We start from the raw sequence: 72,089 nt of genomic DNA, 5'->3' as shown, positions 1-72,089 counted from the left end.
CAAAAAGTGATGCATAGCACAATGAGCCAAAATTCCTTCTCTACCTCCCAGAACAATCAACTAAACCTACACAGAATCAGAAGGCTGGAGTAGAGCCATTGCAGAGAAAGAGGACTGAACAGGAAAAGGGTCCAGCTTAAATATTGATTTACTTATTGATTTTTATTTCCTTTATTTTTATTCCACCTGTTTTTCAATATAGGGAATCAAGGCTGCTAGCAATCAATAGAAAAATGCATAAAATAATGAAAATGTATAAAATATAATAATTCAAAAATTAAAAACAATTTCACAATTTCTGATGTTAAAACCATTTACATTAAAAACTTTATTCCCAAATAGACATTATTCCTGTTCATATGTCACATATGCTAACATGCAAGTCCCGTCTATATCTCTCTCCTCTCTGGAAATGGAATTCCCAAACTGGAGAGCAGCACTGGCCAGAGAATAAAATTCAGTTTGTCATGATTTCCCACTAGGGAAATTCGGCTCAGCCACTCCTATAAACAAAACCATTCCAAGGTCATTTAATTTAATTCCTTCACAAAGACTGCTTTTTATTCAAAATAGCTACAGTATGATGATATATATTCTGTAATGATCCAATAAGTGGAAGCTAGAAAGTAATGATCAGTAAACAGACATGGAATGCACAGTTGTTTCACTACTGGACTCTATTAGCATTTACATTCCTAGAACACTATACTAATACCTAATAAGCACATAATAATGCCTAATGACTAATAACAACAATAATTTGATTCCCTCCTGCAAAATGAGAGCCAGTGAATGATTTCTAAGTTAAATACCAAGAACTGGAGGGTAAACTGTCATTTGCAAATTATGATGAGCGTGCCTCATTAGCTCAGAAGCATCCCATCATGTACCTACTCCATCTGTACACTTCGCCCTTCCACCCTCTCCTCCATTAGAAGCTACATGAGTCGGGGACAAGTTATTATGTACAAATATCTGTTTTCTCTAGCAGAGCTGCCATGGTGCTTCTGGGTAAGCAGGAATAATGACTGTCCCTGTGCATTGTGGTCATCAACCACAAAGGACATGGCACGGAATGAAATGCAATCTATCTTGATTTCTCTAAATGAGCTTCTTGCATAACTGCTTCCTCAGAAGCCTGTACAATGGAGAGCAATGACCTCATGTAAGTCATAAATAATCATTTTCATCATGATCTCTATTCCATGCTCTCTTAAGAGTCAATCTCTGCACTACACTGACTTTTCTTTGCAAGGAGATAATTCAGAAACCATGTCTGTTCTTTCTACAACTTGATTATGGGACACAAGGATTGCACTGGTGAACACGATGGCTTTCTATGTCTTAGAACAACATATTGTGAGCTCAATAAAGTCATGTTAAGGAACCTGTAGCTCTCCAGAAGCTGTTGAACATCATGTCCCATCAAACCGAGTCAACATGGTCATGGTTGTGGATAATGTGATACAACTATTTAATTATTTAGTTAGTTATTTCTATACCACTTTCTCACCCCGGGGGGACTCAAAGTGGTTCACACCATCATAAATGGCAAAATTCAATGCCTTACATAAATGTAAAATAAATCACATATCTAAAATAACATATAGCTATAGATTAAAATCATTAAACTATAAAACATCGGACACAGACATAAACGTAAAACATAATCAGGCTTTAGGAAATGATTAGCCACAGGCCCTGCCCTGGCCAATAGTTAGTCCCCGCTATGCACCCTACACACTTCCCCCAGCCCTTTGCTACTAGCCCTGGTCTAGCCCTACTGTAGCTATTCAGAAGCCCCAGAAATGAAGAGCCCCAGGCACCATCCTAGTCATTAGTTAGGGCCTTGTTATGTACTTTACCCACTTCCCCCAGCCCTGTGTTTCCAGGCTGGCCTAGTCCTCTTGTGCTTATACAGTAGGCCTTGGAAATAAATAGCTCCAGGTCCCACCCTGACCATCAGATAGGTCATGCTTACACTTTACCCATTCCCCGGGCCCTAGTCTACCTCGTTGTACTAGCCCAGCCCTCTCATAGTTGTTGAGGTCTACTTTGGAATCTTGGCCATTGGAAACTGAGCTTCCCAGTGTAATTAATACTGAACTGTTTTCAAATTTTTAATATGTATGCCTGTTATACAGTACTATGTTTATAATTTTAGGATGATTTCTTGGTATGTTCTTATGTTGGTAATTGCAATGCTTTACCATGCTGGAAACCGCCCTTAGTCCCCTTGGTGAGATAGAGCATTACAAAAATAAAGGTTACGATAAAACCTTCAGGAGGGTTACACATTCCCATCCTTTGTTTTAAAGATTGAACATTTTAAATTTCATATATATGTAGTGTATATGTGATTTCTATTCCACAGAGTGTTATTTTCTCTATATATACAATGTTCATTGTGGTATAACTTAATCTCCTTTTGAAAATTTTCATAGCTAACATATATTTATTCCATATATGTGAGCCACTGTTAGGATGTTGCTGGACTACATTTCCAATGGGATGGCCAGCTGAAAGGCAATGCAGATATTGGATTGCCCAAGTGAAGGCTGTGGAAATATTCAATGGATGACATCTGGCCTCAACCGAATTCACATAAATTGCTCTCCTTTCTTGCTACTTTTTAGATAAGTTCTAGGTCAAACAAGGGGTCCTTTTTTAAACCAACTTTCTCTATCTGATATTGTTATTCTGTGGTTGGTATTCAATGTACTTTGAATTATGAGAGAATATTTATGAAAAGAACTTAAGACAGCACTAGGTTCTCCTGAAAAGTTGAAGAAACCAGAAAAATCTATGGGGATTTTTAAAAAAGTTTCTGCCACTCCTGCCTTAATTATTAAGTCCTTTCCATTAAAATTGTGGATTTTTCTCAAGTTCACCGAAGAATTTTGCTGAAGAAGACCCTCCCACCTCTGTGGTTTGTGGATAGAGTTGCAAAATTGGGAAGGTATTCTTCAGTGTTATTTCCCTCTATCTGTAAAGATGGATTCTGCTTTATGAAACTTACGTGCTGTAATGGCTGTGGTCTATTCTCAGGCACAACAAAGCAGACAGATGATGAGATCACAGCTGTTCCCAGCTGCAGTATACTTACAGAGAATGACAGTGAAAACATGCCACAACATATATCATTGTGTGAGTAGGGAACTAAGTGATGGGTTATGAATAGCACATCAATACAGCTGTCAATATTTACTTTGAAAACACTGGCACAGACTTTTAGTGTCCCTTATTTATTGCCTCTAAATGAGTTTTATGCAGTATTAAAATTGCTGAATTAAACATGCAGTTGTATGAATATGCGACATATAAAGATGAACTTGTGGCATTAATCTATCCTTCATAAAATGTGTCCTTCTTAATTGGCTTTTTAAAAAATAACCTCTATATAAGCAGCAACAACTCAAAGCTGTGTCGCTGTTATTTTTTGTTTTACACCTTTGAATGCCTTTTATTCTCTGTCTTTCTACTTGAAAAATAAAAGGAAAGCATACAAAATGATTTAGAACTGACCAGATTTACAACAGGTGAATGAAAACATTTGGTAATTCAAGAGGATCATTTATATTAAAAACCTAAAGATTTTTGTAGCAAGTTCTTCTGAAATCCATATGCTATCTATGTAGTAATTTTGCGCATGTTGGAGGAGAGTGGCATGTGGAAGATTCCCCACTTGCATATGATTTATGCCAGAACTCTTCCTGATTCCAGCCCATGCACATAAATTGGCAAAGTGAGATGTAGCTTACATTAGTGAACATTAGTACAATGGAAAGCTTCCTACAGAGCAAGAGTTTCTATTAAGGCAAATATCAAATTCAGTAAGAGTGTTGCCTTATATTAGGAGAGGGAAAAGTTTGACTCTTCTGATGTTTTGAAGGACAACTCCAACAGCTGTTTGTGAGTCTCAGGAGAGCAGAATTCCAAAATGAAGGAAAAGGTTTCCCCAAAGTTTCTTCATATAGTCTTGCATAAAGAGTAAATGTTGTGTGGAGCCCTAGATTTCTGGAAGAAGGCTGCTTGACAGTTTTAAAAGTTGGATGCTAATATGTAAGTGTGTGCTCCATTGGGGTTGAGATGGATTGTGTGACTCAGGTATGAGTAAACCCAGGTCCGGGTCTCTTTTCTTAGGGCCTCCTCTCTCACACTGTCCTATCAGCATGAGGATATGGTGGCCCACCACATCCTCATGCTGAGATGAGGGCCAGAGCAGTCACATGCAGCCTCAGCACCAGCTCCAAGCAGACTCTTCCTGGCCTTCTGCTCCTTGCTGGTGCACTCTGACCCACCATGCAGTTCCCAAATTAGAAAGTTTGGCACTTCAAGATGGGGAGTTGGAAGTAGTTTCACTGAAATGTTTGCACAAATCCACTACACATGATCTATGGCCTTGTCACATGGCCACCGGGATCGTCCCACGTCATGGGGGGCATGGGGAACACGCAGGGGTGGCTCAACCCATTACGCAGTATAGTTGATTTTGCCCAGGGGCGCTCTTGGGGGAAAATAGACCTTGACATATGTGAGCTGTAATTACTGGGATGTATAGTTCACCTACAATCAAAGAGCATTCTGAACTCCACCAATGATGGAATTGAACCAAATATGGCACACAGAACTCCCACGACAAACAGAAAATATATATCAGTGATTGTTGGGGCGGGGGGCAAAATACTGTTTGCTTACCATTGAAAATTACCTGGGGCAGCCTCTGGGAACACGGCACACCATGCCCTGCATAGTCCAGGTCCTATATAAGTTGACCCCATGGGAAGGAAGTGTAGACTACACCAGCTCTTCCTACTTAACCCACAGAACCCCACTGATGTCATTTGATAGGAGCAGACGAGCTCCATGGATGACCTGAGCTAAACCGGTATAAGCGCTGAATTAAGCTCTCTGTGATGAAGTCAAAAATGTCCCTTCAGGATGCTCACTTCTCCTATGCTCACTGGAAACCATTTATATATACAAATTACACACCTTCTTTGTGAAATATACCACTAGAACATCATTTTGTGCAAATTCACTTTAAGAGAATTCAATACCTTCAACCACATATGTTCGTATTGAAGCACCTATGTATTATAACCAAAAAAATTAGCTAATTTTATCATACTTTCTCTGACCAGTTCTTTTTCCATTTCAAATGACAACAAATAATGGTACATTTTAGAGACTGCACATTTATCATTTATACATCATCACCCTTCTAATTCAGACTTATTTTGTACAAAACTGTACACATTTTTATCCATTTGAAATCTTTCTGAGGATTGTAGATGAGAATACCATTGAAAATACATTTCTCTGCTTAAAGCTGCTCTCTAAATTCTCTTTGATGCATCTCTAACAAGTTCTGAAACCATAACCATGCGTCTTTACCTGTTCTTTCTCTTTTATAAAAGTTTTCTGGTGCTGATATCCATTTTTGGGCACAGCGTGAGTTTGTATCCATTCCATATTCTCAATAAGGCACACCTGTTAAGAATACAAATTCTAACCTTGCCCAGCCTAATCTTGAAATCTAAGCAAGTCAAGGAACAAACCAGCCTCAATGTAATCCTAAGTGTTACAACTACAAAATACTAGATTCTACGAGTGGGTCACACCAGACCATATTTCATGAGGTTTCCTTCTCAGTTAAATACCTACTTCTCAGCTAGCCAAATGCTGAATTCTTACTCTCTCTAAACCCACTCACCCCACTTTGGCATTGTGCAAAAACCCACTCTTTCCAGAGCTTTAAATGTTTAGCTTATTTCATTAAGTGTCCTTTTGTTTTCTTCTGTTATATGAGAGGGCGTACCTGATCTAGCTTTTCAGTGCTATTCATTATTTTTATGTCCCTCTTTCTGTCTCCTCTCTAATCTAAACAGCTCTAATCTTTTCAGTCTCACCTCTTCCAGGACTCCTTCAGTGCCCCTAATCATTTTCATTGCCTGTCTCTGACATTCAATTTCTGTTTTCTTTTTACTTTTGGCAGGGAGAGGGAAAGAAAGCCAAGTTACCTAGGCCTGAAAAACCACATTCTGGGCAAAGATGCTGCAATAAATTATATAACAGAGTTCTATGTGCCGTATTACTTTTTCTTCTCTTTTTGAAAATTTCATAGAATCATAGAATCATAGAATCAAAGAGTTGGAAGAGACCTCATGGGCCATCCAGTCCAACCCCCTGCCAAGAAGCAGGAATATTGCATTCAAATCACCCCTGACAAATGGCCATCCAGCCTCTGCTTAAAAGCTTCCAAAGAAGGAGCCTCCACCACACTCCGGGGCAGAGAGTTCCACTGCTGAACGGCTCTCACAGTCAGGAAGTTCTTCCTAATGTTCAGATGGAATCTCCTCTCTTGTAGTTTGAAGCCATTGTTCCGCGTCCTAGTCTCCAAGGAAGCAGAAAACAAGCTTGCTCCCTCCTCCCTGTGGCTTCCTCTCACATATTTATACATGGCTATCATATCTCCTCTCAGCCTTCTCTTCTTCAGGCTAAACATGCCCAGTTCCCTAAGCCGCTCCTCATAGGGCTTGTTCTCCAGACCCTTGATCATTTTAGTCGCCCTCCTCTGGACACATTCCAGCTTGTCAATATCTCTCTTGAATTGTGGCGCCCAGAATTGGACACAATATTCCAGGTGTGGTCTAACCAAAGCGGAATAGAGGGGTAGCATGACTTCCCTAGAAGTTTCATTCTCTTTGGCAATTGGAATGGAAATTTTGATTGTAAAGTCAACAATGACTTCAAGTACATATCTCTTCACCACGACATATCTATATTACACATATAGATATATATAGTGAGAAAGAAAGTGCAGAGAGTACACAATTTTTTTAGCTTAGATTAGCTTAGTTTAGTTTAGGCTAGGGGAGGTTTGGAGGAATTCTAGAAGGGCCTAAGAAGCTAGCTAATTGGGCAGCACAATGGCAGATTTAATTCACTGTTGGCTTATGAAATGCAGTGTGTGTCCAAAGGCATTTGAATTATTCATATGCATTACAACCCATGCCCATTCCTAGAGCAATCCATCTCCTTATCTTCCTTTTCAGTTCCTCCGGTTTCATAGCATTACTGGATACAAAGCTAACCCTTTTCTATCGCTTAGCAACAACTCACTGCTAAGCCTTGGGCTGCTGTTTTTCTTTGTTTAAAACTGGCCAAGAAGATGATGGCAGAACATTGTTCATCTGCAGAAACCTTTTTGAGACCTCAGAAAATACATTTTGTGGTATGAGTGGGCTAGGAAGCCTAACAGGAAGACATTTTGAGGCTCAAGCTGTGTTTAAGTCTACTGTGTGCACCACCACCACAAAAAATGCTCTTGGCTACATGTAATCTTGCATTTGCTGACAAAGTGATGACAACACAAATGGCTCCATCAGATGACTGGCTCACCCAGTTTAAGTTGTATGGCATGGTAGAAGCAACCATCAACCTGTCTTCTAGTGAAGGACTGATTTTATGGAATTTACTTCATATGAGCATGGAGGCAATCCATTACTAATGTATTTACACCCATACTGCTTAGCTCCAGGACTATCAGTTAATGTGGTTTCATGCACATGGAATATTATCTGTTCTTCCAGATACTTGTGACCCATCCAGGTAGATGCAACCCACCAACCAGGTATTCCAAATTTTCAAAATACCAATGCAGGTATAAGCAGTTTAGTGACTGCTTATACCTGCAAAGGGAAATAGGGTTTACAAGCATCTGGTTAGTAATAGAATATGTGGTTGCTGCATTGTGCTCAGCTGGGTAGATCACATATTGTGCAGTATAAAGACAGTGACATATTGCCAGATAAAGATAGGAGCAGGGGAAGATTCCCAAAGCAAGCTGCTAATCTAAATTCACGAAAGAAGGTTTCTTGCTCCAAATGATGTTTTGCTCACTTTCAAAACAGCAACTAGCTCTCTGTCAAACTTGAGAATGATATACTGCAGAGCATTTTGCACAAAGCTGAAACCTTTTAAGTAAGTCTGTGCAACATCCCTGATGAGAAGCCAAACTTGAAACAGATTAGGTGATTTTATTCACATTTTTGCTAGAACAGTGCATACCTTTTTGGAAAGTGGCTTTTTCCCCTTCTTCTTTTTCTTTAAGACTTCAGCAGATGAACACAGGGTCAGAAGGCCAAAAGCTAGTCCAATTAAAAAACCAACAGAATGGAGAAGTTTATACTCACAGTTTAAAAAGTGGTGCACCAAAGTGAATTGCTACATCTATCAGGCTGTGTCTGAGGCAGAAAGAGTTGCGGAAGGAGGCGAAAGGATGATAGGAGGCAAGAGAATAGAATTTCAGCCCATGATTCAAGCATCATTGTAAATTCAAGTGTGATAAAAGCAGGCGAGGGAGAAAACTCAGAGCATACCAGGCACATCAGTAAAGCCAATGTTTCCTGGATGAACAGAACAAAAGATTTAGACTTCAGAAGTAATGCAAGGCACTGGAACCATTCAAATCAAGAAATTAATTCAATTCTAAAAGTTTGTGAAGAAATCCAAATATTTCTACATATTCAAAAAAGAGTGTGTTGTCTTTAAAAAAATCATATGTAAAATATAGAAAAACTGATATATTTCCCCATGTGTGTATATTAGTTTAGATTTATGATTCTGGATTTATCCAAATGTACTGTCTTGATAGACCAAGTATTGGCAGGTTCAAAATAGTAATCCATGCTCCCAGGTTTGGTCCATGATATATTGCAAATGAAGAGCTAATGCCCCCACAAATGAGAGAGAAATCATGCGCACACAAATTGCAAACAATATTCATAAGCATCTCTCTCTATTTCTGGGTTTCTTTCATGGCCCCAATGACCCCCTTCCTATGGCAATTGTATGTACTGGTCCCACTGGGAATCAAAAGAGGCATTAAAAGAAAAGAGTATTTCCTCTGGTTACCTCATATATGGAGCCCCCGGTGGCACAAAGGGTTAAACCCTTGTGTTGGCAGGACTAAAGACTGACAGGTCAGAGGTTCGAATCCGGGGAAAGCATGAATGAGCTCCCTCTTTTGCTCCAGCTCCCCATGTGGGGACATGAGAGAAGCCTCCCACAAGGATGGTGACAAATCAAAACATTTGGGTATCCACTGGGCAACGTCCTTGCAGATGGCCAATTATCTCACACCAGAAGTGATTTGTAGTTTCTCAAATTGCTCCTGACATGAGAAAAAAACCCTCAGATATGTATGCCTTGGCAGTTATATTAGATCCTTATTTACCTTAAAATGGAGTATGTATATAGAGATAACCACATCGTATAAGCTACATTATGATGGCAAGATTGTCCCCACAAATCTTACAAAAAAATACCAAGAAAAGCCTATGACAGATTTGCCTTAGGGTTACCATACGTCGGAAACAACTTGAAGGCACAAACAATAATGACATTTATTTGTTCCAGGTATACAGAAAGTTGTACCTTCCAGCAAAGATACATTCTGGCTCTACTTGAGTCAATGAAACCATGCATACAGTTAAGTACTTGATATACTGTAGCAAGTGCACTGTAATGTTTCCAGCAGTACAAAGATTTATAACTATGTTTAACTTTGACTTCAGTAGCCTGATCACAGTACACAGTGAGACTATTTATGGTGTGCTAAGTTAAACATTTTTAAAGGGAAGTCAGAGCAGGAAATTGAAGAAAATGTTCACCAGTGCTTGGATACTGCATGGTATTTTCAACATGAAAATCTTGGTGCAAATAATGTCATGGATGCTTTTTTCTGCCAGAATTGGGTAATACTGCATAATTTAGAATTTATTGTTTTTATATTGCACTTATCAAAATATTTATACCCCACCATTTACCATTTATCACAGTGGTTCTCAACCTATGGGTCTCCAGGTGTTTTGGCCAGGCAGTTTACCAAGTCTTAGGATTTCTGGGAGCTGAAAGCCAAACATCTGGGAACTCACCATTTGAGAACCACAGATCTATCAAAATGCCATGTAATAAAATCAGTTAAACAATTTAAATATGTAAAAACAATTCCAGCAAATTGAAAGCATGTGAAACAAACAAGACAGTTCAAATCCAGTTAAAACCATCTCAAGTTGCCTCCGAGTTGAGAGGGGCGGTATATAAATATGGTAAATAAATAAACAGCTGAGGATATTTGAAACCACAGATATACATGAAATTCAGGTAAGAACCATGGGATCTTGAATTATCTCAAATTATCTTCTCATTTCAAATAGCCTGGATAGCCTTAGCAACAGACTCCTCCCCCCCCCCCCCCCCCACACACACACACTTTATGCTGAAAATGTTGTTGCCCAATGAGAAACAACTCTGGTGCAGGATGTCATGCTGGATGAACAGGCCAACTTGGCTTTCATTAAAGAGACCTGGCTGGGTGAAGCTCAGGGGGCAGCAGGAACTAACCTCTCCCACCTCTGCTTGACTAAATTCTCTGTCCATCAGCAGGTAAACCTAAGAGGGTTGAAAGGTGGAGTTGCACTGTGTTTTATTTTGCTAAATTAAGGTGCTTTTCATTGTCTATCTGGCAGGCTCTTCCCTTTAGCAGCATTATGGGAGGGAAGCACAACACAGCCCTCTGAAAGTTAGGGATATTGCTTGTAACCAGTGCAGGTGGCTGAGAATGTTATCTCACTTATATTTGTTAGAAATGCACCTTTTTCATAAATGGGTAACCATTAAAATTCGAAGGAGCATGAGGGAGAAAGCAAATGCCATTCCTGGCTGCTTTAACCCCTATAAAGTTTCCAAAATTCATGTTCACCAGTGGCAGCTTATGTTCCTTGAAATGCTTTGTCCAGAATGGTGAAAACTTTTTCCAAAATCCATTCAGCACCCTGGACAGCTTCCTTATGTCTGGAAAGGCTTCACTGACATAGAAGCGACCAGCTGCCACTGTTGCTCATTCTTCTTTGCAGCTCAGGAACACAGATGTGGATGATACAAGCTACAAGCTCCAGGTAACAAAAATTGCTCACAATATGTATATGCGCAAGTAGCTGAAGCTAGAACTGGAAATAGGGAAGCCCTCCACAGCTTCCATCTGTTTTGCTAATAAATGGGTTGAAATTCAAATCAAGCTAGATAGCATCAATCTATAATAACTGTGTTTCTCAGCCCTAATACTACCGCAAGCACACATGGATACAGTCATCCAACCTGAAGATGTTGGGAAGTTTTCTAGTGCAGACATGATAATAACTGGACCTTCTGCATCACAGCACTAATGCCAAATATTTAAATATAACACTGTTAATTGTAATTCAGCACTGACAGAAGCAAAACCTCAATATTCTCAATGCAGGAAAGCATCACAGCTTTCATGTGAATTTTGCCTTCCTATGGCTTGAAGACTTTAAAACACACATACAGAGCCATGAGCAATACTGCTAAGAATAGCACCAAGTAAACATTCAGGACAATGCATAATTCCAAACCTGCTCATGGGATGTGTTGATTAAGTTCATTTGCATATTAATTCAGGAGAGAAAACACCAGCTCCTTCCTTGGGATAAACACACACAGCTGAAGTATCATGGCACCGAAAAGCTCTGTTTGGTTTGGATTTTCCTCCCTCCCAGGAACCAAAAAATAAATACATTTTGCCTTCCTAAGCAAAAACAATTATTGCTCACTCAGACACATTGCAATGTGCAAACAGATGAACCACAATGGCTGGAGTGTAGAGGGAAGTAAATAATTCATTTATTAAATTATCAATGTTCTCCCCTTTTCCCCTTTTCATCAGTTGTATTTCAGTTAACACTTATTTCTTTTTCATCCCTAGTTCCCCCAACATTTCTCCCTCTACAACATGGTGGCATTTATTTGATGTTATGGTGACGTTCATGAGGCCAAAGTCTAAAGTGGTCACATGTGTTTCCAGTTAGAGGTGAATGTAGCTCCATGAAGAAGAAAACAAGTTGCTAACATGACAAGTGATGACACATAGTGAAAAATTAATTGAAAAGAGGGTTATATCCTACTTACTAGTCGCAACTAGAGGATACCCATCAAATCCATTATGGAAAAGTAACTCAACATTTATTGTTTCAATGAATCTGTAACAACTGGATATAATAACTCAATTTATGTTTAAGGGTCTTGATCCAAACACTAGTCACATATATGAGTTCCATGAATTCTAGTAGAACCGTAAATCTATAACAGGATCTCATCTGAATTTTGAAATACAGATGGGGAATCAAGGGAAAGAGTGGTCTTGTTATAAAGGAAGACTTTGCTAAATGGTTTGTATTCATAGGGTTCCATGTTTAGTAACCAACATCCCTGGGTTTTTTTTTATTGTGTCAGGAGTGACTTGAGAAACTTCAAGTCGCTTCTGGTGTAAGAGAATTGGCCGTCTGCAAGGACGTTGCCCAGGGGATGCCCGGATGATTTGATTTGATCCTTGGTTGAAAGGGTCTCATGGAATAAAGCAAGGTACATTATTGTCTGCCTGAAATCACAGAAAACCATGGCTAGCTAGAGTCTGGGCTGGAGTGGCAGTAAAAATAATCTGAGTTACCATAAGGCAGCTTCATCTAGTTGTAAGAATTAGAAATACTTCAGTACTTCTTTTCATACAGCAACATACCTGGTTTGACACCATGCCAATGATCTGCCAGAAGCTGAAGCAGATATAGCTATTCTAACATTGATTGGCAGGGAGTGCTGATACACAAAATGCCCTGCCATGTGTACATGACAGCCTATCCATGTAGGGTACTGGGATACACAACAGGTATACTGCTGAAGATCTCAAATTTGGTACATACTAGGTGGTTTTTCAGATATCCTGGACATAAACTATGTAAGGCTTTGTTGGTCAAAACCAGTACACTGGGATTTTGATATTTGCTGGGGTTTAGTTCCAGCGCATCCTGAAAATACCAAAATAATTATGTAGTCAACCCCTCCACCCCTTATATAAACTGGAACAGCAAAATTGTGTTCATCATAAAAATGACAAAATCAAGGGGTTTGGGAAGGTGTATTTTTTATATTTTCAAGCCATAGTATTGGATCCATGGATAGAGAATACAAAGGGCTGACGGTACCTTAAGGGACATTAAAAACAATAAAAAGGGCTTCTATTCTTATGTCAGTAGAAAAAGGAAAAACAAGGAGGCGATAGGACCTCTTCGAGGAGACGATGGGGCAATGCTGACAGGGGACAGGGAAAAGGCAGAACTACTTAATGCCTTCTTTGCCTCGGTCTTCTTACAAAAAGAGAGTCTTCAACCTCAGCAAGATGGAGTGGATGAGGGATTGGAGGACATCCAACCCCAAATTGGGAAAGAAGTCATCGAGGAATACCTGGCCGCTCTTAATGAGTTCAAGTCCCCAGGGCCAGATCAACTACACCCAAGAGTACTGAAGGAACTAGCGGAAGTCATTTCGGAACCATTGGCAACCATCTTTGAGAGTTCTTGGAGAACGGGAGAAGTTCCAGCAGATTGGAGGAGGGCCAATGTGGTCCCAATCTTCAAGAAGGGAAAAAAGGACGACCCAAACAACTACCGTCCGGTCAGCCTCACGTCGATACCGGGCAAGATTCTGGAAAAGATTGTTAAGGAAGCGGTCTGCAAACACTTAGAAACAAATGCAGTCATCGCTAATAGTCAACATGGATTTATCAAAAACAAGTCATGCCAGACTAATCTGATCTCTTTCTTCGATAGAGCTACAAGCTGGGTAGATGCGGGGAATGCCGTGGATGTAGCGTACCTGGATTTCAGTAAGGCCTTCGACAAGGTCCCCCATGACCTTCTGGCAAGGAAACTAGTCCAATGTGGGCTAGGCAAAACTACGGTGAGGTGGATCTGTAATTGGTTAAGTGGACGAACACAGAGAGTGCTCACTAATGCTTCCTCTTCATCTTGGAAAGAAGTGACGAGCGGAGTGCCGCAGGGTTCCGTCCTGGGCCCGGTCCTGTTCAACATCTTTATTAATGACTTAGATGAAGGGCTAGAAGGCATGATCATCAAGTTTGCAGATGACACCAAATTGGGAGGGATAGCCAATAGTCCAGAGGACAGGAGCAGAATTCAAAACGATCTTGACAGATTAGAGAGATGGGCCAAAACTAACAAAATGAAGTTCAACAGTGACAAATGCAAGATACTCCACTTTGGCAGAAAAAATGAAATGCAAAGATACAGAATGGGGGACGCCTGGCTCGAGAGCAGTACGTGTGAAAAAGATCTTGGAGTCGTCGTGGACAACAAGTTAAACATGAGCCAACAATGTGATGTGGCGGCAAAAAAAGCCAATGGGATTTTGGCCTGCATCAATAGGAGCATAGTGTCTAGATCTAAGGAAGTAATGCTACCCCTCTATTCTGCTTTGGTTAGACCACATCTGGAATACTGTGTCCAATTCTGGGCACCACAATTGAAGAGAGATATTGACAAGCTGGAATGTGTCCAGAGGAGGGCGACTAAAATGATCAAGGGTCTGGAGAACAAGCCCTATGAGGAGCGGCTTAGGGAACTGGGCATGTTTAGCCTGAAGAAGAGAAGGCTGAGAGGAGATATGATAGCCATGTATAAATATGTGAGAGGAAGCCACAGGGAGGAGGGAGCAAGCTTGTTTTCTGCTTCCTTGGAGACTAGGACGCGGAACAATGGCTTCAAACTACAAGAGAGGAGATTCCATCTGAACATTAGGAAGAACTTCCTGACTGTGAGAGCCGTTCAGCAGTGGAACTCTCTGCCCCGGAGTGTGGTGGAGGCTCCTTCTTTGGAAGCTTTTAAGCAGAGGCTGGATGGCCATTTGTCAGGGGTGATTTGAATGCAATATTCCTGCTTCTTGGCAGGGGGTTGGACTGGATGGCCCATGAGGTCTCTTCCAACTCTTTGATTCTGTGATTCTATGATTCTACCTTGAACTGATTTCAAAAGCAAATGAGAATCCAGTGTAATTCTTATAACACCGCTGTATACCATCTTTAAGATGAAAAACCTGGATATGTAAGGGGCTTCTGCTAAAGACCTCAAATTATGGGCAGGCTCATATGGGAAAAGAGCTATAACCCACTTTTCATAAGATTTTCCTCAAGAACGGATGAGATCTGTTGCCTTCCCAAGATTAATCATATCCGTGAAGAAATGCTGAGTGAATAGTGGAGTAGAAATTATATTTATTTATTACTGTTTCTTTCTAAAAGGGAATAGGGCTTTTCCCAAATAGTCCTGTTGCAAATGAAATGAAAAATCAGCGCATTGTCATAGCAGGGATTGATATTTAACCCAATGCAAAATAACTGCTTGGAGACCAAATATAAATTCACAGATGCACACAGGAGAAGAAGATAAGAGAGAATTGAAATTATAAGGTAACATTTATGATTTATGGGGAATTCTTCATTTTACTGCTAATCATAATGGACTCCAGCTGCTTATAACCTTATTGTAATCAAAAGGGGTCCATTCATTTCTCACATGGTTATGCGCACATAACTCTTACTATCGGCGGTGTGAGCTATGCACTTGCTGTGCAGGGCAAAAAGGTCCCACACAATTAAATCATTTGCTGTAGCTGCATGGTAAATGATTATAGTGCCTAATAGCATTATAATTATCGATGACAATATACAGTTTTAATTTAAAATAAAATTTGTATCGGTGACCCTTTGGCATCATGGCAAGGAGGTGGGGGAGAGAGATTGCCCTGCAAAAGGGACCAGATTGCGAGCTGGTCTCAGGACTGTTATTTGTTCCAGGATAAGCAACTTCATACAGAATGCCTTGTCTCTGCCTGTAACACATCTTGGTAGGAATTTTGGAAGGCTGCAGGCTCTGAAATGAGCATTCTTCATTTGCAGCTTGTTTATCTGATTTGCATGGTCCCATTTCACTTTATTATTTCCAGTAAATCCATTCCACAACTCTTACAAATGGGAAGAAAGTCACTTTTTTGGGAATACACATTTCCAGGCCTCTGCCTATGCAACAGTTTCCTTGGTCATGCTCCCCCCCCCTCCCCAGATTCTTGTAACTCTATACACTTTTCTACCTGCTTCTTGACTCCCAGGATGGTCTATTTGGCTGCAACACTGTTTATTCCTCACCTTGGTCCTGGTTCTCCGTTGCTGTATCCCTGACTCTCCTTTCTCATTGATTCCCATCTGTTCTTGCTGCTGCTTCATTCATGGCTCATTAGAATCTTCTGGTTGGTGAACCTTGCTTGACCACTGAATCTCTCATTCTACATCTGAATATAGGAAGCTGCTTTTTAACTGCATTAGGTCATTAATTCATAGTGCCCAGTACATTTTACTGACTGGCAAAAGGTACCTAAGAGCTCAGATAGATTTCCCATACTTATATTAGAGATCCTTTTAACCAGACATGCTAAAGATGAAACTTTATGTGTGTATTACTAATAACTGTTGTTGTTATTGCTTAATTATTTTGATTTGCTCCTGTTTTATTGTTGTGTTATGATGTGTTGTATTGTGTTTTGAGGCTTCGGCCTATGTGAGCCGCATCGAGTCCTTCGGGAGATGCTAGCGGGGTACAAATAAAGATAATAATAATAATAATAATAATAATAATAATAATATGTCAGGCATGGGCAAACTTTTTGGCCTTGGGGTCACTTTTTGGCCTGAGAGGGATGGGGGTTGTTCACACACTGGGTGGGGTGGATCCATGAGTGTTGGGCCCTGGGAGAGAGTGGGGCCAGGAAGGGGCAGGGAAGGGGTCCTCCTCAGGTTGTCTTCCCAGCATAAGGATAGGGCTGCTTGCCACATCCTTGTGCCAGGAGGAAGGCAGGCCACATGGCAACTGGCCCAATCCTCCTCCCCTGATCCTCAGGCTGTCTTCTTGGCTTTATGCCAGGAGGAGGATGAGACAGGCGGCAGCTGAGAGTGCTCCAGAGGTCTCTCAGCTGCCATGTGCCTTCCTCGAGCTGTCCTCTCGGCCTAAGGATGTGGCTGCTCATACTATCCTTAGACCTGGAAGATAGATAGTAGTGGCTGAGAGTGCTCCAGAGGACTCTCAGCTGCTGTGTGCCTTCCTCACCCATCTTTTTGGCATTAGAATGTGGAGGGCTGCCATGTCCTTATGCCAAGAGGACAGGAAAAAATGGGGAGGGTCTGAGGTAAGTGCCCAGGGGGCCACATCCAGCCCCCGGGTCTTAGTTTGCCCATGGCTGGTGTATGGCACATACTATTTTATTGTTGCTATGTTCATTCAAGTCAACACTGTCATAGAGCAATATTTATGTAGAGGAAGTTCTCCAATGCATTATTCTGGGGCTGAAAGAGTAACTTTTCCAAGGTTACACCTTATGTTTCCATAGCAAATGGAAGATTCAACACTTAGGACCTCTTCACATGGGGTAAAAATGCCCCATTTTGCTGCCTTCATACATGGCTTTGACAAAGCCTGCCATATGCTGTCACATGAAGCATGGCAGGCCCCACTCACTGTCTTCCAAAAGTGGAGGGGAAGTGCTGAAAGGAGCTTTACCCTCCACTATGGGGAGGAAAGTGTTGCGCAGGTAGCTCAACACTTTCACACTTTTTGCCCCAAAGCCCATGTGATGGCAGAAAGGGCATTGCTGCACATTGCCACCCTTTCTGCCATGTGATTGGGGGGGGAGGGGAGTATGCCAAAGCAACCTTTTCTGCCCTCCATATGTGATGAGGGGACGAGGGAGGGTCACCCCATGCACCTTCTCTTTCACTGATGAAAGCCAGCGAGATGGAACGGCCCAGCCAGGCTGTGTTACAAGGTCCTTGGTCTCACAGAGTGCTAGGTGTTTCACAACTGTGCTTGATTTGGTTTCTCCAGTGTGTTACAACTCCATTGTTTTCATCTCATCGGACCAATAAAAGTAATCATTAGAGGATGACAGACTTGGTCATGTGCCCTTTTGCACACAGACCCTTTTGGCACATGAGGCACAAGCTTTTCACAGTTGAAGCACATGGAGCCTTTTCTTTTGAACCTCCCATAGAGTAACATGAAGATGGTGTTTTGCCCTACCCAGTGGTGTCTTCTTCACTGTAGGTGACAGCACCCCAGGTTAGGAATATTAATATTAGCAAACAGAAGCAAAGGCAGACAGAAGCAAAAAGGAATTTGAAAGGGGCAAAGCAAAAGAAAAACATATTCTTCAGCAGCAGGAATTTCCAAAGTTTCCTGAGCAAGAGAGGCAGAATTTACTATTCAACAACTGATTCAGTGGATTCACTCAGGCCAATGAGCATGTTTTAAGTATCACTCAGGCCCAGAATAATTAGTCCCAAGCTTTCTTCCTAGAGTTGTGATCTGTAGCATCAATTACATGGAAAACACACCACTGTGAGGATTGATTTTTTAAAAAAGTTGGTATCTTTGTCATTGAAAGAATTAACATGACTAGTACCAACTCAAGGGTTCACTTCCCTTTTGACTGAAATAACAAGTGGTTCTTTAAACCACTGTGATAAAAAGCATATTTTCTAGTTGAAATGGGCTGAATGTCAGTCAACATTAATTTCTTTAGATCAGGTGGACAAAATATTAACAAAAGCCAGAGGGGGGTAGAAATAGGGATATATATATATATATATATATATATATATATATATATATTGTATTTTCATTTACTTCACTCTTAATCCTTACATTTCTTCTGGGCTTTCTAATGGAAGTCACATTGTACTGGCTATGGAGAAAAATAAAGCACCCCTGATGCTCTAATTCAACAATTCTGCTAATTCATAGTTAATCCAGGATTTTATAAACGCGTGACAATATCCAAGCACTAGAGCAGTCAGCTGTGAAAGACATATTATTTACAGCTGTCAACAAGATTCTTATAGGGCTTTATGTGAAAGTAAATAAATGTGGAACTATCTGCAACATCTAACTAAAATCACACCAGAAGGTGTTCAGATCTGATGGCACAACACTTCCTTACTTCCTTACTTCCTTACATTATGTTCTGTTTTCCTTCCAGGATACACAATGGCTTACAATAATTAACTAAAACAAGGTTCAGATATCTTTATTTGTGCAAACACACTTCTGGCCACCATTATACTAAGGAGAAATTTGAAATCTGTTCTCCAGAGCTCTAATCCAAAGCTCAAACCACTACACCAAGTTCATACATATGTATAATGCTTAAAATCTTTGGGACATCCTTATATCAACTGAATATTAACATTACTAATTTGACTGCACTCAGGTTTTAAAAAGAGATGTAATTTTAGAATTGGAGCCAAACAAATTTAGGGATGACTCTGCAGTGCTAATTCTGACTTCAATTAGATATTTTGAAGTAGTTTCATAGGGTGGTCATGACTCCTTCAATAAAAAGGTATTACAGTGTTCTAGTACCAATCAGGGTACAAGTCATGCTATAGCTGATATCGCATGAAGAAAATAACAGAAAGTTCTTTTACAAGATTAAATAGCACATTTTGGCCTCTTTAAGGTCAGTTTGCCCTTTGGCAATGTTTAGCATCAGAACATGGTGATCTCATAGACAAACAATGAAAAATAATGCTGTACTAAGGAGTTAGAATATTGAGACCAAGGAACATGGTGTACAAATATATACCTACCTAATCTTACAATGTAGGGCTAGTATAGTTGTGGTTGTGCATTCGTTCACACTTCTGGAGTTATGGGTTCAACACATGATTTGTGAAGCTCCAGAAATATTCCCCCCAAAGTGTTTGTCATCTTTTCCACTTCATCTGATATTATTCTATGCTATCCTTTCAGCCTACGTATAGTCCATTGGATGGGGGTATCTTGAAATGTATCTGCTGCAGATATGGGCACTGTAGATAGAACTTGCATGGCTTTTTAGACCACATTGATGTGTTATACCCTGCCTCAGATTCTGTGCATTGATAGGAAGAAAAGAAGACTCCTAGATATAAAATGAGACCAGCACAGATGTCATTGACATTGATGAGATAATAACAGAACATGATCTGTTTCTAACATTATAACGTTTAAAATATTATTTCAGCTGTACACACACACATTGTGTCACATCTCCCTTCCTTCTTAGTGATTGAGACACAACACAGGCACTGAGTTTCTAAAAGAAAAAAAAATCTATATATTCCTAGCTATTTGCACTGTGCCAGAACTTGAGCTGAATACTAAACACTTGATCTAACCATGCATTTCAAGAGTCACTTTGGTCAAAATGTCGGAATAATATTAGTTAATGCAGCATTAAGGTACAGTAGTCCTCAGCTCACTTGACAGCTCTGTCAAATTATGGGTTTTTCCGCATCAGCAACTTGCTGGAAAATAATGTCTGTTTAATGTACATCTCACTTGGGGAAACTACAGACACATAGGGCATCACTACACAACAGCCAGAAGCTGGTTTAATAACTAGTCTCTCTTCCTTGAGAAACTTTGGCCCTGTTAACTCTGCAAGAGGGAGCAAGAACCACTAAAAACATTTTATCACCATCATCAAACTATAATTCCTAGGATCCTCTGAGAAAAACCATCTAATTTAAAACAGTAGTGATATAAAATAGTAATGTGGAAGTGCCTGTAGTGTGTAGTGGGCCTAAAATAAATATCCATCAATTCAACTAGTGCATTGGGAAATGATAAACATAAATGCGATTCCAGGCTGCACAAACTTTTGGGGTTCTGAATCGTTCAGTATGACTCCAGTTGGTGTGGCCAATATCAATATCATTTGAAATGGCATATCTTCTTGATCTCAAAAATGACTGCTTTCTGAACATATGTTCTGCTGATGTTCAAGCCCATGCTACCCAATAACTTATCTAAGGTTGTGGTTGTCCCTGGTGTGATCATTTAGCCTTCCTTTTGTCTAGCTTAAGGTTGCCAGATCAGGACTGTATCAGACCCTGAGATTTCAAAGCCCAGATCTGAAAGCTAATGACAACACCTTGTGATGTTTTGGGGGCATTATGTTACAGAAGTGATATCACAAGGAGCAATCCTGGTGGTGTCATTAAACCTGAAATCTTAAGCATCAACCACAGTTGAACAGAGTATTTCATTCAAAATTTTAAAAAACACTGAATCAAAAAAAGAAGGAAAGTTAATCCTGAATTCCTTTCTAAGATTACTAACCATGAGGTATGGGAAGCTATTCTGGCCACTTACTGCCCATTCATTTGCATTTGCACCTAGAAGCAGGGTTTTTTTTTTCCCCCATGCAAGTATGTGCAACCCTGGGGCTTGAACTGAGAACACCAGGGCATGGCTGGTATATAACCTAGTGACCTGTTGAAGATAATATATTACAAACTTTGAAACAGGGTTAAGCTTAGAATAATCGTAGGCTATTTTGGTCTATACTTGGGAGAAGGATTTACATTTCTTGGGAGAGGGCAAAACAGGAATGATGCATGCATAGCACTTATATATACTAACCGAATACGTGGCTCAGGGTTGACAAGAGTGTAGAGCTCAGGGGTCACATTCATTTCCCATCACAAACACCTGTGTTCTGCATGCATAGTGCAAACTGATGCTCTGAATGCTGCTAAAAGGATGCCAGCTAAAGGACCTATCCTCTAGGGAGAGTGGAACTGACAAAATAGCAGAAGAAATATATCAGCCCAAGTAGATGTTGGTCACAAGGAGTACAAAGTGGGGAGAAAAAGGCAATATGGAATTAAATCTTCCAAACAGATGTGCCATAACCAGTCACTGGAGCGCATTCGTGTGATCTCTCCACAGAATTATGGCTCATAACATTCATTTTTAAAATTACGTTCAATGGTTTCAGGAGCCCCCGATGGCACAATGGGTTAAACTCTTGTGCCAGCAGTACTGAAGACCAACAGGTCAGAGATACAAATCTGGGGAAAGCACAACTGAGCTCCCTCTGTTAGCTCCAACTCCCCATGCAGCAACATGAGAGAAACCTCCCATAAGGATGGTAAAACATCAAAACATCCGGGCATCCCCTGAGCAACGTCCTTGCAGACAGCCAATTCTTTCACACCAGAAGTGACATGCAGTTTCTCAAGGCACTCCTGAGATGGGAAAAAAGCAACCAGATAGTGACGATTCATATACATGTTTATTAGTTTTTAAGCTTAACAAGTGATAAGTGGACAGGTAAGCCAATGAGTTTTTGATTTTTCTACATTTCTGACACTTTCATGGGTAATACTTTGCTTAGCAAGTTGGAGTTTGCACATACAGCTCCCTCTGGTGGCCCTTTAGTCCCTTAGGAAAAGCCAATCCCACCATCTGATCTGGCCCTTCTTTTTCATCCGTGGCCGAACCAGAGGGAGTGAATTAAATGAATTAGCATCTGCTTACTTATTAAATTCTGCTCTAATTAATCACAGATTGAGCAGTAAACGAAGTAGTAAGTAAAAAATAGGGGGAATAGGAAAGGGGTGTCAAAGTGAGCGATGGCTCACACAGCTAATCTACTTACTTCATTGTTTGGAAGGCTGGTTATGCTGATGATGTTTGTGGCTTTTACACTTCCAGGAGGGTCAAACTACAGATGGCAAGAATAATATCTTCACATCTCAAATGTGGGAGGGGGGATTCAACTCCCATCACCCCCACCCCCACACCATGGCCTTCATGAAAAGGAGGAAATCATTTTTGGCCTAATATTTGCTTTGGGGAGGAAAAATCCTCACAGTGCCTCCAATGCAAGAACAGGTCGAAATCACATTCTATGCCTGCTCTGAAGGCATTGCTTATCAGCCCAACTGGTGTAATTTGCATTTTGAAAAACTTGAACATTAGAGGCAAAAGGCACACTCAAACCCAAGTTTGGCCTTGAGAGGAATGCTTTCCTCTAATAAAGGACTACTTCCTGCTCCCTGCTTCTAATCACAGGCATCCCAAATTTATTCCCTGATGTATAAGGAATCAGCATGCTTGTTTTTTCCTTCAGTGCAAGTGGCTTTAGCAGCACAGAAGAAACAAAGGAGAGACAAAGAGATTTATTGATGAAGATGAAGGAATAAAGCAGCAAGCAGCACTGAAATCAACAAAGGATGTTTTTGTGGCTCCAGTCACAAGAAGATTTCAAAGAATTCCTAAATCCGTTATCCTCATCCACAATCCAATCTATATCATTCTTAATCATCTACAGCTAAGCTTCTTGACAACGCAATTGCAATTGCCACTCTTTCACTACATGCACCCTCTTTCTCTGTTGTCAATATAATAATAATAATAATAATAATAATAATAATAATAGCCACACTGGGTGCCATGCCAAAAGATCTCAGCCGGCACTTGAAAACAATAAATGTTGACAAAATCATGATCTGTCAACTGCAAACGGCCACCTTACTTGGATCTGCGTGCATCATTCAAAAATACATCACACAGTCCTAAATGTTTGGGAAGTGTTCAACTTGTGATTTTGTGATACGAAATCCAGTATATATATCTCTTTTACTGTGTTATACTGTAAGTAAGTGTGACAGTAAAATAATACTTTATTTATGGGCCACCTATCTCCTCGAGGGGACTCACTAATACTAATGGTAAACAGGCCAATGAATAGGGGAACACAAGGATTTCATGTTTACATCTGTGTTTGCATGTGTGTGCATGTGTGTATAATCCATGGTCTTTCCCCTGCTGGATGAAAGCATGCATTTATCTTCCCAGACACATCTTAGTTAACATAAAATATGTATTACAGGTTGAGTATGCCATATCTCAAATGCTTATGACCAAAACGGGTTCCAATTTGGATTTGGGGAGGAGGCGATATGGAATACCTGTATTTGCATATGCAAACATTATGAGATATCTTGAAGATGACATCCAAGTCTAAACAGACAATTTCATTTATGTTTCATGCATACATGCCTGAAGGTAATTTTATACAATCACTTCAATAATTTTGTTCTGTGTACGTTGAGCCAAAAGAAAGCAAAAAAGTCACTATCTCTATCTTATACATCTATGTTAACATTTTGAAATCTGGAATATTTCAGATTTGGGAATTATTGACAAAGGATGCTCCACTGGTCCCAATATATGGATATTGCAACCTGCCTCATGGTTAGCATGGTATAGTGGCTTGAGTGTTAAAGACCACAGGAGAGCAAGGGTTGAATTTCTGCTAAGTCACGGAAACTCACTGTGTGACCTCTGTTAAGTCATACTTTCTCAGCTTTAGAGGAATGCAATGGTAAAATTCTATTGGGTTGCTGTAAGTTTTTTTGGGCTGTATGGCCATGTTCCAGAAGCATTCTCTCCTGATGTTTCACCTGCATCTATGGCAGGCATCCTCAGAGGTTGCGAGGTTTGTTGGAAAATAGGCAAATGAGGTTTATAGATTTGTGGAAAGTTTGGGGTGAGAGAAAGAACTCTTGTCATTAAATGCCAATCAAGGTGGCCAGTTGGAAAATTCACGCTTGTCTCAAGCAGAAAAGAGTTCTTTCTTCCACCCTGGACATTCCACAAATATATAAACCTCACTTACCTAGTTTCCATAACCATTTAGGATGCCTGCCATAACCATTGAGGATGCCTGCCATAGATGCAGGTGAAATGTCAGGAGAGAATGCTTCTGGAACATGACCATACAGCCCAAAAAACTTGCAACAACCCAGTGATTCTGGCCATGAAAATCTTGGCCAATACAAAATTCTTTTAAATTAACCTTGCAAAGAAAACCATGCCCTATGACAGTGTTGCCATAAATCAGAGCTGATGATCAGATATACAACAACTAATTGACCCCTGTGTTGTATGTTCTTCAATTTCCCATCATCACCAGGAACCCAAGATTTTAGACATAAGACCAAACTTATTTCACACAACACAATTATTAGCACTTTAACTGCCATGGCTTCATCTTATTTAATCCAAAGATTTGCTATTTGTTTGGTTTTGTTTTGTTGTTTTTTTTTTAAGTGTCAGGAGTGACTTGAGAAACTGCAAGTCGCTTCTGGTGCGAGAGAATTGGCCGTCTGCAAGGACGTTGCCCAGGGGACGCCTGAATGATTTGATGTTTTTATCATCCTTGTGGGAGGTTTCTCTCATATCCCCACATGAGGAGCTGGAGCTGATAGAGGGAGCTCATCCACCTCTCCCCAGATTCGAACCTGTGACCTGTCTGTCTTCAGTCCTGCCGGCACAGGGGTTTAACCCACTGCGCCACTGGGAGCTCCTATTTGGTGAGGTAGTAAGATTTATTTATCAGAAAACTCTAATGCTTTGCCAAAGTTCAAATGTCAGGATTCTGTGAAATATAGCAATGGGAGTTTAAGTAGTGTCATTATTGTGTAATGTGAAAAAAATAGTTGTTCATGGTTTCCACAGTGTGAACAAAATAGTTGTTTTTGTGAAAGGATGCCCAAGGAACAACCTGGGCAAGCTTTTCTTAGTCCATGCAGGAGAGCAAATGTTCTTTCATATTTTTTTTTCCAATTTACTGCCTTTTTCAGAAATATACAATATCCAGTTGTGAGAAGAGGCAGAATCTTCCTCAGAGCAACTGTGGGGTTAGAAGGGAACTCAGCATATCACAGTGATCTTTATTTTTTATATTTTGCTTTTTCTCATTTTCCAACTCCATGCCCAGCTTTATATCCCTACCTCTCCTCTTAAAAAACAAAAGGCAGGAGGACAAGGAATAATGCAGGGCAGAGGTTGTTTTAATAACCATGAAAGGATAGGATGCACCATATTAATCATATTCACCGTATCACACTGAGCTTTCATCTTGATCCTCTATGGTGCAAACAGCAGGGAGGGGTGTAAACAGGTGCAAAGCATTACATTTGCCATTTCTATGGCCTCCCATCTAGGTTCTTCACCTCTCACCATTTGCAGCATCTGCTCAGCATTTGAGTGCTGAAAATCTGTGTGTGTTGCAAACACAGCCAGATGGATTGAAGAGCGCTGCACAAAGCAATGTTTATGGAGAGTTCCTTTAGAACAAGGGAATGGGAACATAATGGGGAGGGGGGATGGGAATGAACTCCTCCAAAAGACTATGTCATTTCTTAAATAACAAATTTGTTCCAATCTACTCCACCATATCTTCTCAGACACATTCCTCATTCAAGTTATCCAGCCATAGGACTTGACAGATTGAGATTAGCTCCTGACGACTCTATCACATTCTCTGTGTTATTAATTCTAGCTACTTGCACTCTCGGGGCTTTGCATCACAATCTAGCCACATTTTCTTTCATGGGGTATTTAGAGAAGGCTCTGTCTGTTATATTCTGTACTAAATGCAGAAGGCAGTCTTAAGAGGAACACAGTTAAGTAAGTATGTAAAAAAAGCCCCAACACATGGTGGGTTTTTTGTTTTGTTTTGTCAGTCTGCAGAAGAAAATATTGTTTTAACTTAAATGGCACACAAGCTGCAATGAGAGGCTCATCTGATGGAACATGTCGCTGTGTACAGTGAGAACTAATTTCAATCATGACATGCCTTAAACAAACTGGGCAGAGAGAGGCGTACCCCTGCTTGGAATTTACTTAGCTGTCAAGAAAGGCAATTATCCAAACTCATGTTGGGGCAATTACCTAAACATGTGTTCGATTGTGAAAGTGCCTGCACACAGCTGCTGTTATAAAGCTTACTGAGCTATCTTTAAGCTGCAATCCTGTTGAAATCAGCTCCCAGCTGACACAGGGTACTTGCTGCACAAAGAAAGCCAGGCTGCCCAGGTTTCGGTGTTGTCAACAGGAACACCAGTGAAATCCATGGCAGGACCCACCAATACTAGATATTCCTATAGAATCACAGAATTCTTGAGTTGGAAGAGACCTCGTGGACCATCCAGTCCAACCCTCTACCAAGAAGCAGGAAAATCGCATTCAAAGCACCCCCAAAAGATGGCCATCCAGCCTCTGTTTAAAAATCTCCAAAGAAGGAGCTTCCACAACACTCTGGGGGAGAGAGTTCCACTGCTGATCAGCTCTCACCATCAGGAAGTTCTTCCTCATGTTCAGGTGGAATCACATTTCCTGTAGTTTGAAGCCATTGTTCCGTGTCCTAGTATCCAGGGCAGTAGAAAACAAGCTTGCTCCCTCCTGGCCATCATGTCTCCTCTCAGCCTTCTCTTCTGAAGGCTAAACATGCCCAGCTCCTTAAGCCGCTCCTCATAGGGCTTGTTCTCCAGACCCTTGATTATTTTAGTCTCCCTCCTCTCGACAATTTCCAGATTGTCAACATCTTCCTTCAATTGCAGTGCCCAGAATTAGACACAGTATTCCAGGTGTGGTCTGACCAAGGTAGAATAGAGGGATAGCATGACTTCCCTGGATCTAGACATTATATTCCTATTTATGCAGGCCCAAATCCCATTGGCTTTTTTGCCACCGCATGACATCGTTGAATCATGTTTAACTTGTTGTCCATGAGGACTCAAAGATCTTTTTTTCAAACATACTATTCTTGAGCCAGGTGTCCTCCATTCTGTGTTTTTGCATTTCATTTTTTCTACCTAAGTGGAGTATCTTGTATTTGTCACTGTTGAACTTCATTTGTTAGTTTTGGCCCATCTCTCTAATTTTTAAATATCATTTTGAATTCCGCCCCTGTCTTCTGATGTATTGGCTATCCCTCCCAATTTGGTGTCATCTGCAAACTTGATGATCATGCCTTCTAACCCTTCATCTAAGTCAGTGGGTCTCAACCTGGGGTCCCCAGATGTTTTTGGCCTTCAACTCCCAGAAATCTTAACAGCTGGCAAACTGGCTGGGATTTCTGGGAGTTGTATGCCAAAAACATCTGGGGACCCCAGATTGAGACCCACTGATCTAAGTGGTTCCAAAGGGACAGCAGCATTCTCACGATGCTTGATGAGTTGCCTTGAGTAAACAAAATATGGGATTGGACGGGAAGCATCTTCTGTCCTCTCCTCAACATTTCCAGAGATATTTACATATGCAGTAGGATCTTGGTATCTCATGTGGTTTCCTTCATGTCCTCTGTGGATACCAAAATCCATTAATAATCAAGTTCCACCACATACAATGGTTCAATAAAATGGTATCTCTTATATAAAATGTTAAAGTCAAGATTTGCCCTTTTTTGTGGGGATGGGGGAGAATATTTTAAAGCCATAGATGGTGAAAGTAATGCAAATAAAAGAGAAGGAAAAAAACCCACAGTTTTGCGTACACAAATGTACATAAGTGGCTTTACAACCTCTTGCAAAAAGTGGTTATTCTTTTGCATATTTTCTGGCCCAGATCTGCTAGCATGATAGAAGAAAAGAAGGTTCTGTAGATGCTTAAATTGAGGAAAGCATCAAAACTGCTAAAACACATGCAGCATGGATTGTGCTTGATTCATAATAATAATAATAATAATAATAATAATAATATTTCTTTGGGTCTTGAGGCAGGTTACAAAATTGCTAAAACACATAATCCAAAAACATTCCATAAAATGTATATATTTAAACATATTTCTACAAAATACTTACTAAAATACACAGAAGAAAAACAGCAATGGTCATGAACCTGTTATTTGAGGCATATGCAGTTGTCAAGTATTCAATTATCTGGGTTTCTATGAATTCCATCTTTATTTTCTTCTCATCTTTGTTTCATATTATGTTGCAAGACTCTGTGCTTTCTTCATGCTCTATAATTAAGACTCAACACTCTTAACAAAAGTAGACTTGTCATACATTCCAAAATTTGTGGTGAGAAAATGTTCACCTCACCTCAGGCACTCACACAGTGAGAAGTCTTGCAGAGACCTTTGCAGTGACAAAGTGCACAAAATGCAGTCAAGGCACTCATTTTAAAATGAGAACAGCTCAAATGAACATAATTGGAAAAGACAAACAGAAAATACATTGTGTGACTTTGGTAAATTGTGCAAATTAGTTCCCAGGTTAGGAAAAACGCACCATTAGTTTGCACAAATTACAGTGGAGGAATAAAAGTTCGAAGTGTAACCTGATATGAAACAAGGGTGGGAAAAAATGCCCCACAAAGCTCACCAATGCATGAGTACTTCAGGCACCATCAATTTTTTTCACAAGTCTTGGAATGTGTGAAAATTCTCCTTTCGTTGAGACTATAAAATCAAACAATAGTAATTTCCATCCATAAAGGTGTGTATTTCTTTTACAAAAAAAAGATATTCCTATATAATAACACCATCTCCTGTTAGAACTTGAAAGCTAAACAAGACCAAACTTGGTTGGTATTTGGAGGGAAGATCACCAATGAATACCAGATGCCTTTGGCCATATTTAAGGGGGGCTGAACTGGCAAAACCACCTCTGAATATCCCTTGCCTAAGACAACCCTATGAAATCTGTGGAGTTGCCATAGGTTAATAGGTGACTTGAAGACATATATACTAATACAAAAAGTATGAGGCGATGTGGGTTTACTAGATGCTTCCAACTCAGCCTGGAGTTTCAGTTTACATGATTTTTAAAAGTGTAGTTTCTTCATATTTAAGGACAAAAAGAACTTTATTTTAAAAAAATAAATTGGATGGAGGAGAAAGCAAACACAACTACTTATTATGAAGCAATGCAAACATCCTCGCTAGTCTATTCTGATATGCCCCAGCTGGAGATAGCTTTGCTTACCTTCACTCTCTGGAATGAGCATGCCGCATGCTAGAGATTTCCTGAGCAGCCATGACCTGTGGGACCTCTGCCCTTTTCTTATTTTAGCAGCATCCAGTTGGCCTCTGGAGAGCAACCAGAAGGAAGCTGCTTAATAGCCCCACATGGGAAAACAGGGAAAGCGCCAAGCACATAATTTGTGACCTATCTAAAGCAGAAGAAGAAGCATTAAAAGATTCTCTTTTTTTCTGTAAGGAATTAACAAAATTAAACACTGGTTTTTTTTAAAAAAAACCCTAAAACTGTTGAAGTTAACTAGTTACAAATAACTAGTTAAGCAGAAAGATGTGGCCAAAACCTCCATACTTGATCTGAATAAATAGGCCATTTAAATGTGTCTTTATCCAAATTCTCAAGGATTATTTCACTTTGGCCAAGTTTTTTCAATGGCTGGTGGCATTTGACATATGAAATAGTTCAACTATCATATTAATTCTCTTGTTTATTTAAATGGTGAAGATGTTATCAGTCTCCCATGTTGAAACTGAATGAACAAATCTTGAGTTTGTTACATACTGATGAGTTTGCTATGTGTCTTGCAGATTATATTCAAGTATATTTGCCAGCAGTTTTGGCATCTTTATCTTTCCAGCAATTTTTTTCTGAAGCCTGACATGATCACACATTAACATATATAGTAGAAGCTGAACAAGCACTGATTATTGAGAAATGACCCTCACAAAGATGGTTACGAGAGGAAGCCTTTGGAAATAGGATGTATATTAGATGACAAGGATAAAGCAAAAACTCAAAATCAAATTAATTAGCCTTCTATTCAGCCAGCTTTTTGCAAAACAATGTGCACTAAGAGGAAGGGTCTAACATCCTAATCATCAAAGCATAAATTAATCTCTTACCAAATAAGAAATGTTGTTAAAACACATCACTAATATTGTATAATCAATTATTTAGACTGAAACGATGCTACGGTTCTCTCCTTCTCTTGCTTTCCTTCTCACTTTTTCTCTTCCTCACAATAATAATTATTGTTATTATTTTATCTGAGTAATAGCTTTCAAAGGCCATTCACCTTGATAGATTACAAGCCGGCCTTAAATGTCAATTGATAATAATTATGCCATAAAAAGCACAATAAATGTTTTTGGTTTAAACTGACAGTGCCATTCTATTAATATTTCTAATTTATCGGCTCGTTGAGACATTTACAAAGACAATGAGAGTAATAAATCCCAAAGGAAGGTGAATGAGCTGCCTAGAAGATTGCCTTTAGCTGCTAAACTGGGGGAAGGTCAGCAGATGTGACCCTGGATACAGCATAATATCCCACAGGAGATAGCATTATGGTTTTTCATGTTTCATGCATTTTTGAGTCAACTGCAATCAGAAAAACAATAGTATTTGTGAAGGGAGAAGGCAATAAAAAAGAGAAAGATCACATTATAGATGGATAGATTCAATCAAGGAATCCATGGCACTTATCCATCTGAAAGTCTGCGAGACCTGAGGAAAGGGTGACTTAGAGGTCTCTTGTTCATACAGTTGCCATAAGTCAAAACAGATTCCATGGCAGATAACAACAACAGCAAAACGCATAATAGGAATTTCATGAAAAGCAGCCAGTGGAGCTTTCCTCCTTTTTCTTTTTGCAAAAGAAAAAGATTGTAGGAAATCAAATTCCAGCAACGTTCATTTTCCATGTACATTGACCCTGCTTATGTTTAGTTATATTCTTTTTATATGCAGAACCATTGGAGTTACAGAATTCAGACTACAATTACATTTTTAACAGTTGACCGCTTACATTAAGTAATTAAAAACTCCCAGCTGATCAAAATTGTCCTCTGTGTAGCAACCACAGGCAGCAACTCCATCTTAGACATGGAAGTGCCTCTCCTAGGATGATGCCAACTACAATGCATTTGGATCATTTCAGTAGCAACTAGATGTTAAGGAAAAAATAAGTATTTACTAAAGTTAACTCATTTCCACAGTAAGAGTTCCTCAGAGCTACATGCCTAAAGGTTCAGATACATGCCTGGGGAAAATCATATGCTATGAGAAACTCAGATTTTATCATAGGGGGCTACAATTCTGCAAAAATAAAAACAGGATGGGGGCACATAGTAAGTATCTGGTTTTTGGTGTGCAAAGAACAAAGAAAGGATCTCACTACTCTCTAAACCAGGGTTCCTCAAACTAAAGCTCGAGGGCTGGATACGGCCCTCCAAGGATATTTACCTGGCCTTCACTCAGGGCCAACCTAAGTCTGAAACGACTTGTAAACACACAACAACAACAACAACAACAACAACCCTATTTCATCAGACAAAAGCAGGCCCACACTTCCCACTGAAATGCTAATAAGTTTATATTTGTTAAAATTGTTCTTCATTTTAATTATTGTATTGTCTTGAAGTGTTTTTTGCACTACAAATAAGATATGTGCAGTGTGCATAGGAATTCATTCATTTTTTTTTTCAAATTATAATCCAGCCCTCAAACAGTTGAGGGACTGTGACCTGGCCCTCTGTTTAAAAAGTTTGAAGATCCCTGCTCTAAACCTTTTTTCCTATCTACATATTTATGTATATCATCAGCATCAACTCAAACTCAGCTATTGCTAACAATCAATTTTTGTCTTTCATCAGATGGCAGTCTTGCTAAGCACATCTCTTTTGCATCCTTCTCAACTCTGATTCACTTCTTCTGCTAAATTTGCACCTTGCTACCATCTTTAACCACAAGACAAAAAGAATAGATTATTGGTCTGACCCTGTGAATCAAAGTTCCTAAAGTGTGTGGCTTGATGGAGAATCAGAAGCCTGCAATGCTGCAACCAAAAAGTATTATTTCTTGACTAGGGAGAGCCAGAAGAGTTGATACAAGCATGTATATACTAAAGTGTGCCAATCCAGAACCTTTGTATACCACAGATGTCACTGATGCATATTTTGAACTAATAACAACATGTGGCAAGTCAGTTCTCTAGTGTCGCTGTAATCCAAACAACAAATACGCCCCCAGCTTAATTTGTGGGAAACAGTTGACAGCAAAGCAAATGAAGAGCTCTCTAAAAGAAATGGAGCCTTCATTAAAATGAAATAGTGTGGGTGGGCTTGCACAATTTACCTAGTATAAAAATTGTTGAATTATATCCTTATTTTTCACGGATGTCCATATTTTAGAGTTAAGAACACGCGGGATCCAACGCTATCAATCACAGAGGGAGTGGAATAAGTTTCATTTAAACAATTCTTAGTAGGTTTTTTCCTGACATTAAGTCCAGTCATATCCGACTCTGGGGGGTGGTGCTCATCTCCATTACTAAGGCAAAGAACCAGCATTGTCCATAGACACCTCCAAGGTAATGTTGTTGGCATGACTACATGGAGTGCCATTACCTTCCTGCCAGAGCGGTACCTATCAATCTACTCACATTTGCATGCTTTGGAACTGCTAGATTGGCAGAAGCTGGGGCTAACAGTGGGAGCTCACCCCGCTCCCCAGATTCAAACTGGTGACCTTTTTGGTCAGCAAGTTCAGCAGCTCAGTGGTTTAACATGAGACATTTGCATTTTATATCCAGTGTCTGCCAATACAAGGGACAAAAGATAGATCTTCATGCAAATAGCTTGTCAATATTGCTCACCCGTTTGGGCAAAGAAATCAGGTAGATGTGGCTGAAATATGGCTGAATGTCTCCAAGACATTATATTTCTCCAAGACATTATTTACTATATTTATATCCCACCCTTCTCGACCGGGGTCGAGAAGGGTGGGATATAAATATAGTAAATAAATAAGAAAAAAGTAGTTTGGTTTTTTTGTGATTTCCTTGAACAAAGAATGGCAGCCCCGCATGAATCTTTTGGTCCTCACAGTACTTTAAAGAATTGGCTTACATTCTATTTGAATGTAACATCAATATTTCACCACATTGACAATACCAGTAGTCTTTATTATGGCAATTTATTTTTTTTAAAGGAAAATTGCTATCCTCAGTTCGCTGGATACAATATGGAAAGTAAAAAAAGTGTCTATGGCAATAGAGACCTTGTTTACCTCTCCCATAGCCTGACCATGTCAAGAATTGGTAGGCCTTATTTTGCTCAAAACTAGATCCAGTCCATCCTCCAGGAAATAAAGCCCGACTGCTCACTGGAGGGAAGGATACTAGAGACAAAGTTGAAGTACTTTGGCCACATCATGAGGAGACAGCAAAGCCTAGAGAAGACAATTATGCTGAGGAAAGTGGAAGGTAAAAGGAAGAGGGCCGACCAAGGGCAAGATGGATGGATGGCATCCTTGAAGTTACTGGACTGACCTTGAAGGAGCTGGGGGTGGTAACGGCCGACAGGGAGCGCTGGCGTGGGCTGGTCCATGAGGTCACGAAGAGTCGGAGACGACTGAATGAATGAACAACAACAACAAGGTCCCCAACATCCTTTTCAATTTATTAAAAGGGAGCTTCTTGAAACTACGGCTTGCAAAATCCAGAAGCAACAGAATTCTGGGGCCTGTAGTCCCCCCAAAACCTTCCATGTTCTAATCAAGCTAAGCATTTTTCTATATTCCATGCCAGAGAAGAGCAACTATGGTTTGGGGAAGAAAAGACTCTGTTTTTGTTCTCAATGAAATATAAGTCATAGATTATAGATATAGATATTATCTAATTGTAATGGGCAGCTCTTCTTTTATGAATCCTTGGGGCAGACTATGTAACTTTCCACAATATTTCAGAGACAGCAAAGGCAAAATAAAAGAGAGTTTTCTTTTCCTGGAGGGTTTCCAATCACTGGGTTACTAAATCAACTTCAGAAAGCATCCCCAAACTCCTTGAATTCCTTTTTTGCAATATTCACAAGTCATACAATTGCCTTAGAGTTATAAGCCACATTCAATCATTATTAGATTATCCTTATAGATAGAGGCCATGTATACCAGGCACATCCGCAATATTCTTCTATGAATTCATTCCCTTGCCCAGGTTTCAGTGGGATGTTCTTGAAGTGGATTTAAAGCACAACTTGGAAACTTTGGTCAAGAGTCTATTCAACGGCTGATTGGGAATCAGTAGACTGTTATTTCCTCCAGTGATTTCCAGTGTAACACTCAAAAGCAGGATCTATATCACAAATCATCATAGTAGTGGATATCAGTGGTTGGGAGGTAGTGGGAACAGTCTCCTGCATCTCAGGCTCCATTTATATTGCTATATAATGCCATTTGAAAGGTGTGGACTCATGCAATGTAGTTCAATGCAGTTAAATTGCATTACATTAGTCTACACTGACCATATAATGCAGCTTCACAGTGGATGCTGCTTGGTAAGACAAGACTTGTGGACTTTTATCATCACTATACATTCCCTATACATTCCTTTTAAATATTGCCATGGTTGTGAATAATGAATCAGGGCTTATCTACCCTGATGAAAAAAAGGCACTGCATTTTCCTGGTCTGCAATGGCGATGCAATGTTAATGCCACACATATCACACTTTGTGGTGAGATGGCCATAACAGACCATACATTTTCCTTTGGCAAATTGGCCTCACTGTTAGAGAGCAGTCCATATTTCCAATTCTTTATACATGGGCAAGGAAGCTTTGTTTATATTTTTTTGTTTTTATCCATCATGCAGGCAAATAAAGAGGAAGTGTGCTAACAGTGATATACTCATTTTGGAGTATCCATATTTATGCAACATTGGAAAGAGCTACTTCCTGGTTATCTTCGTGACCATATCTCCCTCTATGAGCTGGCGTGAGTGCTAAGATCTGCTGGGAAGGCCCTCCTCTTGCTCCCACCTCTGTCACAAACATGGTTACTGGGGCCAAGAGAGAGGACCTTCTTGGTGGTGGCCCTCCCAGCTCTGGAACTCTCTCCCCAGGGAGATTAGATTAGCCCCCACCCTGTCCACCTTCTGGGAAGATTTAATAATAATAAAAGTTTATTTATACCCCACCACCATCTCCCCAAGGAGACTCAGGGTGGCTTACATGAAGCCAAGCCCAACAATACAAAACATCAGTATAAACCAATACAGCAAAAAAATAAAACAAAAAATACAATACAAGTAACATATCAGAATAAAACACAAGGATCCAACACTGTGGGCAGGGTCAATACTAATAGATTAAAATTTTAAAACACTGGGTGTGACAGCAGTGAAATGAGTCTGAACAGGGGTTTTAGAGGGTAGAGTTGATTGCCCCAACAGATAGAATAAAGTACATACTTCAGAGGACATTTTACAGAGAATTGGTCAGATCAGGGAATTATTAATCTTTCATTCAGGGAAGGCACACTGGAACCACCAAGTTTTCAAACTCCTCCTAAAGACTGCCAAGGAGGGGGCTTGCCTAATATTTGAAGACTTGGATGTTCCAATGTGACTTTGAATAATGGTTTAGCTACTGATTAAGTCTGCCTAGCCCTAATCTTTTGGTTGGATTTCCAGCACTTTATTCCCAGCCCCAGCCCTACAGTTTGCATTTGCACAAGCCCTTGTCCCTGCCCTATTAGTCTCAAATCTGCACATACCCACTTTTCTTGGCTACTGGTTGTTTGATGTTTGGTTTGTGTTCCATGATGTCTTACATTTTATTGGTTTTACCATTTTAATATATTTTACAGTTATATTTTAATTGTGTTACTTTGTAACCTTTGTTTGGATTGGGCTTGGTCCCTATGTAAGCCGCCACAAGTTCCTTCAGGGAGATGGAGGCGAGATATAAAAATAAAGTTATTATTATTATTTGAAACACAACAAGATTAGTGCACAGCAAACTGGCTATTGTAATGGATCACACATCAGACAGTTCCCAAGTTGTTGTTGTTGTTGTTGTTGTTGTTGTTCCTTGCAGCAATGCTTACCTATCACCAACCAGTTCCAGCCACCACTAATTCTGCTCTCAATGACACAGCAGAGCAATACCATTTAGTGGGCCAGCAACATGTCTAGATTTTCTGTAAAACCCTAGAGTAAAGGGAAAGGTTTTTAAAAAATGGTTTAAAGCTCAAAGAAATGCATTGCAAGTGAATCATCATGGAAGCTATGTGTCAGGATCAGAGCTCCTACAACAGAAGTACACTATTTTTAATATATGTAGACAAGTCCTCAGTTACAGATGCATAATTCTTGTGTAAACATTTATAATTGTGGTCATTAATTCCAGCTCTTGCTTCTCCCCCCCCCCCCCCTTTATAAACATGGAGTAATCTGCATTGATAGTAAAGATGCAACACTAGGCACTTCCAGCTTCCTGTATCTGAGGATGCGTCACCTTGTCTCCAAAAGGACTGAGATGAAAAGTAGCACACTAGACATAAAAGGAAATACCAATACATTGATAACAGGGCTTAGACTATATAGCCATTATCCTTGTCCTTTTGCACAGGTCAAGTATCATAAAAAGGTGAGAGCAAATAGGTACTACAAAAGAGAGTAAGGCCAGGTTATAGGTCAGGTGTGTGTGTGAGAGAGAGAGAGAGAGATCGTCATCATCTCTTCATATGTAAAGTTTTTCTTAGCAGTGAAAAAATAATCACTTTGAATGAAGAAGGGGAAATTTGAGTGTGCCCACCATGAAAGCATCTCTCACTTCGAACGTTGCCAGATCTCAAAGCTCTGCCCAAAGTCACCAGTTTTCATGAGTCAGCTCTGGGTGGGGGGCAGAAGTTTCAACTCTCCAGTTTTTGTGTGAGCTCAGTTCTCAGTACATTAGAGTCTTGCTTATCCAACCTTCATTCATCCAACCTTCAGTATTATCCAACACAGTCTGTCTCCCACCCAGATCCGCAGCTGTTTCAATACATTGCAATGTTTTGGTGCCAAATTCATAAATACAGTAATTACTACATAACATTACCATGTATTGAACTGCTTTTTTTGTCGATTTGTTGTAAAGCATGATATTTTGGTGCTTAATTTGTAAAATCATTGCGTAATTAGATGTTTAATAGGCTTTTCTTTCATCCCTCCTTATTATCCAACATTCTGCCGGCCCATTTATGTTGGATAAGAGGGACTCTACTGTATATAAATGTCCAGCCAAGAAGATTTAGCACATTACAGACAGCCACATATGTGTGTTCTTTCTTTCTTATTTTACAGCACTCTGTAGACACAAAATTCTCTGTTTTATTAGCTGGACCTCTTACTTGCTTCACTTTGCAAATTTTAATCTCTTTTGATTTAACTTCAGGGTTGATTTTGATGCAAGATGTTTGCTATTTTTCTTTTACTATTACAACAAATGTTCCTTATCTAGTGCAGCCAAAATGAATAATCCCCTCATTTCCCCTTGTTTGGGAACAGCTACCTTTGACTGTTTGTTTGGGGTTTTTTTGTCTTTATCTCCAAACAGGAAAATATGACCTGTGTGTTTGGGTTTCTGTTTGGACAACAAGTTGAAACCAGCTGTGATTGCCGCTTAATGCAATCCTAGAAGATGATATTTAGTCAGAACGCAACCACATAGCTAATGCTCAAACAGTGTCATTATGTTGGTGACAAGCAGCATCACACAGAGACATGTATAAAGATTGCATTGGCTAATTTACATATATAGATGCAATTTGATTTGATTTAATTGTTGTTATTTATATCCTTTTTCTCTGATGAGCTTGATGCAGCATACATGACTGTCCTCCTCCCCATTTTGTCCTCATAATAACTTTATCAGGAAGCCAGGCTGAGAAGGAATGAATAGCCCAAGGTCATTCAATAAAGTTCACAGCTCAGTGGGGACAAGAACATGAAGTTTCCAAGTCCCGTTCCGACAGTCTGACCACAGTATGCCACATTTCCCCTTAATGCATAGTCCAAATAACAAATAGACTGCTTCAGTTCAACAGAATTAAATACCTCCCATAGTAATAAAGAAGACAAGGCATAGTCAATGAGCTTGTTCAGTTTGAAGTATTCATTGTTGATGAGGAACTTTAAGGTTGGGGGTTCTTATTCCTGGGTTTTGGGGTCTAGAATCATAGAATAATAGAGTTGGAAGAGACCACATGATCCATCTAGTCTAACCCCCTAGCAAGAAGGAAAAGCACAATCAAAGCACCCCTGATAGATGGCCATCTAGCCTCTATTTGAAAGCCTCCAAGGAAGTAGCTTCTACCACAATCCAAGGCAGAGAGTTCCACTGCTGAACAGCTTTTACACTGCTGAACATTCTTCGTAATGTTCAGGTGGAACCTCCTTTCCTGCAATTTGAACCCATTGCTCTGAGTCCTAGTTTCCAGGGCAGCAGAATACAAGTCTTCTTCCTCCTTATGGCATTATTTCACATATACATGGTGATTATGTCTCCTCTCAAGCTTGTCTTCTGCAGGCTAAACATACCCAGCTCTTTAAGATGCTTCTCACAGGGCATGGTCTCCAGACCTTTGATCATTTTAGTCACCCTCCTCAAGCTTATCAATGTCTCTCTTGAATTGTGGTGCCCAGAATTGGACACAGTATTCCAGGTAAGGTCTGACCAAAGGGAGCTCTTTGAATTCAACTTTGAGTGTTCAGCTATATCAGGGTTTGGGAACCTTAAATTATCTAGATCTGAAGGAGCCCAGTCACATTATAGAATTATACCACTATTATTCCACTTTCACTGCCATCATGCTGTCCTATGGAATCCTGGGATTGACAATGTAGAGAGGAGCATTTAGAATTTGTAGCCAGAGAGTTCAAGTGCCTCACTAAACTACAAATCCCAGGATTTCATATGATGGGATTCAGCAGTTAAAGAGGAATAATAGCATTATAATTTTGAATGGACCCTTGATCTTTTCAACAAAAGCCTGTACAATTAGACTAATATTCTCATCTTCCCTCACAAATTGCCAGGCTGATTAAGGCTGATAATAACTGGAATCCAGCAATATCTTGACTTTCGCATGTTCCCTACCCTAAAACAGAAGGCTAGCCTCTATGAAATTAGACATTTGGCCACCCTATTACCATAGAGATACAGCTAGAGAACAAGATCTGGCCCAAAATTCCCCTATATTACATGGGGGGAAATGAATAGAGAGGTTAGCTATTCAAGGCCCCCTGGGGAACCAATGCAGACCCCTAACCTTGACACCTGTCAATCTCAGTGTAGACAATACTGTGCTAGATGTGCCAGTGTTTTGATTCAATTGAAAGCAGATTCCTAAATTGCATTATAAAGACATGCGTGAAATTGCATTATCAGAATGTATTCTGCACACAATAAGGTCTACCAAACACAGCAAGAATTAATTCTGGATAAACATGCCTAGGGACTGTATTCATTAGATTACAATACAACACGATTTGACTGTAATGTGTTGGTGTTCCATCATCCTTTCTTTCCCTGAGCAGCTACTTCTCCAGTTCTTGGAAAAAAAGAAATGTCTTTCATCTTATCAGGTGCATTTTATTGCCACCTGGTTACACAGTAATTTCAGCCTGAGCTTTACAAAGAATCATATGATTGCATATCAGCTTGACAATTGTCAGGTTAATTGGACAAACAAAGAGCGGTCTGTCAATACGATTGCAGAAGAAAGGCAGCAAAAACTGGGCAGGCAAACAAGCCAAGAAAAAAGGATCCAAGAAAGTAGCATTTAAAGGTGAGAGGAAAGCTTGGACGAGTTTTATTATTATTCTTAATGGTGCTTTGGTTTGGTTTTTGCAACATACCCTTGTTTAACTGAAGGGGATTATCAGAAACTGGAAGGAGGAAAAGGTTGACCTTCAAAGTCCTTGCTGGTGAAAAAAAATTGAAATGGAAAGGAAATGTAATCTTTGGGATGTTTCTTAACCGGATTGAGGAAATGAAGCCTGAAGAGTCTGAAAAAAATCTTTTTGTTTTACTTTTTTCCTGTTACCATTTGGTCAAAATTTATTTGCAGGAAAAAATATTTGGGATCTTTTACAGGTTTCTGAAATTTACAGAAGAATTAAGATGAAAGACAAGTAGTTGTAGGGAAGGTGATGATAAGTCTAAGAAGCTTCTTTGTTTCTGCTCAGGACTTACAAATACTTTCTGAAGAAGCCTGAAAAATATTATTTCAGTGGGTTGTTTGCTCAATCCCATCATTCCTATTGGTCAGGGACTTGTGGGCAGATCTCACTGAACACTAAGAAAGGAAAGTAATAACTTGGATGTACACATATATTATCAAGTAACAATTCAATGAAATGTTTTAGCAAGATCTTGGATCTACTGAGAAGAATATTCATCTTCTTGAAATTACAGCCACAGCGGATGTACAGAGATCCTTGACATGTTAAACCACAGAGAGATTTTGGGGACGGTTAGGGCCACAATGCTATTTTTATTCATGCATTTGTCTAGTTTATGATTCAACATTGCTCTGAATCTTGTGGTAGTGTCATAGGCAAAGTGAAAGTGAACCTTTTTTCTTTCTTTCTTTTAATTTCTTGAAGACATTTGCAAGGAAACTAACAACGCCTTATTCCTGCATAAAATGAACAGCAAAAGAGTATGAAATGTGATTTGATGCATAGTTTTGCTGTTCTCATGATGGAATAAAGATGAGTAGCTTAAAGGAATGTGGCAAGCAAGAGAAGCCAGTATTATCTTTTTCCATTGAGGAGATCTTAAAAAAGACCTCCACTGAAGTTTGCCTACACAACACCATGATCTGCAGGAACCCCACCGAGGCTGCTCAGATCCTGAAATCAGAGCCACTTGTGGATATATGTAAGGGTAAGTAGGTACCATGTTTTCTGGTTTATGAAACTTTATGAGCCATAGTTCTTTGACTCTAGATTTTGCTATTTAAAAGAGCCATAACCTTCTGTTCTCAGTTGCTTAAAACAGCTATCTGATAGGTATACAAGATGATTCTTAATATGTGGTCAATCAACATTGCTTTATTTACAGTGTTATTCTATCCATGCTGATCTAGAAGGAAATCCCACTGAGATCAGTTTAATGACTGGAGCCTAAAGGTATTTACTTTTTCACAATGGGCAGAGATAGAATTCAGATTCTTCTCTAGTCAATGAAGGTCTATTCTAAGTTATCATGGATAATCATACTTTTTTAAATGTGTAGAGATGCTGTACTGTTCACAGAAACTCGGTGGATAGAAACAGTATGGAAATGCAATTATTATTTTTTTCTATTAGTACCAGATTGGTCAGGAGCCCCCAGTGGGTTAAACCACTGCACTGCTGAACTTGCTGATCGAAAGGTCGCAGGCTCGAATCCGGGAGCAGTGTGAGCTCCTGCTGTTAGTCCCAGCTTCTGCCAATATAGTAGTTTCAAAATGTGAGTAGATCAATAAGTACCACTCTGGCGGGAAGGTAACAGTGCTCCATGCAGTCATGCTGGCCACATGACCTTGGAAGTGTCTATGGACAATGCCAGCTCTTCAGCTTAGAAATGGAGATGAGCACCAACCCTCGGAGTCGGGCACAACTGGACTTAATGTCATGGGAAAACCTTTACCGGATTGGTCACTCTAACTGGCCCTGGTCAACAGGAAAACAGCAGCATTTCTGACCCACTGAAGTTTCTGAATAGTTTCCAAAGGCAGCCCTATGTACAGTATGTTAAAGTTGTCCATGTATGTAGTCATATCACTTATCAAGGAATGTGTGCAGCTAGTGCACGAGTATTAATTGTGCTAATGTATTTCTGGCCATGGCCCAAACCTGGGCATCCAGATCCAGATCCAAGTCCAGAAGCACACACAAACTACAAAGCTTAGATTTCAGGGGAAATGTAACTTCACCCTGATCTGCCTTCTGGCTGTTTGTCTGGATTGAGCTTAAATTTGTTCACTTTCATCAAGTCAATTTGAAAAGGAAGGATGTTGACAGCAATATTTTAATTCATAAGACAACTTTGTTATGCTATATTTATACTTGTAGTGGGCAGGGTTCAAATCCCCACTCAGCCATGTAAAACCATCGAGTGACTTTCTGGAAATCACATTCTCTCATTGTCAGAGGAGAGCATCAGTCAGCCTTCTCTCAACAAATACTGCCAAGAAACCTCTATAAGGTGGTCACCATAAGTCATAGTCAACTTGAAGACTTCACCAATACAACCAGAAAGGCACCAACAACACAAAGTAGAGAAACAAATCCATAGACAATCCTCATCATTTTGCAGTGGCCTTTGTTAATTATTTGATCTGGCCACCCTACATATAACAGCTGAACCTTATTCCTACTATAAGAAAGGAACTGAAAATTTGACATTTGCCTTTATAGTATGGGACAAATTGCAAAACTGTCTGTCTAGGATTTTAAAAAAAGGGTAGTGGAAACTAAAAGACCCTACAGCCAAACACCTGAAGAGAACCTCAGCATGAATTCTTTTGGGGATGGGGAAGGACTGTGACTAGAAGAAATTATGTGCAAACAGAGCAGTAATTAAAATTGGAATAATAACACTTATTTTCCATGCTGTGAAGATATACTAGATGCTCTTGCAATGAAGTCTAGTTGGGCAGAGCAATTAATTTAACTTGAGAGAAGTGAGAATTCATTTATTTTCTATGTATATCCCTACATTTGCATATTTCTTCATATTCATAATAGAATTAATTTGAGATGAAAATAAATTGACTATAGGAGAAACCCAAATTGATAGATTTGTTCATCTGAGCCCAGGGTGTTATATATATGTGTGTGTGTGTGTGTTTTATTTCCTAGGAATTCTACCATATCAACTATACCATTAATGAATTAGTGTCCTCTCTTTCTTTTTCCTCAAAGGTTCCTTATTTTTGGCATTAAAATGGTAGCTGGGCACTTTAGGGTCCCGTTTATGCTATAGATCACTACATTGTATGTGTCATATTATACCCACCATTGCTTGCATTCAATAGACCACATTATTACCATCCTATTTACAATATGGGGAAGATTCGAATTTTTCCTACAGATCTTCAGTGTCTCTTCAAATCTCAGGTTTCCATATGATGTTCCAATGGCAACTAAAGGGGAATCATATTGGTATACGTTTGTAGTGAGAATGGGCCTGAGCTTCTTCTCCTTGCTGGGCACAGCTGTACCTTTTGAATTGTCAGTTTTCTTTCTCTTGTTTAGTTCAGGAATTATCTCTGTTCATTTCTCTTCTGAAGACATTTGAACATTTGAAAATAGCTTTATATTTGGGCTAGAAAGAGTGTGAGGTTTAGAACAATGAATTTGAGAGAAAGCAAAACTTAAAAGGGTTTCCTGTCCTTGATTTTGACACATTGGAAGCAATTGTATACATGAGAAAATGAGATATGGTTGAATTTAATTTGCACCTCAGTTTTGCACAGCTTGTTTCAATGGGGATTGCTCAACCCAGAGTAGCTGATGGCTTCCATATCAATGTAGCGGTAAATCACTGAAAACTCAAGAAACTGAACCATGTCTTCCAAATAGGTTTAACCCCTTAAATAGCTTCTTCGTCATCCCAATGACACGAAAGCCAACAGCTGCCATTGTTGCTCAGAAAACATCTTTGAATCTTTAAAAATCCAAAATCTCTGTCTTTTGTAGTAGGCTTCAGTTGATGTATTGAAGATTGCATTAAACTGCAAAGCAGACCTTGATAATCAGATGTCTGTCCAGCCTTATCTTGCATCAAATACCAACAGAGAGCTTTAGGAAAGGATTATAGATCAGTGAAAAGATTTATACCTTTCATGTAAAAGTTCCCAAAGTCAGTCTTTGATAGGTCTAGGAAAGACCCCTGTCTCAAATTCTGAAGAGCCCCTTCCAGTCAGTTTCAATAATTACATGATCTGTGTTATCTTAGAAAGTGTCAGATCTGTCCTGACAAAACAAGCCATACATTTCTTCTTTTGCTAAGAAACCAAACATAAGATCTGGAAATTTCATCAGATAAGTAAAAGCTTGGGGTGACAAATAGTATGAGGACTCTTTGAGGCAAAAGAGGAAGTTTTTTTGGCTTTTCTACAAAAAGAAACCTATTCCTGTCATAGTTGGCATCAGACACGTATTATATGGAAATAACCTATTGCACTAGAGCCCATCATTAAAATTTAATCATATTAAAATCTTGAATGCAACCATATCTATATATAGTTATATATCTATAGATAGATAGATAGATAGATAGATAGATAGATAGATAGATAGATAGAGATGGATATAGATATAGATATATATGAAGGTAAAGGTAAAGGAGAGCGGGCCGGCCACTCCAAATCCACTCAAAAAGTAGGCCGCAACGGCAAAAGCACGCTCCTCACTGTTCCAATGCATGATGGTGACTGAACGGTGTCAATACAAAACTTTATACTCCCGCCTCTCGAATGAGACCACTAGCGCTCCGCTATGTCTTCAACCGACTGAATGGCATGCATTTTTAAAAAGGAAGTTATGCTGCGTCACCCTGTATATATCTGACATCTGTATTTTGTTAGTTTTCTACCACATCCTCTGAAATTCCTTTTTAAAGATTATTTTAAAGTCAAAAGTGAAGAAAAAATAATCAAAAGCAAAGACAATACAAAAAAGCAAATTTTCATGATATATGTGACTAAAACTAAGCAGGTGTTTGACCTCTGAAATTCCAAAGCAAGCAGGTAGGGTGATAGAGAGGTGTAAGATAGACCATAAACACTAACATACTATGGATCTTTTAAATAATCATTCAGTCCAATTGTCATTTTCCTCTCTCCTTCTGTTGTTTATTTAGTGGTGACATTTGTATGCCCCCTTTTTGCCCGAACACTCTAAATGGCTTGTAAAACAAGGAAAAGGCTGTTCTCATGTGCTGAGCTGCTACTCTAACAGCCAAGATAATGGGGACACTGAACTGACCTAGGGTGCATCTTCACTGACACTTTTATTGTGAAAGAAAGTGGCAAATCAGCTCTGTGACAGTTGCACAACCCACAGATGGATTTGTGTTAATGCATCTTTGAACCAATTAGTAGAAGTCACAGATTGCTCTGAATTTTCCTTGACTATTTGGAGTAAAGCACGACTTCTGGCTCATGTAAGTAGTTGTGCTGCTCTATTTGAGAAATGTTTATACTGCCATCCTGCTTTCCCCAGACTCAGGCAGCCTGGGGACAAGGGATGGTTCATGTCTTGCCCTGTAAATCTGGAATTTGTGATGCCCACTGGGCATAGAAATGGTGCTGGTCACCACTCAATATCTACACAGACAATAGCTAGAGTGATGAGGTGATCGGAGAAGGAAAGGCAGAAAGGAGAGAGAAATGCCTCTTTTCCTCTCTCCCCACTCTTGTATTGTTTCGTTGTTTTGGATATCATCATTACAAATTCTGAGAGGTGAACGGTGCATTTTTGTACCTGGTGGGCACCGCAAATGCCAGATCAGTGGGGCAATATAAGAATTGTGGTTGAGTGATGCTATACCAGTTCTGGTATCGTTTAGTTCTGTGAGTGCCACCCAGCTGCTGGGCTGGATTGGGATTGCACAGTGTAATCTCCAGCTATACTGATCCAAAGTACCCTACTCTTGATCAGCATCACTGTTTCAGGCAAGTGAAGATGCAGTCTCAGTGACTAGAGCAATGGTTCTCAACCTGTGGGTCCCTATATGTTTTGGCCTTCAACTCCCAGAAATCCTAACAGCTGGTAAACTGGTTGGGATTTATGGGAGTTGTAGGCCAAAACATCTGGGGACCCACAGGTTAAGAACCACTGAACTAGAGGGTCATTTCCAGTCATTTTTTAAAAATTGAACTTTGTATGCTTCATATGCATGCAATTTGTGGAGACCCTTACATTAAAGCATGCTAATATGTCAACCAGTGCAGTGTTATGGTAACTCAAGAGACCAGAGTTCAAATTCACACTCAGCCATGGGAACTCAAATGGGTGATTTTGGACAAGACACATTCTCTCAGCCCTAGAGGACAACAACAAACCCACTTTGCCAGGAAAACCCAATTGGTTCACCTTAACTTGGAAATGAGCTGGAAATAACATGAAGGCACAGAACAACAAAAATGCCAGTGTGCTGTCTCTTTTTAAGATAAGATTCATCAAAACATGGTTTGACTTGGAGGCAACATTGCTAAGCGTGATACCAGCCACAAATACTGGGAAAACAAGAAATAGCAACTGAATTTCTACAATGAAAACAAAATGTTCCCAGAAGCAAAAAAGGAACCATTCTAGGGCCAAGTCAATTTAAAACCAACCTCAAAGCCATTTCTCAACTGATTAGTAACATTTCCCTCAGCCTGTGCCAGGCGAAAATGTCACCATTTCTGGAAGTCAAATGCTACATTTACCAAAGAAAATGTCACCCTGGCTCCAAAGCCCTTTTCTCCCTCCACCCTTTTGTCTGCTCTTAACATTTGTGTTTCTCCTGTCCCACTTTTTCTTTATCCTCTGTAAAATAATTTCTCTGCAAAAGACTGCAAGAGAAGCCTAAACTACCAGAAAGGCAGAACCCCTTAGAAAGGATGAACTAAATTTAACTACCATTTCTTTATCAGCATCTTGATTACTATTTATTTTTTCATTCCTAACTGAAAGAAGCCTCAAAAATTTTATTTGAAGATGAATACTAAGTTTCATCAGTAAATGCATTGATCTGTTTAAAGGCTTGTACAGAGCTGTGAGGGAGTGATAGTTGCTACACATTAAGTACCTCTTCTATAAAAATACTATAATCATTCCAGTTAATCATACTTTTTAAATCCCCTGGACTTTAGGAAGAAATGTAATAATCATAAATATTGGTTGAATTTCTGCCTCTTGCTCAGCACTTCAAAGCATAGAACTCCTTTCCAAGTAAACAGTGTATTTTTTTATATTGGGAGCAGAGAGGAGAGAAATTCAAGATAATCTGTTCAAACTTGGTAGTTAAATTGAAAACACCATGTTCAAAATCAAATTGTGAGCCTGATCCATTTGTCTACCAGCCAAGCACCAACATCTGGGGAGAAATAGTTGGACATCCTTTCCAGACATCCCACATAAGAAAGAATACAAGATGTGGGCAACTTCCATAGAGTTTTACATAGATAATGGTCCAGTCCCATGTAATCTTCTTCCCACTGTGAAGGGTGGCACCATTATTGTAAATCCAACTAGCATGTCCTCTTGGGGAGGAAAGGCAGCATCTCGAGAAGCAAATTCATGCTTACCCAGATTCCAAAAGTAATCCAGTTAGGCCAGCCTTCCCTAACCTGGTCCAGATATGGTGGATTGAACACTTTTTCATCTAAAGCCAGCACTGCTAATGGATGTGGTGGCCAGGTTGATGGTGAATGGAGGCCAACACATCCAGAGGGCAAGGGTTAGGCAGCAACCTATGAAATTCTGGGATTTGTAATTTGGTAATGCACTAGAGCTCACTCACTGCGAATTCTAAATCCCTTTCCCTAAACTGAAAATCCCAGAATTCCACAAGATGAAACTATAGCAGTTAAAGTGGAACCATCGGGCTATGATTACATAGTGTGAAAGGGTCTGAGGCATTGAAGCCCAGAGTTGGCCAAGAATACTGATTGGAGAGGAAATTGAATCAAAGGCTGGGTCTTGTTAGCCATAGTCAGAAAGCTTTAAGGCAAGAAATGCAGGATATAGACATCCAAAAACATTTGGAAGGCTGCATGTAATATGAGCTGTGGTGCTGGAGGAAACTGCTGAGAGTGACTTGGACTGCAAGAAGATCCAACCAGTCCATCCTCCAGGAAATAAAGCCCGACTGCTCATTGGAGGGAAGGATACTAGACACAAAGTTGAAGTACTTTGGCCACATCATGAGGAGACAGCAAAGCCTGGAGAAGACAATCATGCTGGGGAAGGTGGAAGGTAAAAGGAAGAGGGGCCAAACAAGGGCAAGATGGATGGATGGCATCCTTGAAGTGACTGGACTGACCTTGAAGGAGCTGGGGGTGGTGACGGCCGACAGGGAGCTCTGGCGTGGGCTGGTCCATGAGGTCACGAAGAGTCGGAGACAACTGAATGAATGGACAACAACATAACCAAGGAAAGAGACCCCCATTGGAACTAGTCCATAACTGAACACAGGATTTTTCCTCACCACCAGTGAATGCCACCCATTCTTTCTTCTCATCTCCCTGGGAAATAAAAATCCAACAAAAGCAGTGTGAGAAGTCCCTTTGTATATCTCTACAACAAATCCATACAATCCTAAGAATGAGCTACCAGGGCGGAACAGAAGTTGTGCAGAAGCATGCCAGGCAGAACAAATAGTCCCAGATGCCAATCGGGTTTTGGTCTCTTCTCTTAAATTTTGTAGGACTTCAGACATATGGATTTCATTTTATAAGACTGTCAGGTAATTTACTGTCAAGGCTGCAGAGCTCCAGATAATAGACCCTGGGTTATAGGGTTGTTTTATAAAATAATAACATTATAGAGCATTTCCTTTCAAATATCTTTAGTGGTTCTATTGGCCTTTCCCAAACTGATCTAAGAACATAGCATTGCAGCCTAAGGCAGTGGTTTTCAACCTTCCTAAAGTCCACGACCCCTTAATGCAGTTCTTCATCTTGTGGTGATCCTCAACCATAAAATTACTTTTGTTGCTACTTCACAACTGTAATTTTGCTACTGTTATGAATTGTAATGTAAATATCTGAGATGCAGGATGTATTTTCATTTACTGGATGAAATTTTTCACAAATACCCAATACGCCCAAATTTGAATAGTGATGGGGTTGGGGGGGGGGGGGCAGGATTGATATTGTCATTTGGGATTTTTAGTTGCTGGGATTAATAGTTAACCTACAATCAATGAGCACTCTGAACTCTACCAACTCCACTTGGCACACAGAACTCCCATGACCAACAGAAAGGAGTTCTGTATGCCAAGAAGGGTTTGGTGGGCATTGGCTTTGAGTTTTGGAGTTGTAGTTCACCTATATCCAGAGAGCACTGTGAACTCAAACAATGATGGATCTGGACCAAACTTGGCACAAATACTCAATACGCCCAAATGTGAACACTGGTAGTTGGTAGTTGTAGTAGCAAGGATTTATAGTTTGCCTACAATCAAAGAGCATTCTGAATCCCATCAATGATAGAATTGGGCCAAACTTTACAAACAGAACTCCTATGAGCAACAGAAAATGCTGTGTTTTCTGATAGTCTTTGATGACCCCTCTGACACCCCCCTCATGACTCCCCCAGGGCCCTATCCCACAGGCTGAGAAATGTTGGCCTAAGGATTTTACCTCCCACCCCCATTATTCTTAGATGTAAAATGGGAATGGGGATACCTTTTTATCCATTGTTTTTGAAAAGAGTTTTATCTTATATCAGTAGAAAGCAAAGGCTAGGTATAGCAAGGTAATGGCAGATTTGAAGCTAAAGAAAACTTATCTGACAACCTCATCACATGAGGTTCTTTTTGGCAGCATGCACCAGTTTACCTATACTTTTATGATGGAGCCAACCAGCTCCCATCCCACGATGTAGAGCAACTTCCGATGAGGCTCCGTTGTAAAAGTCTAAGTGAGATGGTGCATGCCGTAGTGAATAGAAGTCAATAGGGTAAAGCCAGGTGGACAGTGCTTCTCCCCATGGAATAGGGACTCAGCAATGAGTCCCTCCCCCACCCCCACCCCCAATGGGCACTGCCGGATTCACCACGATGCATGCAATTTGGGCGGCCCATCTGATGAGGTCATGAGACGGAAGTGTTAATAGGCAACTGTTCTTGATTGATGTATACACTTTGTGGGCACAAATAATAACAGGTAGTAAAAGTCAGCTTGAAAATAGAGAAATATAGCAACATAAAGAGCTGGACAAGACTAAAGGGATGTCTACTCCAGCATTCTGTTCTACACATGCTAGTTGAGGCATACAGCTCTACAACCAGAATATGAATACAATAACAAGCTCCCAATCCTATTCCCCACAACTAGTGCTCAGAGGTATATATACCCTCTGCTTCTAGTGTCTATATACGGCCATTGTGAAGAAAACCCGTGGGTAGCCTCATCCTCATATAGGGTTACAGCCTGTGTTAGACGGGGTCGCACTCCCCCTGAAGACACAGGTTCGCAGTTTGGGTGTGATCCTGGACTCATCGCTGAGCCTGGATCCCCAGGTTTCGGCGGTGACCAGGGGAGCATTCGCACAGTTAAGACTCGTGCGCCAACTGCGACCGTACCTTGGGAAGTCTGACTTGGCCACGGTAGTCCACGCTCTGGTTACATCCCGCCTTGACTACTGCAACGCTCTCTACGTGGGGTTGCCTCTGAAGATGGCCCGGAAGCTCCAACTAGTCCAACGGGCGGCAGCCATGGTATTAACAGGAGCAGGGCGTAGGGAGCATACAACTCCTCTGCTGTACCAGCTCCACTGGCTACCGATTAGCTACCGGGCCCAATTCAAAGTGCTGGCTTTGGCCTTTAAAGCCCTAAACGGTTCTGGCCCTACATATCTATCCGAACGTATCTTGGCCTATCAGCCCACCAGGACCCTAAGATCTTCGGGAGAGGCCCTTCTCTCTACCCCGCCTGCTTCACAGGTGCGGCTCACGGGAATGAGAGACAGGGCCTTTTCTGTGGTGGCCCCGCGGCTTTGGAATGCCCTCCCTATAGAGATAAGATCAGCCACTTCGCTGATGGCATTTCAGAAAAAACTGAAAACATGGATGTTTGAGCAAGCATTCGGCTAATCCGATGCGATGAAGTTTTTGGATCACAGACTGGCAATCACAGACAACGAAATTGGATTATGATTTTAACTAAGAGACGCATTGGTCTGTATTGGTGGCCCAATACTGTGTACTGTACATGTATGTGTTTTATATTTTTAATCGGAATTATTGTTGTTTTTAAATGTTGTAAACCGCAATGAGTCGCCGTTTTAGGCTGAGATATTAGCGGTATACAAGTGTACCAAATAAATAAATAAATAAATAAATAAAATCCTCCACCAGTTTGCCTAAACTACTTTGGAAGTGGTTGAAGTTGTTGCCCCTCACAACATCATGGCGAAATGATAGTGAATTCTCTAAATAAGCAAGTGTCTTCTATAGTTAGCATCAGTGTGCTCTTGTGTTTTAAAAGTTGGACTAGGAGTCTAGGAGATCAGGGTTCAAATCCCTTTTCAGTCATGGAAACCAACTTTCAGTGGTAGGCAAAGGCAAACCCATTCTGAACAAATTCTTGCAAGAAAACCTTGTGATAGGCTCATCTCAGGATCTCCAGAAGTCACAAATAATTTCAAGGCATACAACAACAACAAAAACAACAAAACAACAAAAACAACTTTCTCTGTCTTAAAATATATCATTAAATACAAGAAGCATTGTGTTGGATCTCTTCAAAGGTATATATAGTTCAGTGTCCTATACTCATGGAGAACAGCTTGACGCCTCTGGAAAGCTTGAGGCTAGAACAGAAATCTGGAAGATTTTAGATGAAAGTGGATTGTGCCTGTTAGCAATGTTCACTGGCCACATATATGACATTAGTCTAGAGTACTGCTTCTTAAACTCTGGGTCCTGACCCCAAATAAGTTCAATGTTGAGATTGCAAAAAAAAGTAAAAAAAAAACCCAGTGGCTATTTTAGACATTTACACAATGTGCTTTGTGTGTGTGTGTGTGTGTGTGTGTGTGTGTGTCAGGAGTGACTTGAGAAACTGCAAGTCACTTCTGGTGTGAGAGAATTGGCCATCTGCAAGGATGTTGCCCAGGAGATGCCCTGATGTTTTGATATTTTACCATCCATGTGCGAGGCTTCTTTCATGTCCTCACATGGGGAGCTGGAGCTGACAGAGGGAGCTCATCTGCTCTCTCTCCCAGGATTCGACCTTGCAACCTGTCAGTCTTCAGTCCTGCCGGCACAAGAGTTTGACCCACTGCACTACTGGGGGCTCCACAATGTGCAATGTTTACAGTGGACTTTGCAAAAAAAATGTTTCAGTTATATTTCATAAAAAGGGAAATCAACCTGTTTAGCAAGCCTTGCAAATGCAGAATTATTATCAGTAAATATTTGATTTTGATACCGAGTTTAAATACTTATATATCTAATATCGCATAAAAATTTCTCAGGCAGAAAAGGGTTGCACTGGGAAAGTTTAACATGCCCTGGTCTAGAGCGGATCTATACATATGCATAACATCAGTTCTAGCAAATACCATTTTCCAACAAAAGCTGGTCAAAATGTGATTCCCTTTCTTTTTGACCTCCAAAGATATTTTCTTCCACCAAGCACTGGCGACTCAGCAAGATCCTTTTTAGCAGATGTAAGCAATTCACTTTTTTTTTCTTCACAAAAGGAGGGGGAATCAGAAAAAAGAGAACATGTCCCCAGACCTTGTTGTGATCCCTTTTGAAATATCCCATTTAAAAAAATATTCAAAGCTTTTCCAGTCATAGTGCCTGGGGTCTTCTGCTTGTTCTTTCCAGCTGTCTTCTCCAATAATTAAGCAATTGTGATTGGCATCTGGGTGGCGGCAGCTTTTTTTCTGAAACTTCTGGATGGAGAGAAATGAAATGGAGCCTTTAAACATCCCAACATCCTGCTGCTCCATTTCTGCAATGCCTTAGCAGATAGCAGCAGGATGCTAAATGCTGTGCTTCAGTAGCAGAAGGCTTTACCCTGAGCAATTTGTATGTACCCAATTAGAGCCATTCTCTCCCACTATGCTAGTCCCTTTTAATAAAGGGTGAAAAGCTCCTCTAATAAAAATTAACCACGGCACCATTCTCCCACCTCTCAGTCTCTCTGCAAGGTCTTTTAAATTGGTAAGCAGGCTCTTTAGCTCAGACAAGGAATCTTAGAGAAGACTCATCTCCTTATGTAAACAAGTCAGTTTGGTTTGCTTCACTGAAGTGTGACATGCCAACATGTCTCTATGTGTGTATTTAATGGATAGACAGGGCTACACATTCATGGGACGGTCATCATTTTAGAAATGTTCACCATTACACCTAGGTGTGATACACAGCCCGAGGGAGAGATGGTCCTTCCAAAAATCTCAATTTGTAGTGACTTAGCTGTCTGATCTAGAGTTGCAATCACCCTCAAAACACCTGCTTAGGAAAGAAATAATCCATGATACAATCACTGATAGTCCATGCAGGCTGACAGTATCAGTATAGGTTAGTGCTAAGAGGAGATATAATCATTACATGGAGAAAAAGCCTCCAAAGCAGTCCCCTATGTCACTGTTCTGCATTCCTGGGAAGGGGTGTCATTCATGGCACAACATCTGCATCCACACACTATGGTTCCGTCAGTTTCTTTTTCCCCATTAGCTCCAGATATAATTGCTTACAAGCAATTCATCACAAAAGAAAGCAAAATAGTGACTTGTAATTATTTCCCCTCAGCAATTTTTGTTTTTGTTAACACAATCAAGTCTATACTTATTGACCCTATAGATGAAAGATATCCAAATAGCTTTGCTATCAACAGCCCTGCTCAGGAATTTTAAACTCAGTGTTGTGGCTTCCTTGACTGATGACTTCATTACACAGGGGCTGCCAGAGTAGTAGGATGCTTGCCGCACAGCTGATCGGCCAAACCTCATAGTGCCCATCACATGATGCAACGCTAACTTCCAGCGGGGTTCCATTGACCAACTGTGGTGCAAACATCCTATGACACTTCACCCATGACATGGGAGGCTTCCCATGTTCCATTGGGAACAATAGAGTCAATGCAGATGGAAGCCACACAACAACACTTCCCCACGTGTGACGGGGAAGCATTGTTGTGGGCGAGGTGGGGGGTGGAGTGGCAGGATTACCCCACTGCCCCACAGATCCGCCACGGAGGCTGGCAAATCGCTCTGCTGGGACTCATCAATGTGATGATGTCCTGAGTCTCTCTCTCTCTCTGGAATGTGGTCTTCCTCTTTTATGATCATCTTTTGCATATGGAAATTTTTAAAAAGCAATGTAGGCTTATTTCTCCAGGGACACAGAAAACAAATTTGCAAATCCAGCATTACAAATAACATTTACTAGCCTTTTATTTTTCCCCTCCCCCACATTTTGATTAGACTGTAGTTTGAATACTCTTGTTTGCTGTGGACTCTCTTAAGATGAAGTCCCAGAGGCATGTACTAATATTCAGAGCTATAGCCAAAGGGGAAAAAATCACCTTGAGGGAATGAACACAAACACAGATTTGTCACTTTTTTCCTGTTCCCCTACACCCTACATTTTTCTTTGTTGTTTTTTTGAAGCATAAACAGAATTACTGATTAAGTTTAATCAAAAATGCATCATCTCACTTTCCTACTGGCAAATTCTTGATTAGCTCCCTGGAAGAATATCAGCAGCAATTTCATTTTGGAGCTGAAATCAAAGGCTGTCCACACAGTCTCTGTTGGCCCACAGCTGACCGCAGGTTATTTTATTCTTTTAATCTGATGAGTTCCAGTTTGAAATAAATAAAAACAGCAACAATGTCTGTTCTCAGCAGGCATCCAAACTGCACACGTTGTTCTTGTCCCCATGCAACCCTGCAAATCAGAAATATGTTTGCCAGGCCAAACAGTAAGAGGCAGCAAGATGAAGAATACCGTAACACCAGCAATGCTGTTTGCAGTCTTCAGGGAGACATCACACAATAAGCTTTTCATTCTCAGGGGCCAACATGTTCTCCAGACAATAACTCTGAGGGCTAGCTAACCCAAACATTGTCAGATTCTTTGATAAAGTTCATACCATTGTAGGTGTGAAGTTTCACACAAAGAGAGCATTCATACTTGAGAGAGAGAGAGAGAGAGAGAGAGAGACCCAGAGCATCTCACTTCATAGACGATCACAAAATACATTTAAAAATAAATTTGTCAGATGAGAGCAGACTTGGGTGCAAAGATTTTTCTTCTACTCCACCATTAGGTGCTATCTCCACTGTAAGTACTTCGTCTGTTTGACTGCTCATTCATTGAGGGAAAGGCCAGACAAAGCACCATCTTTACCACCAGCAAATTGCCACCTTCTACTGCCCTGTACATTAGGGAAGTCACTTTTACTACCTCTCTCTCTTGACTGAACCCAGATGGGATCCTCCTGCATTTCAGAGGGCTGGCTTTCCCTTGTTTTGTTCAAGGCAACTGATGATATGAAAGATTAATTTGTAGAAATTAAAAATTGAGAACAGGCTTTTTCCTCCAGTGCTGGAAACTGGTTGGGTTGCATGACTGGAGCATGTGAACTGCAGCGGTTTTAGGACTGCCTTGTTCATTGTGCAATAGAAATGTGATACAGACACACACATTAGGGATATAAATCTTTGTTTCATTGCTGCAAGTGAATGGTATGTAATGACGTTTGTAAACAAAAATCTGTGATTTTGCATATACTGTACACAAAAATCTTTATCATGGGGTTAGCCCCACACTAAGAAAATTTGGGGTTGCCCTGGAGTTTGGTCAAAACTCTAGAGCAGCCCAGTAATTTGTATACAGTGTCGGGAGAGCACAAATGAGGATCAGTTTGCTGTCCAAACTGGCTGCAACCACTCCCCAGTGCTTTCCTTGCTCTCATCAGTACAGGTAAAAGTGATGGATGTATCAGGCCTGTGTTACCCCTCTTCTTTTTCCTGATTATGTGGACACCTCTATTAGTGTCAACACAAAGGTGCCTGCAATGACCAGGAACCTTCCCAGAGCTCTGCAGCTGTCTGACAAGAGTGACATCAACAGGGATGATAATGTGACAGTCCAGCAGACCTGGGTTTCATCCCAGCTAAAATGTGTAGACAGTACCCCACCACTGCCATGAGCTGCAGATGGAGAGTGTGATCACCTCCAGACTGGTATGGATTTAGTGGCCAAAATGAGCTTTACAGTAGATACTGGATATTATGACACGCTGTAACATTCAGGTCCCCAGAAGCCATCAGAGATATATAGAAGCCATTCCATATTCCTACAACCAAGGAGTGTGTACAAATGAAGTAATCTCTAGGATGAGGGATGAATTCATTGTGTTCAGATTTTAATGCAAAATAGATCTTCAGCCTACCACTCCAAGAATCCATCACATGATATGGCCATTGGCCAAGCTCTCCAGACATACCCTTTAAGAAATGCACCTTTCTCTTGTTTGCACAGATGATAGAAAAGGGAAGCGTAGGATCAGGACCACATTTACAGCAGATCAACTCCAGGAACTAGAGCGAATCTTCCAAATGACACACTATCCAGATGTCAACATCCGCAATCAATTGGCAGCAAAGATCAATCTTCCAGAAACAAGGGTCCAAGTAAGTTTTGATTCCTTTGGATGTCAGATGAGCCCACCTGGAAGTTAGCTGATCAGCTGTTGTTACTCATAGTCTGTCAAAGAAAACAGCCAGATTGCTCCATTTATTGTAGTGCAATGTAATATATTTCTTTCTGCTTTCTTTGGAGAATGCTGCCAGTTTTCAGTATATGAAAGCTGTGATGACAGAATCTAAGAAAAGGCTTTGTTGTTTCTGATGCAATTATCTCTGTAATCTAGATACACAACAGTTACATTGCCGCAATGACTATTTTTGCTATTATCCCAGTTGTATCAAGAAATACATTTCTCTGACAAAAATTGACTTTCCAGTAAACAGTTTCAATGTCATGCATTTGCAGTTCAGCTCATTTTCTTGGAGTGAGGAGCTTTGATTCAGTTGTAAAACTGTATACTAGATCAAACTAATCTTTTGGGAGGGAGAGCACCAAACAACTCCACTTCTAAGTAGAGATGGGCACACTCAAGCCAGCTGCCATCAGGCTGAATCAGAAAATTGGCAAATTGGCAGAACAAGCTTCATTTCCCCAGAGACAGTTCTTTGAAGCAGCCTCCATCAGAACAACAAAGAAATATATTTCTGTGGCAACTGAACCATAAATCCTTAGATGCACCTCAGACTTAAAACAAAGCAAAACAACAACTCCAACCTCTCAGTCCTGCTTTAATGGTTAAATCAAATAATAACCTTTCCAGATGCTGGATAAGTTGCTATTTGGAAATACAGATCCTAAAACCTTCCAGCCAGCATGGCTTTTAGAAATCGTGGTTGTAGGATCGTGGGTTTTGTAATTCAGAAAAGTCTTACTCCCTCCATTTCAGAAGTGGAATTTTTCTTGCACATGCTTTTGTTGATCTGCTTGCATTCATCACTGCTCCCCCAAAGCTTCCTGTTTGACAACCTCCAACATTTACATCAGTTTAGTTTTTTTATGATCAAAATAGTGTTTTCTTATTTTAATTTTATTTTATTTGTACCCCACCTTTCTCCCAACACAAGATGCAGGGCAGCTTTGTTATTATTGTGCTTTCCAACGCCTTCAAGTTATTTCCAACTTATGGAAACCTTAAGTCACTCTACCACAGATTTTTCTTGACAAGATTGATTCAAAGAGGTTTACCCATGCCTTTCTCTGAGGCTGAGAGAGAAGCACTTGCCCAAGTTTGCTCAGGCCTCTTCTACACTGCCTATATCCCAGGATCTGATCCTAGATTATCTTCTTTAAACTGGATCATTTGGGATCTGATTCCAAGATATAGGGGCAGTATGGAAGGGGCCTCAGTCAGTTTCTAGCATGCAGTGGTGATAAAGAGTATGAAATCATTTTAATACAGCACCAAAGATTTTTATTTCATGTTTTAAGACTTCATCCCATAGGATAAGTAAAATGTTTGAGATTGTTGGCTTTCCCTTAAGCTTCACCACTCCTTGTTCTGAAATTAAACAGAAGATTTTCCTACCCCTATCACATATAATTCTTTTCTTCACTTTATTTAAGATTTATCAATTTTATTTGTCATCACATGAGATACATAGGTCTTCCCCCACTGTCTGCTCCCCCATTGTTTTCCCTCAAAATCCTTCAACTGCAGTAGTTAGGGCATCAGTCTTACCACACCAGTTTTCTGGGCTTGTTTGCCCTCAAAATCCTTCAACTTCAGCAGAATATCCTTCCAATGAAGCTGAGTTAAGGCACTCTTCTTAAACATTTATTTCAGTGGGAGTCACACCACCTGAAGAAGCATTAGCAGTTGTTTAAAAATATATACCGTAAATTACCTCATTGGTTCTAAAAATTATGATGGATGAAAGGATTCTATACTGCCGATCTCAGCTTCTCCTTTCATGACAAAATCATCATATATATTTTTTTACAAACAGGTATCATATGTTAAATTGGGCATTTTTACATGTCTCTACATGGGAAATTGAAAAATAAGTCAATTACCAATTGACTTAGGAGTCGTGGGAAAACCCACATTACAGACATGGTGCAATACCTGAAACCCATAGTTTAGGCTTGCGTCATGTGATGGGTTCCATAGGTTGCCAATTCTTAAATGTGTAGAAACACTGATTTTATTGTGTGTGATGAAGTCCTTAGTATTTCTTCTAATATCATTTAGTTATTTACTTTAAAGAAATGAGCACTTGCTGAAACTAATCATTATCCCCCCCCCCCTCTCAATACATAGATCTGGTTCCAAAACCAAAGGGCAAAGTGGAGGAAGCATGAAAGGTTTGGCAATTTTGGTGGGCTGCAGCATCTAACTGAAGTTAATTACATTCCTGCTCCAAACCCTGATACAACAGTAAGTATCTTATTACCTGGAGGGGACCATACAACCATACAATGATGGCACTAAGGATGTTATGGCACACAGCCCCCAATTTCTAAACACTTGTAAAACTTTAAGGAAACAAAATACAACCGAACCCATCACACAATGCAGGGAGAATTCCCCCTGCATCCATAATGCTTTTTAGGGAAGTGTTTTCAAAGTACTGTATTAAGAATGTGGGGGGAGAAGACTAGCAGAAATCATTTCTGAGCTCAGGAATCACTATAAAACTAGAGAAATGGTGGAAAACACATTGGATGGGATCTGTCAGATTTGCCCGTGAGTGACGTGGAGAAATGGGCATTCCTATTCCTACCAAGCATTGACATTTCTCTCCCAAACTCCTGCTTTGTGATAATTTCTAAAATAAATTTAATGATTAACAATACTGAAATTTCAATATATCGCCACTTTGCTTTTTCTGTCATTTCTCCTTCATAGTAAGCTCAGCTTTCAAAATTGCACTACTGGTAGCCTTTTAACTTTTCTTTCTGACCTCTGTGATTGAGAGCAATGAGATTGGGAGGAAGGAGAGATGCCCAGAGAAAAAGGGAGGGGGGCTGTCTTGTCTCCTGTCTCCTCAGGAGTAACAGGATTGGAGGGGACAGGCTAATATTCTCAAAGTGGTGTCTGTCTTAAGACCAGTGCCTTGGGTATACTTGGGAGTAACTGGATTGGAGGAGAAAGTCAAATATCCCCCAAGTATTTTTCCCTAAGGGTTTTTTGCACTCACTCATGGAATAAATCTGAAAATAGATGGTTTTGGAAGACAATGCAAGAAAGATCAATGTGTGATGGGATCTGAGAAATGATACAATTTGCTTTTTAATGTAATAGGACATAACACGACCATAATATGATACTTCCCTGCCCCCTTCATGGAATTAAGTCCTAAGAGTACATCTACACTGTTGAATTTGTGCATTTCAGCACTACTTTAACAGCCATAGCTCAATACTATAGAATCCTGAGATACTATGGAATCCTGGAAGTTGCAGTTTTACACGATCCTTTGCCTTCTTTGCCAAAAAGTGCTGGGTCCTCACCAAACTACAACTTCCAGGATACCATTACATTGGTAAATGGCAGTTAAAGTCCTATCATTAATTCATTAATTCTTCAGGGTAGATGCATCTCTGGAGTTCCCTAACCTGTCTGAAATTTAAATGTTTAGGCCAATTTAAAGACAATTCTTGAAGAACCTTCTCAAACGCATGAAAATATACCTCACCCATGCCTCCAAACTCCCAACAAAGATGCATTTCCTGTCACTATTTTGAGAAGAAATGCAGAAAATTGAGGTACTTGGGTTTCCTGTGAGGTTTGCAGCCCCATATGCATTAAACAATAGGAGTATAACAAATTAATGCAACAATGGAAACTGGTGGTTGCCATATCAGTGGGGCAGATAATCCACCCTTGGGTTTACTCTGAACCTATATGGATGCTAGGTTTCAACACTTTTGTTTACTTTTTTGAAGTTCAGACTAGGCCTAGGAGAAAATTCAACTACTGCATTGGCATGAAAGCCATCTGCTAGCCCTCTTAAATGCTGGTTCATCCTGCACCACTTCTGCTAATTTGTGGACCTACTGTGGTGGCAGAAGGTAGAGAGAAGAGGGTGATTTGTAATATAAGGCAACAGTTTTTAGCATTCAGCCTCCCCACCCCCACCACATCAGAACAAAATTTATATGTATTACAACCTATTGCAATGCCACAATGTTTTAAATTCATCGGATTTGTTTTATTGTATTGCTTGACAAAGGGCAGGAAATAAATATCTTCATAACTAAATTGAAGAAATGAGAAATTAAATAATTTTTTGACACTGTAACCGTCAGTTTTGATGTTTTATACTTTTTTATCAATGGCATTGTATTGTTGCCAACACTGTGAACTGCCCTGAGTCCCCTTCGGGGTTGAGAAGGGCGGTATACAAATATCGCAAATAAATAATAAACTGAAATGATAACTAGGCGTTCTTTGGTCCTAGAACCTACAAGAATGGCTAAATATGTTTTAAAGTTATTTTTCCAACTCTCACCCTGGACTCCAACATACATTCTAGCCCTTAATACCAGTCTCTATACATCAATTCTGGCTTTATCCTGACATAACAGTGGTTCCCAGCAGAATCCAAAAATACACATATACAGTCTTCTATTATCTACACTTTTCTGTATGAATTTCTTTTTGCTTCCAAAAATTCTGCCTAGATTAGCATTTAATATATACCAGTGGAAACCAGAGTAAATATGAGCAAGAACCTTAAAATCTGGTCAGAAATCTTTCATGGCCAGAATCACTGGGTTGTTACAGGTTTTTCAGGCTGTATGGCCATGTTCTAGAAGCATTCTCTCCTGATGTTTTGCCTGCATCTATGGCAGGCATCCTCAGAGGTTGTGAGGTCTCACAATCTCTGAGGATGCCTGCCATAGATGCAGGCAAAACATCAGGAGAGAATGCTTCTAGAACATGGCCATACGGCCTGAAAAATCTACAACAACCCAAATCTTTTTTTCATTCTAGTCCTCACTTGGTTTAATGCTGGTTTTACATTTTCTGCACGATCTAAAACTGAAAGAGCTATTTAGTTGGCAAAGGCATTTTCTGTCCCCCATCTCCAGATATTTGCAATCATCGGAGGAAAAGGAATCCTTTTGTGCCTTACTGATTGCCTGTCACTATATTTTAAAGACTCCATTTAGAGATAGTCTCTGAAATTTGTTGCTTCCTCATTGCTAAAGGCTTGAGGAAATTGACAAGACAAGTCCTGTGTTAGTCAAAAATTAGATTCAAATTAGACTCTGTTAGTAATTTTATGTGGGTTTGATGCAGTTTCATTTTATGTAAATTTAAATAAAATGATTATATTAAAAACTAGATTCAACAAAAGACCTGCAGTCATGTTGATTCTATCTCTTTCCCTTTATAACAGGGTCCTTGTCTGATGTCCAGCAATATTTTTGGAATGGGTGTCCACACATGGCATTATTCACCTGAGCAAAGATATTCGATAACTCCCTGCCTACCAAATATACTGCCATGTGGCCCTCTGAACATGGACCCTATGGCGTTCTCAAAAACTTATCTGTTCCTGGATTGCCTCCCTCCTTATAGTCTCCCTCCTCCACCACTGAAGACACAGAGACACATCAATGCCAATTTTACATAGAAGATAACTTTGCAGAGCTCAGAGAAGCAAGACTATGATTTTCTGAAGAGCATGTTTGTCTCCATCAAGCCTGTACAACATAAAGCGTATCTGATTTATATAGGTGATATCAGCTGGATTCTGATCACCCCTCTTCTTTTAAATGCCCATGAAGGTGCTCAATGAACCTTGTTAGGTCTTCATGAGTTGTTCAGTATCTCTGTATCTAACTTATCTCACTGGCATAGTTAGGATGCAAGAGCATGAAGCCATAGCCATCACCTGGGTCTCCTAGGTATATTATTGAGATAACTCAGTTAACATGGAAGGAATTAATTAAAATATGGCCAAGCCACTTCTAATTGCAAGATCAAGCCTAAAGCAAATGAAGAGATAGCTCTCATTACCATTCCATAATCAAAAACTGACTGTATTGATGGGTGAATCTTTCTTCAACACTGACAATGAATCAAAGTCATCCACTGCAGGCTAGTTTTGGGGGCACAAGTCAGGTGAGGTGGCACTCTGCTCTTGATTCCAATGATTTGTTCATACCTCTCAGCATCTGTTGTCTGTAGTGACAGACTTTTCTGTCTTACATGATCCTGTCCAGTTAATTTTGGAGGATGAATGGAACGTGTGAGGCTGCCCTGAGTCCCCTTTGGGATGAGAAGTATGGGAAATAAATAAATAAATAAATAAACTTTGCCTAGATGTCCTAATACAAGAACATATACATTTTCTCATCTGAAGGACCCCGTGTATTCTATAATTCCAAGGATAGAGTCTTGGTGGTAGATCCATAAGTGACTGTAGAGACCTGTTCAGAACAATTATATTTGGCCACAAGTGGTTGCCTGTGATGCTTCTATAATTGTATCACTGAAGACAAGACATCAAGCTTTGTATGATTCTAAAACAGAAGGCTGGCATTTTTGGAAAGATGGTCTGAGATTATGGCCTTTCATCATTTACAGTTCTTAGCAATGTTACCTTCATGCTGCAGAGCTATAGTGCTGTAATCCCACTTTAATTGCATGGTGACACCCTATGGAATTGTGGAATTAGCAGTTTAGTGAAGCATGGAGCTCTCTAGAATTCTAAATACCCCACTCTAAACTGCAAATCCCAGGATTACATAGTAACAATGGCATCTTTAGTGGAATCATAAAACTATAACTGTGTGGTGTGAAAAGGCTGGAGAAGAAGAGGAGTTGCTCAATTGATTGGAATGGCTGCTCAGGACTATATTAGTGTTTTCACTGTGGATATGTTGCACGACCCATGTTTCACAAAACTAAAAGTACAGTTAAGGAAAGGGATAGAAATACCTGGTATAGTTTTTGACTTTTCTTATTTATGTGGAGTGAGGGTGCAATGAGGGTTGTGCAGGGGATAGGTATGCTGGATCAAATATCAGCCTGTTTCTTTAAAAGATTAAAGCACTGATGAGATGGAAAAAAAATTCTATCACTGGACTTTCTGGGGTTTAAATGCTTGAGAAAAGAAATGGTAAACCAAATGGGAAAGCGAAGCAAAACATAAAGAATGAATTCATCCAATGGTTAGCATTTATACAGCAAGAATGCCTGTAACTTTTTACAGAAATATAGGAAAGTTTCATTACCTAATCATTAGTGTTTAGTAGGGCTGTACACAGATGTCTTTTTCAAAATGGGCTCCGGCTGGTTTGGCTCTTTTGTCTCTTTCAGACAGCTATAATGGCACCATTTTTTTGGCCACGACAGACCACACAGCTGCTGACCATGGCTACTTTCTGTTTCTTTCAGCTACACATGTAGCACAGAGAGGTAGCTGCATTCCCTTATGGGGTCTCCCTGTGAGTCCTATCTGCCAATCAGAACAGAAAACAGCCATGCTGTGTCTTTTAGCCAAGCTGGGCCTGCCTTTTTCTGTTGTGAACAGGCTTCTGAGAGAGACAGATCATGCTCCAGTCCGCTGGTGATCTAGATTCTCAGTGCTGATTGCAGCCCTTCTGCATCGCTTGCCTTTCTTTTTGACTCAGATAGCAATAAGTAAGCATTTACTTTCTACACACTTGAGAAACTGCCACTGATAGTGCCTGTTACATAAAGCAAACTTCAAATATGGGGTAGAGTTATCTTGCCATTTCTAAAGCCACCATAAAATGAGGAGGTAATTTATATATATTTTTTAAAAATAGCCAATGCTCCTTCAGGTGGTGTGGCTCCCACTGAAATAAGTGTTTAAAAAGAGTGCCTTAACTCAGCTTCATTGAAAGGGTGTTGAAGAGAAATGATGCCAGAAAAGGTGGTTTCTTAAGTCTGATGCCTTAAACCCGGGTGTAATTAAAGGTTATAAGAAGAAAGGATCCCAGAAAGGTTGGTTTCTTAAGTCTGATACCTTAAACCCAGGTCTTATTGAAGGATCTGAGGAGAAATGATGCCAAAAAAGGTGGTTTCTTAAATCCGATGCCTTAAACTCAGGTGTCATTGAAAGATATAAGGAGGAAGGATCCCAGAAATGCTGGTTTCTTAAGTCTGATGCCAGGTCTTATTGAAGGATCTGGGGAGAAACGATGCCAGAAAAAGTGGTTTCTTAAGACTGATAACCTTAAAAATGGCAGAAAGGGGAGCCTGGGAACTTCCCCCATTGCCACCACAGAGAAGACTCTGGTTCCAATCTCCCTGAAACCTTGGGTCACTTAGAATCAGGCATGTAGCCGGGGGGGGGGGGGGGGCTCGGGGGGCTTCAGCCCCCCCCCCCCCCCCGAAATTTTCATGGTGGTTCGCGAAAAGGCTTTATTGGTGCATTATTTAAACTGTTATGTTTATTCATATCATGATCTGATCACCATACTCAATATATCCCATATGCATGGGGGTATTGGGGTAATGATACAAAAGGTTTGCTAGGCTAGACCCTCTTTCACTCAGACTCAGCCCCCCCGAAACTCAGCCCCCCCGCCGAAACCCCCCCTGAAAAAAAATTCAGCCCCCCCCCCCCGAAACGAAATCCTGGCTACGGGCCTGCTTAGAATCTATCAAGCCATAGAGCAATTCTGAGAATAAAATGGAAGCATGAACACTTGCTTTTACTCCTTGGAGGAAGCGTAGTGCTGAAACATCTGGCCCCCGCCACCATTATCATGGTGCCACCATAACCTTTGCACTGCCACTATCCCTTTCAAACCATTCCCCACCCTTTTCATTTCACTCTGTCCCTTTTCTTCTGCCACAACCCCTTCACTCTGTCCTGTCCCCTTTGCACTGTCCTGTCCCTTTTGTACCATCCATCCTCTTTGCACTGTCCTGTCCCTTTTGTGCCATCCAGCCCCCCTCATTCCATCCTAAACTATTTGTGCCATCCTGTTCTCTTCACACCACCATCATTTCCTTCATGCTGCCCCTGTCGTACACGCCACTATAGAAGGGAGGGAGGGAGGAGGCAAAGATGGCAGGAAGAAAGAAAGAAATGGAATGAGAGAGGAAGAAGGAAGGAAGGAAGGAAGGAAGGAAGGAAGGAAGGAAGGAAGGAAGGAAGGAGAGGGAAAGGGGGAGGGAAGAAAGAAGAAAGGGAATGAGGGAGGAAGACAAAGGAAGGAAGGAAGGAAGTCAAGTCACTCTCTCTGAGGCTCATATGAAGACAAGGGCAATATTTGAATAAATATTGATAAGAAAACTTTGGAATAGTGTCTAGAATGGCTTGCAGGCACACAACAGCAACAATCCCAATTAATTTGACTATCTCATCAGTCAAAAGCAGGCCTACACTTCGCACTGAAATACTGGTAAGTTTGTCTTGGTTTAATTTTAAATATTGTATTTTCTCATGTTTTTTTACACTACAAATAAGATGTGTGCAGTGTGCATAATGTGCATTCATGTTTTGTTTTTTCAAATTATAATCCAGCCCCACAACAGTATGGGGGACTGTGAACCAGCTCTCAGCTTAAAGGGTTTGGGGACCCCTGGTCTAGAGTGACAAGCTTTATGAAGCACCATCAGAAGAGAGTTCCCTGAGTTTGTTCTCTAGTGATTGTCACCACCTGACTGCTTCCTTCCACATCCTTTATCTACTCATTGTATATATATCGCCTTGTGCCAAAGATACCCCCCCATACTTAAAAAAAAGTACAAGTCAAACAACAGTGGTGGGTACTAGATGCTTTATCAATGGCTTAGTGAAGATATTTTAAGTTTTTGTCCAGATTTTAAAGTTGCAATCCAAGGTGCTCAAATTATTTGGAGGCTATGATGAACACCTTGAACAGCTCTACTAAAATTAGAAGAAAACCTGGAAGGGATTGTTGGACTTGGTAAATTAAAATTGCCCCTGCCAACTAGCGCTAATGTGTAAGCAGACAAAAAAATTGATTTTACTCCAGTTGAGTCCATATGGATGGTGGAAGTGGAAAGAACCTGAATGCTTCAGTAGATTTAACATGATTCATATCTCTCTCTTAAGACTGCCATCACTGAAATACCCATCCATTCTCTATCTTTCAGATGAGCCCACAACAATGTTCCATCAGATCCAATTGAGGATATCTCATTTTATTTGCAAAATATAAGCCTCTTGGTTGCAGACATGTGAGGTTTATCCGGTTATATATCTGTCTTTGTAGGATCTCTAAAAATAAAATTAGAAAATCCTTCAAACTGGTGTTCCCTTGAACCCCTCCCAAATAGAAAGGGGTGGATTTTTTCAGTAACTTTGTCTCTTCAAGAGTTACCTTTATATTCTTCAACAGAGCAAACAAGAAGCGAAGGAACACACAGCACCTTTTCATTTATATAATCAGATACAATCCCCAGGTTGAATCTTCAGGGGATTTTAGATTAAACACTTTAAAGGGAAACTCAAATAGATTTTTTATCAGCTCCAATAAAAAAAATCAGCATCTAAAAAGTTGCAAAGAATTTATGGCTCTGATACTTGTTTTCATAAAAATTTCAAGGAGAAAATGCCCCCCATGGAATAAGAACAACTGCAATGAAATGCTGCCTAAAAGCCTTGGGGCATGGTCTTCAGCAACAGCATTTTAAGTGGTTTGGCTTTCCAACTACCCAGTGATTTATTAAAAGAATCAAGGCAGCTGATTGGATGAAGCACTTTTGCTCTGCATCTACAGTGACAGTGCCTCAACACCGTTTTGTCAAACCTTCTATCATCTCATTGCTCATCTTTGTTTCCACTGCCTCAGCCATGACATCAATGTCAAACTTATGCCTTCATTAAATGCATGCATTGAGACTCCCAGACCCCTCAGCCTTAAGCTTTGTTATATTTCAAAGGGTTTTCAAAACTTTTACTCACTGAAATGGCCTGGCTATTTTAATGGCTCCTGGTACAATAAGCAAAGGAAGCTATAACAATCCTTTTTCTCCAGAAAATACGTTCCTGTCTTTCAAGTGTTCCTTTATGCATTGTTTATGCCTGATGCAGAAAACATCTCATTAAGGACTCTCAGCTATTCTGTACTTGTTGGTCTTGAGGGTCCAATTTGAGCTAGCGGTAGCTCTGTTGACCTCTTACCAATTCTTCATTCTCAGATGGTGTTAACAAGACAATAGTGTATAATCTATTTTGTACATATGTGTAGATATGTGGTCTTTTCAAATTCTGGAAAAGTTTGTTTTAGAAGTACAACTTCCAGGATCTTTCAAAGATTCTGAGACTTTTAGTCCCCAAAAGCAACCTTTCTAAATTCTGGGTGGTTTTGTTTCTATGTGCTTTTTAAAAATCTGTTCCTTCTGCATGGAATATTGTACCTTGGGCCAGCACGTGATTTAAAGTCACATCTTTCAAACCCAGGTGATTGCTGGACAAATAACAGAAAGGCTCCAGGATCTTCACAACATCAGAATGTTTGTAGTACCAAGATCAACGGAAAGTGTCATTTCTGTTCCCCACTGTTGGGGAGTGACTTGCCTTAGAAAGCACAGAAATAGGAAATTGAGGATCAAAAAGGGAAACATCAGGGTTGCAGACAATATACTAGGCATACTAAAAAGGGAGGAGAGCTGTTTCAGGAGGGCATCCCAAAACAACAAGAAAGCAAGACTCAAAAATGTGATTGTAAGTGAGGAAATATCACATCCACTCACAAAATGGCAGCCATAGTATAATGGCAGAGGTTGGCAGATGCCACAAATGGATCTGTCTCCCAGCATGCATTTAGCTCTTGTTCTGAGAGAATCAAAATTGTACAACACTCCTGCTGAGGTGTACATGTGTATACACAAAATGAAACCACTTTTGAATCTCTGGCTGTTATTTGAAACTTGGACCTCAAAAAGTGGAGGTTCCGATGAATGACCTCTAGTTACCCTGCTTGGCCTTGGAAGCAAGAGAATACTCCTTGTTGAGTGGCACTACCAACTTCTCCAGCCATCTTCATATACCGAGCTCAAGATACCAGAATTTCCACTTCAGACTTACCCCTGACCTTAGAAATGAGATTAGAATGCAGATTCACTCAGGAAACATATCAATCACATGGGGACACAATGAATTCTGCCCAAAAGAAATCCCAAACCCATCATCCTGTGATTGCTATCAGTTACTATCTATTGTTTAATCAGGGAGTCTTCCCTGATTGTGTTGTTGTTTATTCGTTCAGTAGCTTCTGACTCTTTGTGACCTCAGCAAACATTGTTTTCCCCAAAACAATCATTTCCTCTGTTGATGAGCTCCCAAGGACGGAAAGAGCCAGTACAGATACAGAAGGCAGACTCAAGAATTCTTCCAATGAAGGGCTTTTTGAGTTTCCCACCATTCACTTTACACCAATAAGACATAGGTCATAATTTGTACCATACAATTCCATGTATATTATTTCAACAATGAATGAACTGTGAACCAATAAGAAAGTGGATCATAATTTCTACTAGTTAGAGCGATATTTGTTATTTTCAAATGTCTATAAAATGTCAAAGTCTGTAAAGCTGAGGTATGTCAGATCTGGGCACATTCCCCTGATCAACAGGGGGAAGAAAGAGATCTCTGACTCTGCCTTCCACCTTGCACATCACATTGGAATTGATGAGAGCTTGGCATACAAGGCTGAACCCTAAGATTTCAGAATACATGACCAAGGCCTCTCCTAGTCAACCTTGTAGCCAGCACTTCAGCTGAACTCTGTCATCTACCATTATCAAATTTTCTCCTTAAATCATTCTAACACTACACACCTTCCAGATATGACTGCATTTTTTTGCATCTGACAAAGAACGCATTACAGATGTACAAGGACATTGTTAGAACATAAATCCTTGGAAGGAAGGGCGATTTACTTTAACACTTCTACAATGTGTTTCTTAAGTAAGTGCTTGTCTGAACTCTTACCACTTTTGACCAGCCCAAGAACCAAGTAGGCAGTGGCACCCTTTGTTTTACAGAAATTCTGGTGTCATGCTTAGACTTGAAATGCTTTAAACAAATTCAGAAAAATTCATTTGTGGGTGGGATTGACTCAAACAAACTGGGGGGGGGGGGTAATGTGTTCTACTATTGCACCAAGTTTTATCCTGATAGCTCCAAAAATGAGGGAGAACCTTCCCCACTTGTGCAATTACTTAACAAAGAAGTAACAAAACTTTCATTATATCATTATAGTTATGATATGGACCCCTAATGCATTCATATATTCCAAAGGCACATCTGATAACACTTTGCTATAGATCTCTGCGAGATTTGCCCTTTACCTGTCATAGAGCCAAACAAGAATTTGATTCACTCTTAGACCCCTTCCACATAGCTGTATAAAAATCACATTGAACGGGTTATATGGCAGCGTGGACTCAAATAATCCAATTCAAACCAGATATTGTGGATTATCTACCTTGATATACTGTGTTATATGGCTGTGTGGAAGGGCCATTAGATGTTTAAAGCAAGAGGAGCTCATCTACTATATATTGCAATTGCTATACCAGAGTTAAAGGAGGTAAAAACATTCTGGTTGCAGACAACAACTAGCAAGCAAACTGCAGGTAAGGCAGGACTTTTACAGGAGGATTATTAGTACATTTTAGAGATACTTAATAGTAGCTCTTGAGGTGCTAATGGAAGATTTGCCAAAGTAGTCCCTTTGTGGTTGAGCAGCATGCACCAAACCAGAAGGGAATAGTTGGATTACAGATCGTGGAAGGAAATACATACATTGTGAGTAGGTGGTTGAATCAGATCTGTTAATGTCTATTGTGGAATCATAGCTGTATCATTCATTAATAAAGCTATATAACCTTGCTTCCCTGGACCTCTTATCTCACTGAATGCTGGCCTAATCAGTATTAGGCAAGGAGCGAGATAGAATGAGGACTAGGGCTAGGTCAGGAGCAAAGGAAGACAAGACCCAAAAATACAACTCTTATGTAAAGGAATTCAGGACAGCCAGCAGTCTCAAGTGATAAAAGTTCACAGAGAGACACAACTAAGTGAGTGACTTTTCCCTGTAATCTGTGACTTTGAGAAAAATGAGATCAGATATTCACATAATGAGACCGGAAATTTATTACATCCTGGGCAAAGGGCATGGAAAGTTTTCTGAGAGGCCGCAAAAATGAACTTTATCTTCTACTTCAACAAAAGAGCATGAAAGAGTCATCATGTGACAAATTTGGTTCATGCTGATTTTATCACATTCATAATTAACATGAAAATTGCGCTGTCTGAAGCTTATTACCTATCTTTGCTCCTAGTAGCCCCAGGACTTGAACCTTATATATAGGAAACTGGTGTAAATCAGACTAGACTAGCTGTTTATTTAGTCCAGTGATTTCCAACCTTCAGATATTTTTGTCTTCAGCTCCCAAATGCCAGACAGTTGGCCAAGTTGGCTGGGACTTCTGGGAGTTGAAATCCCAAACACATGGAAGACCACATGGAAGATCTAATCCGGTGTTGTCCAATGTTATCTACTCCCATTCCACAGAGTTTAGAAAATTATTTTTAGGACCATACATCCCACAACTTCTGTAAGTGCTGTGCTGACTAGTGGATTCTAGAACCTATTACCAAAAAATAACCTTTCTAGGTTCTGGAGTGGTCAAGAATGTTCACCATAGGATCTTGGTGGTAGATACCAACATGCTGTTGCAGCCCCCAATGTCTTAACATCAACATACTTAAATAATATTATTGATGCTACATGAACAGTTTTGTAATCTCAATCTGTAACTGAAATTGGTACAGGAAGATTAAATAAGGACTTAAAATGGAACAAATTTAAAACAAAACAAGAAACATATACCAGTCCAAAGCAATCAATGACAGTTCAAATCTGATTGAATTTTGTCATTATCAACCTGGGGTCTGCTCTTCTACCTTCATTCAGCTGATAGCTCAAGAGGAAGAATATTCCTGATCAATTTTAATGTTTACTAGAATTTGTGTAGGAATCACACACACAAAAGCCTTGTAAATTAGTCAGAGATAGGTTGGCCACCTCTCCTGCTTTAAAAAGAAATGTTTGTAACTTCTATTTTTAAGTTGTATTAAAGTTAAACTAACTTTACAAAATTCAACAGAACAAAATAAATTTTACAGTCTGTCAGTATTCCTTAATGAAACATCTATTAAATGAATATACTGACATTTCTTTTTCTAGCCTTTGAATGTCATTCCAAAGATTGACATGAAAGCTGGGTAGACCTAGATTATCTCTGTTTCTGTTAATAAAAGAAATAAATGGAAACTAATAATAAAGAAGTCATGATATAATTCATTTCTTGAGTTAAAACCCCACAGTGTCAGTTTTTCCATGACAGCAAGTATCTTCTTTTGCCCAGTGCCATTGGCAACAGCACAAATCAATTTTGGCCATGTTGCTTCTTTCCAGGTTAAGTCTTTGAACCATCAGATAAAAATAT

The 72,089-nt window shown here is 40.1% G+C and overlaps 1 protein-coding gene across 1 annotated transcript; it reads left to right on the top strand.

The window, feature by feature from the left end:
• The first annotated feature begins 40,811 nt into the window (after nucleotides 1–40,811).
• ISX (intestine specific homeobox) lies at nucleotides 40,812–62,906 on the top strand. Its single transcript, XM_060779712.2, has 4 exons — nucleotides 40,812–41,240; nucleotides 56,561–56,712; nucleotides 58,929–59,045; nucleotides 62,017–62,906. The coding sequence occupies exons 1-4, from the start codon at nucleotides 41,066–41,068 to the stop codon at nucleotides 62,251–62,253; spliced, it is 681 nt and encodes a 226-aa protein (XP_060635695.2). The 5' UTR covers nucleotides 40,812–41,065; the 3' UTR covers nucleotides 62,254–62,906.
• Nucleotides 62,907–72,089: the final 9,183 nt, after the last annotated feature.

This window comes from Anolis sagrei, chromosome 5, assembly GCF_037176765.1.
Source record: "Anolis sagrei isolate rAnoSag1 chromosome 5, rAnoSag1.mat, whole genome shotgun sequence".
In the NCBI taxonomy this organism is placed as follows: domain Eukaryota; kingdom Metazoa; phylum Chordata; class Lepidosauria; order Squamata; family Dactyloidae; genus Anolis; species Anolis sagrei.
Note: the sequence above shows the minus strand (reverse complement) of the source record. Positions and strands in the feature narration are given on the sequence as shown.

Excerpts from the sequence above, each read along its gene's own strand:
- ISX (XM_060779712.2), top strand. The coding sequence starts at position 41,066 with ATGAGTAGCTTAAAGGAATGTGGCAAGCAAGAGAAGCCAGTATTATCT. Across the intron at positions 56,713-58,928 it reads TTCCAGAAACAAGGGTCCAA|ATCTGGTTCCAAAACCAAAG; the intron begins GTAAGTTTTGAT and ends CTCAATACATAG. Across the intron at positions 59,046-62,016 it reads CTCCAAACCCTGATACAACA|GGTCCTTGTCTGATGTCCAG; the intron begins GTAAGTATCTTA and ends CCTTTATAACAG.